General features: G+C 36.8%; 1 protein-coding gene across 1 annotated transcript; it reads left to right on the forward strand.

Moving 5' to 3' along the window:
• Window positions 1–1,214: 1,214 nt before the first annotated feature.
• LOC150088966 (rab5 GDP/GTP exchange factor-like) lies at window positions 1,215–56,713 on the forward strand. Its single transcript, XM_090370972.1, has 8 exons — window positions 1,215–1,324; window positions 25,426–25,636; window positions 27,613–27,752; window positions 38,615–38,845; window positions 42,423–42,650; window positions 44,770–45,026; window positions 49,080–49,322; window positions 56,134–56,713. The coding sequence occupies exons 2-8, from the start codon at window positions 25,440–25,442 to the stop codon at window positions 56,710–56,712; spliced, it is 1,875 nt and encodes a 624-aa protein (XP_090227098.1). The 5' UTR covers window positions 1,215–1,324; window positions 25,426–25,439; the 3' UTR covers window position 56,713.
• Window positions 56,714–72,089: the final 15,376 nt, after the last annotated feature.

Here is a 72,089-nt window from a genome sequence, read left to right on the forward strand (position 1 = left end):
CTTGCATCATATGCCTCTGCTAATGCTAATGCTAATGCTAATGCTAATTTTGTCGAGCAGTCTATTTTATACATCTTTCTTCTGCGAGTGTGATCGGTCTGCGCGGCCTCGCACACTGGTATTGTTACCCTCCTTCTCATGCTTGGTGGGAAAGGCCATGGTCTGAATCTCGTCGTTGACTGGTTATAGAAAGAAATTGACTAGCATGACTTCTCGGTATGTGGGTAGCTGCATATGTTTTTTGTTCCACTTACACTGTTGAAAGGTAATTCCTTTAACCTTTAATTAGCGCTTTCTAATTCCTTAAATTTCCTAAAAGCCAGAAGTTGAAAAAAAGCATACAAAGTTAAGTCTCTCGTAATCCGTTATATGGAAATTTTCTTCATTCTACAGAAACTTTTATATGTAATTGCCAAAAGGAATTTAAAAAATTCGCTATAAAGAAGTTCGTTAAACACAGGTCCAACTGTAATTAAATCAAAAATGAAGCAGTTTTAAATATATAACTGGTCGAATGTGCCCTTAAAATGCTGCGCCTGGGGCTGGTATCCTGCTCGCCCCACCCTGGTTCCGGCTGTGCGTAGATAGAAAGGTTTCTCCTCGGCAAAAGTGGGGTTTTTCATCCAGTAAAGCAGATACCAGAGAACACACGCAATATACAGACAAAATACTCATGGATAGTTGACCATCGTCACACTAGATTCTGCCGTTCCTGAAATAATGTAGACAGAAGCTATTGTATCTTGGTGCGAAAATTTCCTGCTTTGATAACATGTCTTAGAAAGCATTTATTTCTTAAGCGGTTTGAACGCTAATTAAAATTAGATTAGTGTGTTTAATTTAAAAAAAAAAATTGAATGCACAATATATATTTGTAACAGTGTTGACGTTTTTATTTATTTATTTGAACTAATTATGGAGTTATGAATAAATAGTTTACATTAATAAACAAAAACACAGTGGGCAGAGGTTTCTTAATCTCCATACATTCAAATTTCATGACTTTTGGACACCAATGTATTTACGTTGACTTGGAGATTCCTAAGGTCATTATATTATTTGTTTTGAAATGCTATCACAAGTCACGAGATGATGTGGCAATAAATAATTTTGTGTTTTGCTGTTCCAGAGGTGGCGTTTATGCTACTATTCTATGATGTGTATGCTAACATTAAAGGTATGTATAGTTGATGTTGGTAGGTTAGTAAGTGTTCTTTTGCGAAATATATCACGTTTGACTGTTTTTCTGTAGAGAAGTAATGTATTCTGTTATAGAATAAAAATCAAATATATTTATTAAACTGATGAAACATTGACTAAAATTGTAAGTATTTAAGTAATCATCATATTTACATTTAAAGTAGAAATATGATGTCTAAAAAAATTTCGCTTATATTATTGCTGTTTTCGTTCACCGATAAAAGAAAAAGGCTGTATGCAACATTTTTGTCGATTTTTTAAAATTAATATGTTATGTAGTACTTTTTCTCTCGTTAGGAGATATAATGCATTAATCCGTATATGTATGGAATAACAGTATTCAATTTGTTTATGTAGAGTAATATTATTGTGTAACAGGAAAAAAATGAAGCTATATATACAGTTAGCTTGTATATATTTATATATATATATATATGTGTGTGTTTAGAGCACAATGTATTTGACATCATATAATTGGCAATCAGACTTTAACCGTATGCATAACCCTATCAGCAAAAGTTATGTGTTTGATGACTTTTTAGATTAATCTGTGGTCATATCATAACGTCTCGTTTCCTGATATCCAGATTAGATAAGTGCTCAGTCATAAGCCAAAATGTTTCCAAAACTGAAGTTGAAATATCTACTTATTGTAGAGAACTAACTTATTGTAGAGAACGAATAAAATCTTGTATTTTTGTAATCTTTCAAAATTTTCTCTATGCCTCACATACATCATTTAAGAAAACCAGTTCAGAATATGAAGAAAAGTATGTAAATCCAAATAATATTCTCTAGAGTAAATTTAAATTTAACAGAATTGATTAATTGATTGCATTGAACCACTGATTAAACATTACATCACATATAATATAAGAAAATATGGAGAACTTTATATATATGATTATAAAGTGTAAACATATGAGAGAAGAGTGGAAGCCAAGAATGCCAACATCACATATTACTGCCCCACATAAGAAATCAGCTAGTTAATAATACTACAAGAAAAAGGCAAGGGTGCAAAATCTTGAGCTATAACCAAAGAGAAACCACTAAAAAAGTAATAATAAGATTAATAAAATTGTTAATTATTAGTAAAAGGATACACTGAATGGTACGTTATCAGGGGTGAACCCCATTCAATTCATCCAAATGATCAGCAGATGCTATCTGTTTCTGATTGCTATTTGTCTATAACAGCAGGACCTAAACATAGGCCAAGATACCTTAGTGAGAAAAAAAAAAAAAATAATAATATATTAACAGTTAAATAGCTAACTGGAAGAATAACCACTAATTAAACAGATAGCAAACAGAATAATTATATACAAGTATATATAATATATACAAATAAACAAATTGTTAACAGGAGCGACTGCATCTACAGGGATGGGATACACTTAAATAGAAAGGATGCAAAAAAACTTGCTGATTCTATGAAGGCAGAGTTAGGTGGATCGGAAAATGCTAGCTTAGGGGGATACACAGACAAAAACATTAACAGTAGCCACTCGGAGAGGTGAAAATGATTCTTGCACTGCTTCTATTGGAATGAGCAGCAGCCTGGAAAACATGGTGCTGCAGTTTCAAAGACTGCTGAGAGTCATTGCGGAACAAGTAAATACATGGGCTGTGTTAGGGTAACTAAGAATAAGAACAGGTGCATTCATACTTGCATGTACACTAATGCTACGAGTTTAGTAAATAAATTTGATGAATTTCAGGTGCTGGTCAAAATCTCAAAGGCAGATATTGTTAGGATATCAGAGATGTGGTGTCACACAGAGATAAGGAATGCAGAATTCGAATTTGTGGAGTACAACGTATACAGAAATGATAGGATGGAAGGAGGGTTTATGCTGTTAGTTAAGAAACATAAAATCGAAGGAAGTGCATCCAGTTGATATGGGTAGACAGTGCAATGTTGCATCAGTTTGGTGTGACATAAGCACTGGGAAGGCAAAATTGAGAGTAGCAGTGCACTATAGGCCTAATGAATCTCTGATGAGTACAGTAAACAATTGTACAGAAATAAAGTGAGCCAGTAAATTAGATTGTCTTATAATGGGGGATTTTAACTTCCCAGATATTGACTGGAACTTGTGGATTGGTCACTCACACTAGCAAGGATTTCATTGATTTATTGGACGATTATTTTCGACAGCAGCATGAATGAGAGGCAACTAGAGGGGCTGCCAGAGCAGGTCATGGAGTTTTGTCAATGATATATAGGAATTTTGTTAGCAGAGACAAGGTGATCATCCCTTTGTATAAGGCAATGGTGAGGCCACTCTTTGACTACTGCGTACAGGTAGTAGTAGTAGTAGTGGCATGTGATGCAAGAAAGGAAGTGTATGAGCTTATGCAGCATCAGCCAAAAAAAAAAAAAAAAAAATTTACAAAACAATTCCATCTAAATGTTTGTCCAGTTCCTCCTTAAATTTATTTAATCTATCAACTTCCACAACGACAGAGGGAACTATGTTCCAGCAATTAACCACCCGCTGGCTAAAGGCAAATTTCCGCACATCTGTTCTACATCTGTCTTTCCTCAATTTGAATTTATGTCCCCTTAGGTTCTTAATCTGAACAAGTGGAAGAATCCCAACAGAATTCAGCGTGCTCAACCCATTCAAGGCCTTATACATCTCAATCACCACCTCGAAGGTGCCTAGTCTCCAGCCGCTGCAATTTGCAGAACTTAAGCCTCTCTAGGTAAGAGGATCCCTTCATTCCCCTCACCAGTCTTGTTGCCCTTCTCTGTACACGATCAAGCAAATCTACATCCTTCCTAAAATGAGGACTCCAGACCTGTACGCAGTACTCAAGGTGTGGCATGACCATTGCCTTATACAGAGGGACAATCACCTCCTTTTCCCTTCTAGAAAAATTCCTGTATATCATTGACAAAACCCCATGACCTGCCAGGACAGATCATGGGGTTTTGTCAATGATATACTGCATTGCTCAGAAAAACTCATACTGACTACACAATTACTCCCAGATCTTTTTCATTTTCTACCACCTTAAGTGTAGTACCACACAGTTGGTACGTTTCTACCCATATGCAGTACTTTGCATTTGTCAATATTAAAACGTCAGTTGCCACTTCTCTGCCCTTCTGCCCAAATATTCTAGATCCTGTTGCAGTATCACACTGCCATTACTGTCGTTAACAAACCTGCCAACCTTTGTATCATCTGCAAACTTTGACACTAAGCCTGATATACCTTCATCAATATCATTGATAAATATACAAAACAACAGTGGACCCAACACCGAACCCTGTGAGACTCCACTAATAACATTAGTCCATGAAGAACAGCACCCATTGATTACCACCCTCTGTCTTCTCCCACTCAACCATCCTTTTACCCATTGTAGCAACTTACCCTTAATACCATTCTGCTCCAATTTGTATAGTAGTCTTCCATGCGCAACAGTGTCAAAAGCTTTCCTGAAATCCAAGTATATGATATCAAAATTATTTCTTTGCATCCAGTTCCTTTGTAACCACATCATAATATCCAATCAAAATTCCTAAAATGAGGACTGGAGGCCTCATTTTAGGAAGGATGTAGAGTTGCTAGAACAAGTACAGAGAAGGGCAACACGATTGGTGGGAGGAACAAAGGGGTGCTCTTACTAAGAAAAGGAAAGGCTTACGTTCAGCAAGTTGCAGCATCTGGAGAGTAGGCACCTGTGAGGTGATCTGATTGAGGTGTATAAGGCCTTGAATGGTTTGAGCAGGGTCAGTGCTGACATGATACTTCCGCTTGCTCAGATTAAGAACCTGAGGGGGCATAGATTCATTCAAATTGAGGAAAGATAGTTGTAGAATAGATGTGTAGAAATTTGTCTTTAGCCAGCGGGTAGTTGATTCCTGGAACAGACTTCCATCTGTCGTTAAAGAAGTTGATAGCTTAAATAAATTTAAGGCTGAACTAGACAAACATATGGAGTGAATGGATGGAGAGAATGGGGATTTTTTTTTTTTGGCTGATGCTGCATAAGCTTGCTTTCTTGCATCATATGCTGATAATCATATCTAATGCTAATGATATGATTATCAGCAGTGATTGCTCATGAATTATGAATCTGCAGATAAAGTAACCACTAGGTGGCAGTGATCATATTGTGTTGATGTGGCATTTACTCAAAGATGTAACTACTATCAGGGGTAAAGGGAAGGATTTTTGCATAAGGACATAATTTCACCCTTTGTGCCCTTAAAAGTGATATCTGCCGTACAATGCCAACTTTTACCTCTGGCAGACATACCCTGGTTCTATTCCACCTAGCCTTTTTGCATAATATATTTACCATCTTCCTGACAATAGAGTCACCGACAATTCAAATGAGCAGAAGTCTGAAAAACAAGATGCAGGATATTTCAGAGACTGCTGGTAGTCATTGCGTTACAAGTAAACACATGGGTTGTGTTAGGGTAGCTAAGAATAGAAACAGGTGCATGTATACCTGCGTGTACACCAATGCTAGGAGTTTGGTAAATAAATTTGATGAATTTGAGGTATTGCTCAAAACATCAAAGGCAGATATTGTTGGGATATCAGAGACGTGGTGTCACACAGATATAAGTAATGCGGAACTGGAATTTGGGGAATACAATGTATATAGAAAGGATAGACAGGACAGGAGGGGAGGAGGGGTTATGCTATTAATTAAGAAACACATAAAGTCAAAGGAAGTGAAGCCAGTTGACATCGATGAACAGGGCAGTGTCGAGTCAGTTTGGTGTGACATAAGCATAGGGAAATCAAATTTGAGAGTAGGAGTGTGCTATAGGCCTAATGACTCTGATGAGTATAATAATATATTGTACAGGGAAATAGAGTGGGCCAGTAAATCAGAGAGTCTTATAATGGGGGATTTTAATTTCCCAGATATTGACTGGAATTTGTGGGTTGGTCACTCGCACACTAGCAAGGCTTTTGTGGATTTATTGGATGATTGTTTTCTACATCAGCATGTTCGTGAGGCAACAAGAGGGAGCAATACTCTTGATCTGATTATCAGTAGTGATTCTTCATGCATTAAGAACCTGCAGATAAATGAACCACTAGGTGGCAGTGATCACAGTGTGTTGAAGTGGGATTTACTCAAGGAGGTAACTACCATCAGAGGTAAAGGGAAGGGTTTTTGTTTTCGTAAAGGCGACTATGATGGTCTGAGACAGTATTTAAATTCTATACAGTGGGACCAACTGATGATGTTACCAACAGCAAACTCAAAATGGGAAGCATTCAAGGAACTAATCTTGGTGGCTACCAGGCTTTACATACCAACTAAGAAATATTGTTCAAGGTTTAGGCCTAAATGGTTGTCAGATGGACTAATGAGACATGTGGCAGAGAAGAAAAATGCATGGGATACATACAAATTAATGGGTGACATGGAAGCCTATGATAGATATAAGTTGGTCTGTAACCAAGTCACAAAGGAGATTAGGCAGGCAAAGGCAGACTACAAAAAATCCTTGGCAAAGGATGCAAAGAAAAACAGAAAGGAGTTCTTTACATACTTGAACTCGAGAAGGAAAGGGATGAATCAGATTGGTCCACTGGATATTGATGGTTCAACAGTTGAGGATCCTGCTCAGGTGGCTAACAATCTAAACGAGTATTTTGCATCTACATTCACGCATGAGGAGTTATTCAGGAAGGAGAATGATGTAGGTAAAGTAAACATTGGCAGTGAGCTGGATGATTTTGTAATAACTGAGAGGAAAGTGGAGGAGAGATTGTTGAGGATAAACATAAAAAAGGCACCTGGGGTGGATGGGATCTATCCAGTTATATTAAAGGAGGCAGCAAAGGAAGTATGCAAACCCCTAGCCATAATTATGAGAGCTTCTTTGGACTCAGGGGAGGTACCCATAGACTGGAGATGTGCAAATGTAACCCCAATTCACAAAGGAGGATCAAAGGCTGACACAAGTAATTATAGACCTGTTAGTTTAACTTCTGTTCCAGGTAAATTAATGGAGGCACTGGTTAAAGAAGCACTGCAGGATCATCTAGACAAGAATTCAGTTATAGCTCAGACGCAGCATGGTTTTGTTAAGGGCAGGTCTTGCCTGACCAATTTGATTGGATACTATGATGTAGTCACAAAAGAACTGGATGCAGGGAATAACTTTGATATTATATATTTGGATCTTAGAAAGGCTTTTGATACTGTTGCACATGGTAGACTGCTGCACAAATTGGAGCAGTGTGGCATTGGAGGCAAATTGCTGCTATGGATAAGGGGATGGTTGAGTGGCAGAAGACAGAGAGTGGTAATCAATGGACACTGCTCAACGTGGACTAATGTTATTAGTGGAGTTCCTCAAGGTTCAGTGTTGGGTCCATTGTTGTTTTCGGTGTTTATGAATGATATTGATGATGGGATATCAAGTTTAATGTCTAAGTTTGCAGATGATACAAAGGTTGGCAGGGTCGTTCAGGACACTACTGACGCTATGCTGCTGCAACAGGATCTGGAAAGGTTGAACAGATGGGCTGAGAGGTGGCAAATGAAGTTTAACATTGACAAATGTAAAGTACTACATATGGGTAACAGTAACCCCAGAGCAATGTATCAACTCTGCGGTACTACACTGACAGTGGTGGAGAATGAAAAGGACCTGGGGGTAATTGTGCAGGCAGATATGAAGTTCTCTGAGCAGTGCAGACGAGCTGCAAGAGTAGCTCATGGTGTCTTGTCAATGATAAAGAGGAATTTTTCTAGCAGGGATAAGGAGGTGATTATTCCCTTGTATAAGGCAATGGTTAGGCCACATCTTGAGTACTTTATACAGGTCTGGAGGCCTCATTTCAAGAAGGATGTAGAGCTGCTGGAACGGGTACAGAGAAGGGCAACAAGATTACTAAATGGAACAAAGGGTTGCTCTTACGAAGAAAGGCTTAAGTTTTGCAAATTACAGAGTCTGGAGACTAGGCACCGGCGAGGTGATCTGATAGAGGTGTATAAGGCTTTGAATGGTTTGAGCATGCTCAATGCCAATGGGATTCTTCATCTTTCTCAGAATAATCACCTCAGAGGGCATAAATTCAAATTGAGGAAGGACGGATGTCAGATAGATGTGCGGAAATTTGCCTTTGGCCAGCGGGTGGTTGGTTGGTGGAACCGACTTCCATCACTTGTTGTTGAAGTTGATAGCCTAAACAAATTTAAAGCTCAACTGGACAGGTATTTCGAACGAACGGAGGGGTGAAATGGGAGAGGGTTTTTTTTTTTTTTTTTTTTGGCTGATGCTGAATAAGCTTGCTTTCTTGCATCATATGCCTCTACTAATGCTAATAACTTGCGCCTGTGGGACCTCTGCATTCTGCCCGGAAGGTTGCTGCTGTGTTGCCTGATGCACAAGAGTGAGCTCTGGCATCAAGTTGGGCAGCTGAGATCTTGACGGATCTCCCATTTTAATTCCTTCGAGGGCATCTAGCCTGTTCTTCAAATTCTCATAGATGCCCATGAGAATTCTGAGTTGATTTCTAATTTCTTGACACTCTCTGCACCTAACACGCACAAAGACATCCTTCTTTGCTTGATCATGTCCTGTTCCTGAAAGTCCGTAAACATTTTACAAGTTGCACGTTTTTTTTAGGCTGTGATGCATAGGAGAATCGCACTCTTTGGTTCTCCCCTGAGCCACAGCACTCCCACTACTTTGTGCTTGTTGCTTTATTAATTTAATTGATGATACTATGATAAGTGAATGCAGCGATACATATTATGCTATCTAGTTTTTAAGTTATACCTTATGCTATCAAGTGATGCTGTATCGTAACAATCACATTGTTCAATTAGTTCTATCCGTAGCTAAATATGAAAGATATTTATTATTATTATTATTATTATTAGCCATATGGTACAAGGAAGCCTGAGGCTTATGCTGCACCAGCCAAAAAAAAAAAAAAAAATTCCTGTGTGTGTGTGTGTGTGTGTGTGTGTGAGAGAGAGAGAGAGAGAGAGAGAGAGAGAGAGGGCATCATCAAGAAAGAGAAGAATGATGATATCCAGCTCAGGACCCTGGGTTTGCCAAGCCCATACTCACCAGATGTGATCCCCCGGGGTATATGCCCAACAAGGGATTAAAACCTTCATACTACTTATTTATCACAATTAAAACCCTACTATTCTTCTGCACTATTGGTTATTTTCTACGATTCACACCAAAACACCGATACAATAGCAGTACCTGTGAGTAGGCACCTGTTGAAATTAAACATAAGAAAGGCACCTGGGATGGATGGGATCTATCCTGTTATATTAAAGGAGGCAACAAAAGAAGTAAGCAAACCAGTAGCCATAATTATGAGAGCTTCCTTGGACTCAGGAGAGGGACAAATGTGTCCCCAATTTGCAAAGGGGAATCAAAGGGTGACACAACTAATTACACACCTGTTAGTTTAACTTCTGCTCTGGGGAAATTAATGGAGGCACTGGTTAAAGAAGCCCTGCAGGATCATCTAGACAAGACTGCAGTTATAGTTCAGACACAGTATGGGTTTGTTAAGGGGAAGTCTTGTCTGACCAATTCGATTAGATACTGTGATGTGGTCACAAAGGAACTAGATGCAAAAAATAACTTTGATATCATGTACTTGGATTTTAGGAAAGCTTTTGTTACTGTTGCCTGACCATTGCCATTATACAATGGGATAATCACCTCCTTGTCAATGCAGGCAAAATTCCTTTATATCATTGAAAAGATCTCATGAGCTGTTCTGGCAGCCTGTCTGGACTGCTCAGAAAACTTAACATCTGAGTGCACAATTACCTCAAGTCTTGTATTCTCCACTTTCCTGAATGATACCACGAGGTTGGTACATTAACATTAGTAGAGGCATATGATGCAAGAAAGCAAGCTTATAGCATCAGCCGAAAAAAAAAAAAAACCCTTCCCATTTCACCCATCCATTCAACTCCAAATGTTTGTCTAGTGCTGCCTTGAAGTTATTTAAGTTGCGTTGCTGACCTCCACTACAACAGATGGAAGTTTGTTCCAACTATCAACCACCCACTGGCTAAAGGCGAATTTCCACACATCTATTCTACAATGGTCTTTCCTCAATTTGAATTTATGCCCCCTCAGGTGAGAAATCTGAGCAAGAGAGGAAGACTCCCTTTAGCATCGAGCTTATTCAATCCATTCAAGGCATTATATACCTCAATTAGATCAGCCTGCAGGTACCTAGTCTCCAGAAGCTTCAATTTGCAGAACTTAAGCCTTTCTTGGTAATACCAACCCTTTGTTCCACTCACTAATCTTGTTGCCCTTCTCTGCACTTGTTCCAGCAGCTCTACATCTTTCCTAAAATGGGACCTCCTGTATACAGTACTCAAGGTGTGGCCTGACCATTTCCTTATACAAGGGGACAATCATCCCCTTATCCCTAGCAAAATTCCTGTATAACATTCACAAGACACCTCTTGCAGACTTTTTTGCACTGCTCAGAAAACTTCATATCTGACTGCACAATTAACTCCAGATCCTTTTCCTTCGCCACTACCCTGAGTGTAGTACACCCAGTTGATACATTAATCTGGGGATACTGCTACCCGCATGCAGTACTTTATACTGTCAGTAGCAACCCTGCCAACCTTCGTATCGTGTGCAAACTTAGACATTAACCCTGATATACCTTTATCAATATCATTGATAAATACCCAAAACGACAATGTGCCCAACATCAAAACCTGGAGGACCCCACAGTTTAACACTAGTCCATGAAGAGCAGTGTCCATTGATAGCCACTCTGTCTTCTCCCACTCAACCAATCTTTTATCCATTGTAGCAACTTGCCCTTAATGCCATATTGCTCCAGTTTGTACGGTAGTCTTCCATGTGCTACAGTATCAAAAGCTTTCCTATAATCCAAGTATATGATATCAAAATTATTCTTTCCATCCAGTTCCTTTGTGACCACATCATAGTATCTAATCAAATTTGTCAGACAAGACTTGCCCTTAACAAACCCATGCTGTGGCTGAACTGTAACTGCAGTCTTGTCCAGATGATTCTGCATTGTTTCCTTAACCAGTGACTCCATTATTTTCCCTGCAACAGAAGTTAGACTAACAGGTCTGTAATTATTCATTTCACCCTTTGATCTCCTTTGTGATTTGGGGACGCGTTAGCATTAGTTGTGGCATATGAATGAAGAAAACAAGCTTATACAGCATCAGCCAAAAAAAAAACCCCTTTCAATTTCACCCATCTGGTCACTGCAGATATTTGTCTAGTTCATCCTTAAATTTATTTAAGGTATCAACTTCCGCAACAACAGATGGAAGTCTGTTCCAGTAATCAACTATCCACTGGCTAAAGGCAGACTTCCGCACATCTATTCTACAACTGTCTTTCCTCTATTTGAATGAATCTGTGCCCCTTCAGGTTCTTAATCTGAGCAAGTGGAAGTCTCATGTCAGCATTGAGCCTGCTCGAATCATTCAAGGCCTTATACACTTCGATCAAATCACCTTGCAGGTGCCTGGTCTCCAGATGCTGCAACTTGCAGAACTTGCCTTTCTTCGTAAACGCACCCCCTTTGTTCCTCTCACAAATCTTGTTGCACTTCTCTGTACTCGTTCTAGCCACTTTCCTGAATGATACCACGAGGTTGGTACATTAATTCAAGATTACGGCTCACCATGTGAAGTGCCTTGCATTTGTTGATATTAAACTTCACTTACGTTTCTCTGGGCGCCTCCGCAGCCAGGTGGGAAGGAGCAGCAGTGCATAGCACACGCTTCTTGATTAGACCGGGGTTCGAGCCCGTCACCACCAAATATGGAGGATGCAGAAAGGTCAGGGAATGACCACCGCATATCCCGGAGCAATATGGCCTTAGTTGCTAATGCTCCTAAAAACCAAATAACAAACAAACGTTTCTCTGCCTAGCTACCTAATTTTTCTATATCTTGTAGTAGCTTACCGTGATTGCTGTCATTATATGCCCTGCCAATCTTGGTATCATCTGCAAACTTTGGACATTAATTTTGATATACCTTCATCAGTATCATTAATAAATATAGAAAACAATCAGCCCAGCAAGGAACCCTGGGGAACTCCACTAATAACATTAATCCAAGAAGAGTAGTACTCATTGTTAAACAGTCTTTGTCTTCTCCCACTGAACCATCCCTTTATCGATAGCAATATCTTGCCTCTAATTCCATACTGCTTCAATATTTGTATAAACAGTCTTTTACGTGGTGCAAAAGTTCAAAAGCTTTTCTGCAGTCTGTGATGTTAAAATTACTTTTTGCATTTAGTTTCTTTGTTACAATGTCATATATCCAATTGGATTGATCAGAAAAGATCGCCCCCTTAACAAATACATGCTGTGACTGCAGTACAGGAACTCCCCGACTTACGCAAATTCAACTTTTTTTGGTGGCCATTACAAACTGAAAAAAATTATGGAAACGTATTTTGCCTCTGTAGGGATAAATGGAAGTATTGTGAAAATATCATAATGTGAACTCAATGACTTTTTTTTTTTTTTTTTTGTAATTTGATCCAAGTCCTTGGAAGTTGAAAATTTCGCTATATTACTAGGCTATTTATCTCTCTAAAAGGTCATATTTATAATGGAAATTGCACTACACTTTCCTCGTTATCATATGTTCCCATTATAAGAATATGATGTAAAATTCATATTCAATTTTGAATGCTTTTGTGATATTTTTGTAAAGCATGTTTCTGGAGGTGACGACCATAAAACAATAAAAACAATTTGCACTTTCCTGTTTATTGGCACTTTTCTGTTAGTGCATCTAATTATAAATGAGTAGTAAATTCGATCTTATTGCATTTGCAATGATACCGATAACTGCAATTGTGTGGTTTTTTATGTTATGGTGAAATGTGTTCCCCTTCACTGAAATCTTCAATGATATAAAAAAACAAATTTTCAGAAACTTCTCTTCATTCCTATTTACATATTACAATGGTGAAGGGAAAGCGACAAACGGAAAGTTAAAGTGGTGGTAGTGCCAGGAAACAAAACAAAATTGATTTAGAAATGAAGATGATTAATTAAGAAGTATGAAGCAGGACAAAGTTTGTCATCTATTACAAGAGAATTAGGTCTCGCTGCTTCAACAGTGAATACTATTTTAAAGGACAGTGCACGTATAAAATAACATGTCAAAGGATCAACGCACTTAAGATTATCAGTGATCACAAAACAGTGTTCAGGTGCTATATCAAAGATGGAAAAGCTATTAATAATACGGATGGAAAGTCAGATTCAGAAGCGAGTGTCCCTTAGTCTAATGACCATTCAAGCAAAAGCAAGATGTGTTTATGAAGACATTAAGGATGAATACGGCAAATCCCAACTGAAGTTCATGGCAAGCAATGGGTGGTTTAATAGGTTCAAGCATCGCACTGGTTTCCATAACATTAAAGTATGCGGTGAAGTCGGCAGTGCTGATTCTACAGCTGCAGAGAAATTTTGTGATGTGTTGTAAAAAATTATTGATGAAGGCGTCTATTCAACACAGCAAATTTTTAACATTGACGAGACTGCTTTGTATTGGAAAAAAATGCTGGATCGAACGTACATTGCCAACTACATCGAACGTACATTTCAAGGCTTCAAAAGATAGGGCCACACTCTTGTTTGGGGCAGATTACAGATTAAAACCACTGCTTGTGTACCATTTGGGAAATCCTCGTGCATTTCCGATTGAACCAGAGAGCATGGATAACAATATCTCTCTTTCAGGATTGGTTTAAATGCTGCTTCATTCCCGAGGTTGAAAATTATTGTAAAGACAATGATGTTCCTTTCAAGGTTTTGCTTCTGCAGCAGGCCTTTGTTATAACACGGTTCGCTTTACGCTGATTTGCTATAACGCTGTTCTTATATTATAACCCATATCTGACTATAATACTGTCACAAATCACTATAATACTCTTTTACAGATTGCATTTTTGGCATATTTAACAAAATCGTTTCATTTGATGGAGTTGATAGCTTGAAAATGAATATCAAAACAGCGTTAAAATGTTTCCCATGCCGAAATTTTCTCGCACGTTAATTTAATTGCAGTACGGTGACTTGTTACTTACGTAGTTCCGAGATCAACATTTTAAAAAATGATCAAGTATATCGCTTGTAATATTTGCATTATATGCATTTATCCAAAATATAGTCATCACTCAATACAGTATTAGGCATCGTGCGTAACGGACAGTTTAATCGAACATTGTATCATAATTAATGCAACCAACACAGTTACATTTTTGAAGAGTTAATAATGGCGGATAAGAATGAAAAAACAACGTCTGGACGCAGTACGAAGACTATAAATGTAAGAAAGACTGAATTTGAAAATTAAATTAGACGTTTTGAAGCGAATCAATTCTGGTCAATGACAAGCGGATGTGTGCCATAATTTAGGACTCTCAGATTCAGCTGTAAGAACAATTATAAAAAGTAAAGAATTAATTTTAGCAGCGGGAAAGATAGTTGTTCCACTGCAAGCAACTTGGGCTGGACCGGCTATTAGGATTGAAATGGAGAGACTTTAACTAATTTTATTGAAGATAATATCCAGTGCAGAATTCAATTAAGTTAAATATTATAAAAAAAATAAAAGAGAGAGAGAGAGATTAGCCTACATAAGCTGAAGTAAACTCACCTAAAAGAAAAAAAAAAAAAAAATGTGGAACCATTTAAAACTAGTAAGGGCTGGTTGAATAGATTTAAAATCCAGGGAGAAGCCGCAAGTGCAGATCAAGGAGCCGAAACTTTCAAAAAAGAACTTGTTAAAATTATTGAAGATGGGTATTATGTGTTATACTTCTCGACAAGTTTTTAACATAGATGAAGCAGGGCTTTTTTTGGGAACGAATGCCTGAAAGAAGTTTAATATTGAAAGAAGGAAAAAACTTCCAGGTTTCAAGTGGCGAAGGATAGGTTGACTTTATTGTTGGGTGGTAACGCTGCAGGGGATTTAAAATTAATACCCCTTTTAGTTTTCCAGGAAGAGGGCCAAAGTACAACCCAAAATCGACACATTTTTCATGATTAAATTTATCAATTAAATTAAATCAATTAAAATCAATTTAGATCAATTAAATTCATGATTTAAATTGGAGTTTTAAGTTTAATTTTGATACATAAGTAGTTACCGCATAATTATATATGTATGTAATGCAGAATATTTTATATGTACACATATTTGAATATTAAATATTTTGACCGACATTTATGCATGTTTTCACTACCATTTATTTTTGATTAGGAAATATCCTATGATACCGACCGCAACTCACAAATACATGTTACCTTATGGGAATGCGACGCTCGCTTACCTTGGATTCACTTAGCGCTCTGTTTTTCCGGAACGAATTATCAGCGTTAAACGGGGGTCACCTGTATTAGATAATGCTCCTGAATATCCTACGCATCTAGATGATTTCAATTTGAATGTGAGAGTCATATTTCTACCGCCAAACACAACTTCACTCATCCAACGTATGGATCATGGTGTTATTTCGAATTGAAAAGCATACTATTTACGCACAACATTTGCTCAGGCATTGTCTGCAGTAGACGATGAGAAAAATTTTACGTTAAGAGACTTTTGAAAATCTTTCAATATTTATCATGCCATCTTAAACATTAATAACACCTGGGTGGAAATTACTAAAGTTGTTTAAGTTGTGCATGGAAGAAAATATGCCCGTGGCATGTAAAAGGCTTTGAAGGATTTGAAAAAAATGAATCATATAAAGAGGTTACAGATAAGATTGTAAAGGTTGCGGAGCTACTCCAGTTGGAGGTTGATGCCAAAGACGTGGAGGAGTTAATAGAGGAAGAAGAGAAGGAATAACGAAGAACTTATTGACTTGCAGGCAGCAATAGTGAAAGAAGAAAATTCTGACTAAGCTCAAGGTGAACCAAATGAGGAGCCGAGATGCTTGCCATTGCCACCGGAGAGATGGCGATGGCATTTCGTGAAATTGCATTGGCAATGGCGAGGTTTGAGAAAATGGATCCTTACAGTGAGCGATTCTTAAAAGTTAACAGAGGGGTAAATGATATGCTTACTTGCTACAAAGAATTCTATGACAAAAAGGAAAAAGCCACCATCCAGTCATCCATTAATATATTCTTTCATAAGGTTGAGTGGCCGACCCCATCTAAATCTCCACAGCCCTCAACCTCCGCAGCAGCTCACTTATCAGCTGAAGACATCAATTCTGGCAACAATGCTCGAGAGGTAAAACTTACTGACATTATGCCTGTCTCCCCTCTTATTTTGAAATTTTTTAAATTGCACAATTTTGTAATTTTTCCTGCACATGAGATAAAAAATTGAATAAATACAATAAATAATTCTATTTACATGTTTGTCAAACATTTCTTTCTTTTTTGGATCAGTCAATTCAGTGAGCACAGTTGTGAGTGCTGCACAAGCATGGGGGAAAGTCCGACTTACGTAGAGTTTCAAGGAACGCAACCCTACGTAAATCAGGGAGTTGCTGTATAACCGCATTCCTATCTAGATGATCCTGCATTACTTCTCCACCCATGACTCCATTATATTCTCTGGAACAGAAGTCAATGTGTCTGGTCTGTAATAACTCATCATCTTTTGATATCCTTTCTTTATGAATTGGTGATAAATTTGCACATCTCCAGTCCACAGGGACTTCTCCTGTATCCATGGATGCTTTCATAATCATTGCTAAAAGTTTGCTTATCTCTTCTGCTACCTGCCTTAATATAATTGGACAGATCACATCTGATAGAGAAAAATGATTCAAGAAAACAAGCTTATACAGCATCAGCCTAAAAAGATTTGTATCATCTACTTTACTCCCCCCCCCCAAATAATTTGTCTAATTAAACCCATTCAAACCACTGACCTCCACCTTCCTCACCTTTTTTTTTTTTTTTTACATTTAGCTTCATCAATTTCTTCTCCACTTTCCTCTCAGTTATTGTGAAATCATTCATTCAGCTTCCTGTTAGAATGTGACACCCTTCAGGCATCCCCATCCCAATAAAATTCCTCATGGGTGAACACTAATGCAAAATAACTATTCTGTTTGTCAGCAACCTGAACAGGATCATCAGTTCATTCATATGTTAAATCATTCATATCTACTGGACTAATGTGACTCATCCCCTTCCTTCTAGTGTTTACACAAGTTGCCAGTGACTTCTCATAATCTGCCTCGCACGCCCAACCTCCTTTCTTTGTGACATAATTGCAGACTAGATTATATCTACTGTAGGCATCTGTATCACCTGATAATTTATATACATGCGGTGAATTTTTCTTCTCTGTTGAAAGTTTCATCAGTTCATCTGATGTCCATTTAGGTCTAAGTCTGGAATGGCATTTCATAGTTGGTAAGCCTAGTAGCTTCTACAGTTACTTGCCTGAATGCCTCCCATTTAGAATTTGCTGTTGGTGACATCATTAGTTGAACTCATTGCATAGAAGTTAAAAACTGCTTGAGATCAGTGTAGTTGCCTTTATGAAAGCAAGAGCCCTTTCCCTTACCTATAACAGTAATTACATCTTTTAAATAAAATCTAAAATATATTTCTTGGCTGAATGCCTAAGAGTATGAAGGAATTTAATTATGCATGGGTAATGCACACACATCATTACTATTACCAAGGTAGTTTTAATGCATCTTTTTAATTGTATCTCATATTATAAGTACCTCTTCACCTATGGAGAAAAATAAGTAACAATAGTCTTCTCCATAGATGAAGCATTACTTATTCGGGGTAGTGCGATACCGTGGCAATTCGTTGTGAAGGTGTTCACAATAGGAGATACAATTAAAACGATGCATTAAGGCTACCTTGGTAGTAGCATTGATTTGTGTGCATTACCCATGCATAATTAAACTCCTTCATCTTTTAAGTAAATCGCACTCATTATACTGTGATCATTGCCACTTAGTGGTTTTTTTATCTGCTAATTCTAAATGCATGAAGGGTTGCTTCTGATAATCATATCAAGGACATTGCTTTCCTTGTTGCCTGTCTAACATGCTGGCGTTGAAACAATCATCCAGTAAATCCACAAAAGTCTTGCTACTGAGTGAGTGACCAGTCCACAGGATCTGTTCAATATCTGGAAAGTTATAGTCCCCCATTATAAGACATTGTTATTTATTGGCCCACTCTATGTGTTATGTGCAGTTGGTTGTACTTGTTACAGCCATTAGGCCTATAACACGCTCCTCTCATTTTTGTTTTCCCAGTGCTTATGTCATACTAAACTGATTCAACATTGTACTGGTTACCCACATATACTGGATGCACTGCCTTGGATTTTGTTTCTTAACTAAGAGCATAACCTAACCCCCCTCAACTCCAGTCCTGTGTGTCCTTTCTGTACACATTGTATTCCCCATATTCAAATTCTCAATCCCTTATATCTGAGTGACACGATGTCTCTGATATTTTTAATAACGTATAATAGGTTGTACCTGAACCTTCTCTCTGGATTAGCATATTTTCCTACATATTATATGAGGCCAGGTCATAAAGTTACTGTCATAAATTTATTTTAGACATATAATTGTTTCACTTTGAACAGTGAACGTAAACCTGGTTGGGTTGCTGTTACTAAACATATTTTATCCAGAAATCTAAATCTATTACCTGATAGTTAAAAGTTATCCATAATAAGACGTTATTTGTTTGTCCATTCCAGTTGCACTTATAGTTGAACATTACATTTATTATATATTCTCATTACATTCATTTGGTATATAGGATGCCACTCCTGCTTTTTTTTTTTTTTTTTTCTGTTCTTTATTTGACAGATTCAATTTTTTCATATTTTTAGATTGAGATATCAGTTATTCTGATATTCCAATCTAATGAATTTACTCTTGAATCTATTGTTCTTTCTTGTCATAATAGTGTTATGTTTCCAAAAAAAAAAAAAGGCAGAGTGTTACTCTGATATCTGTTGTACATCACAAGTGGTAAAAATTGATTTTCCAACAGGAGAAAAAAATAACGTCAGAGAGCATTGCATTTTACAATTGAACAAAAAGAGACAGGGCTTAACATAGTGGGATGAGTTGTGTGCTACGTATGATGTCAGCTGGAATATTATATGCTAGTTCATGGTGATTTTTTATTCCTTAACCCTTTGGCAGGTGTGTATATTTCCTTCCAATTGACAGGCATACCTTGGGATCAGGTATGACATTTTATAACTTTACAATAAATTGGCATGAAAAAAATTTTAAATTGTTAATTTTTTGATGCCACCCTTATTTTCAATCTATTATGAATGTAATTGCAAATAATGTATTTTTTATATTAATCTCTCAGTTTACATCTCTCAGTGGTCCACTGAGAGATGTAAACATTTTAAGCAAACCAGTGCTTCCATTGGGAGATACATGGATCAAACATGATGGTACAACACTTTGGTAATCGGATATGACAGATGCAACTAATTTTAAATTCTTGATTTTTTTTAACATGAGATAATTGATAAACATGAATAATCTTAAAAAAAAACTAGGTTTTAATTTTTATGGCAAAACTTCTTCAATAACAAAATAATTAATGATGCTAATCGATTAGAAATAACCAATAATTGAGGAATTCACAAAAATTGACATTGATGTCACACATACAGATTTTGTTTAAATTAGAAAAAAATGGCTCTGTCATACTTTCTGGGAGACACTCCAACCGTAGGGTTAATGAATTTAGCTGGCATGAATTCACAAGTGATATTTCTTAGTAATAATACATGTACAGAAGGTAATATGCAAAGAAGACTTCATAAGAAAAATAAAAATGATCACTCCAACAGATGGACAAATGAAATGACACATTTTTGCATTTGGATCATGCATTGAATGTTCAAGGAACCTTGAGGATAAAGATGAATAATTTTGTATTTATAACACTGTTTACATATACGGACAGAATTAATAGCAATTATTATTTTCTTATTTATTTTATTTTTTTTCTCATTCATTGCTAAATGTTACTTTCATGAATTTTAACTGTTTTGTTGTTAGAGCAATGCTGAAGTTTTGTGCATCGAATGCCTCGATGAACTTAATTTAGCAAATTAATGGTTTCAATTTCTATTTCATATTACTATATTTTTATAAAATTTTAACCATAATTAAACTTTTTTCATTAAAACCAATGAGTATTTTTAGTGGCTAAAAAGCACATTTACAAAATTCTGATTTATTATTAAAAATAATAATAAAATTAAAAAGCACTGCAGTTACTAGTAAAAGGTCAAGCAGTAGTATACTCCTAATTCAAAATACAGGTAACCCTCATATAACACGGTGTTTAGGTTCCTATAAAATCTTGTGTAGTGCGAAATCATGATATATGGGACTAAGAACCAGTACGAAAAAGGTGGGTTACATTCCAAAAGCTAACAAAAATACACCTGTTTTTTTTATAACTATGCAAAACTTAATTTTTTTTAAAAATAGTAATAACTGAACAGTCTTACAAAGTGATGCATAATATGTCAGATAATATACATTCATTTAATTTTCTTCCTCTTCATCACTGCTAAGCACAAATGAGAACGTATTCTCTATTGTAGAATAACTTCATCTTCTGAACTTTCCTCTGCAACATCTTGATTTTGTGTATCTTCTGCTCTCTTTAAAAATTCAGTAATCTGGGTTTGTTTGCTTTTGCTTGGTAGATCTTTGTAAGTTTCATGGAATGGAGCTAAGCATTTTCGAAGCTCCCTTTTAAACTTTGTGTTCCTTTCAGTAGAAGGATCTGCATTCAAAAAATAAGATTATAATTGCTCGTCTAGGTTTATGCCTTCTCGTATGCTTTTTAGCATGAAATTTGGAACTTCAGAATTTTCATCGGTGCTATCATCCTCTGAATAGATTTGGTTTACCTGCAAGCCATTTCCACCAAATCTGCTCTGTATGATACCTTTTCCCCTTTTTTAATCCTTTTTATTAAATACAATCCTTTTTGTATCTTTGATTCTAGAGAAATAGTTTCTTTTGAGCGGTGATTTTTTTTTACTTTCCTTAGGGCTGGAATTTAATTCACAACAAAGAAATTATTCCAGTATGGTTCTTAAGAACAAAGTTTAGTAATACCTCCCGGAAAAATTTATAAAAGATCAAATAAAAACCAAAATAACCCTACAAAAATCTTAAAAGCCATGAACTGCAAGTGTCAAATTCACAATTTTTTATGGTCTCAAACAAGCACAAGTTAAATAGCACAGAACTTAAAGCAGGTATTTCTCAATTTTTTTTTGCATAATGACTAGCTAGTTAATAGGGGGAGAGGTTAATAGGGGGGAGACAAAGACTAATGGATTAACAGTAGCCACGGGCAGAGGTGAAAGAGATTCTTGCACTGCTTCTATTGGAATGAGCAGAAGCCTGAAAAACAAGATGCAGGATATTTCAGAGACTGCTGGAAGTCATTGCGGTACAAGTAAACACATGGGTTGTGTTAGGGTAGCTAAGAATAGAAACAGGTGCATGTATACTTGCGTGTACACTAATGCTAGGAGTTTAGTAAATAAATTTGATGAATTTGAGGTATTACTCAAAACATCAAAGGCAGATATTGTTGGGATATCAGAGACGTGGTGTCACACAGATATAAGGAATGCAGAACTGGAATTTGGGGAGTACAACGTCTACAGGAAGGATAGACAGGATAGGAAGGGAGGAGGGGTTATGCTATTAGTTAAAAAACACATAAAATCCAAGGAAGTGAAGCCAGTTGACATTGCTGGACAGTGCAGTGTTGAGTCAGTTTGGTGTGACATAAGCATAGGTAAATCAAAATTGAGAGTAGGAGTGTGCTATAGGCCTAATGACTCTGATGAGTATAATAAGATACTGTACAGGGAAATAGAGTGGGCCAGTAAATCAGAGAGTCTTATAATGGGGGATTTTAATTTCCCAGATATTGACTGGAATTTGTGGGTTGGTCACTCACACACTAGCAAGGCTTTTGTGGATTTATTGGATGATTGTTTTCTACACCAGCATGTTCGGGAGGCAACTAGAGGGAGTAATACTCTTGATCTGATTATCAGTAGTGATTCTTCATGCATTAGGAATCTGCAGATAAATGAACCACTGGGTGGCAGTGATCACAGTGTGCTGAAGTGGGATTTACTCAAGGAGGTAACTACCATCAGAGGTAAAGGGAAGGGTTTTTGCTTTCGTAAAGGAGACTATGCTGGTCTGAGACAGTATTTAAATTCTATACAGTGGGACCAACTGATGATGTTACCAACAGCAAATTCAAAATGGGAAGCATTCAAGGAACTAATCTTGGAAGCTACCAGGCTTTACATACCAACCAAGAAATATTGTTCAAGGTTCAGGCCTAAATGGTTGTCAGATGAACTAATGAGACATATGGCAGGGAAGAAAAATGCATGGGATACATACAAATTAATGGGTGACGTGGAAGCCTATGATAGATATAAGTTGGTCTGTAACCAAGTCACAAAGGAGATTAGGCAGGCAAAGGCAGATTATGAGAAATCCTTGGCAAAGGATGCAAAGAAAAACAGAAAAGAGTTCTTTACCTATTTAAACTCAAGAAGGAAAGGGATGAATCAGATTGGTCCACTGGATGTTGATGGTTCAACAGTTGAGGATCCAGCTCAGGTGGCTAACAATCTAAACGAGTATTTTGCATCTACATTCACACATGAGGAGTTATTCAGGAAGGGGAATGTCGTAGGTGAAGTAAACATTGGCAGTGAGCTAGATGATTTTCTAATAACTGAGAGGAAAGTGGAGGAGAAATTGTTGAGGATAAACATAAAAAAGGCACCCGGGGTGGATGGGATCTATCCAGTTATATTAAAGGAGGCAGCAAAGGAAGTAAGCAAACCCCTAGCCATAATTATGAGAGCTTCTTTGGACTCAGGGGAGGTACCCATGGACTGGAGATGTGCAAATGTGACCCCAATTCACAAAGGAGGATCAAAGGCTGACACAAGTAATTATAGACCTGTTAGTTTAACTTCGGTTCCAGGAAAATTAATGGAGGCACTGGTTAAAGAAGCACTGCAGGATCATCTGGACAAGAATTCAGTTATAGCTCAGACACAGCATGGGTTTGTTAAGGGCAGGTCTTGTCTGACCAAATTGATTGGATACTATGATGTAGTCACAAAAGAACTGGATGCAGGGAATAACTTTGATATTATATATTTGGATCTTAGAAAGGCTTTTGATACTGTTGCGCATGGAAGACTGCTGCACAAATTGGAGAAGTGTGGCATTCGAGGCAAATTGCTGCTATGGATAAAGGGATGGTTGAGTGGCAGAAGACAGAGAGTGGTAATCAATGGACACTGCTCAACGTGGACTAATGTTATTAGTGGAGTTCCTCAGGGTTCAGTGTTGGGTCCATTGTTGTTTTCTGTATTTATAAATGATATTGATGATGGTGTATCAGGCTTAATGTCCAAGTTTGCAGACGATACAAAGGTTGGCAGGGTTGTTAAGGACACTACTGATACTATGCTGCTGCAACAGGATCTGGAAAGGTTGAGCAGATGGGCTGAGAGGTGGCAAATGAAGTTTAACATTGACAAATGTAAAGTACTACATATGGGAAACAGTAACCCCAGATCAACGTATCAACTCTGTGGTACTACGCTGACAGTGGTAGAGAATGAAAAGGACCTGGGGGTAATTGTGCAGGCAGATATGAAGTTCTCTGAGCAGTGCAGACGAGCTGCAAGAGTAGCTCATGGTGTCTTGTCAATGATATACAGGAATTTTTCTAGCAGGGACAGGGATGTGATTATTCCCTTGTATAAGGCATTGGTCAGGCCACACCTTGAGTACTGTATACAGGTCTGGAGGCCTCATTTCAAGAAGGATGTAGAGCTGCTGGAACGAGTACAGAGAAGGGCAACAAGATTAGTGAATGGAACAAAGGGTTGCTCTTACGAAGAAAGGCTTAAGTTTTGCAAATTACAGAGCCTGGAGACTAGGCATCGCCGAGGTGATCTGATAGAGGTGTACAAGGCTTTGAATGGCTTGAGCATGCTCAATGCCGATGGAATTCTTCCTCTTGCTCAGAATAATCACCTGAGAGGGCATAAATTCAAATTGAGGAAGGACGGATGTCGGATAGATGTGCGGAAATTCGCCTTTAGCCAGCGGGTAGTTGGTTTGTGGAATAGACTTCCATCGCTTGTTGTTGAAGTTGATAGCCTAAACAAATTTAAGGCTCAGCTGGACAGGTATTTCGAACGAATTGAGGGGTGAAATGGGAGTAGTGGTTGTTTTTTTTTTTCTTTTTTTTTGGCTGATGCTGAATAAGCTTGCTTTCTTGCATCATATGCCTCTACTAATGCTAATGCTAATGCTAATAGCGGGGATTCACAAAAAAGAATGGAAATGTTGAAAAATTATATCCAACATAATAGCAGGGTTTCACTTGGACAAAAGCTCAAAAATAGCCTGTTATGCAAGGTTAGCATTGCATAAAAGGCTATTTTTGTAACCGTGTTGTATAAGTACCATGTTATGCAATTCTGTAACCATGTTAGGACAAAACAGTGTTATATAAGTACCGTGTTGTGCGAGGATTACTTCAATTTATCAATCGTGTTAGAGCAAAACCGTGTTGTAGGAGTACCTTGTTATATGGGAGTTGCCTGTACTCACAACTTAAAAAAACAAATACTTAATTCAGCTGTATTATAACTAAATGCTAAAATGATTAATTATAGTATAGTAAGGTATTGCCTAGATATTTTTTAATATATGCATTGTAGTTTAACTTTTGTTTAATTAAGCTAGAAAGAATGTAATTCTGTATTGACAATTGTTCTGTTACTGCTATCTTACAGCATATTCCTGTACAAAAAAATGTCACTTGATCCTTGAAATTTTATCTTTTTTAAAATTACCATTTTGGCCTGTAGTTTTGGATATACAACTTTTTTTTTTTTAATAAATAGAGGTTTCTAGGTCAATAATAAAAAATCTACCTGAAGTATCACCAGTCTAGTAAAAAAGACATGTTGGATTACATTGAATAGTAGCAGTTGGAACCATTGTTCCTACAGTTTGCCAGAATACTTAAAACTCAATTTCTGAATTAAAATTTATTTTACTATTATTTTATATTATTTTTATTTATTTATTTTTTTTTTTTTGTATATTTATTCTTTTAATAGGTTTGAAATACATTATGGACAAGATGTCATTTTCTACAATATCCAAAAAGAGGACAAGGAAATCTAATCCCCTTCATATTCCTGAAAAAGAGTTAAAGTGTAAAAATGGTTGTGGATATTTTGGAAATCCAGCATGGCAGGGTTACTGCTCAAAATGTTATAGAGAACTCTATCAGAAACCCAAGCAAACTGAAGCAAAATCTTTTAGAAAGTAATAATATTTACTATTTTCTTAACAGTTTTCAGTATATTGTATATGATGTTCTTTATTCCTTTTTTATTTACATATGCTTTTTGCATTCATTGACATTACTTTTGTATATATAAAATATTTCATTTATGAATTACACAAATGCATGACTCCTTGTTCATGGAAACACTCCCCTGTCTCCCACACCAAAGGAAGAGTACCACTTTCATAATAAATAAAATGAATAACGACATGGCACTTTCAAGCACCACTTCTTCAGATGAGGCTGTGGATGAGTGGTGCTTTAGTTTTTCTTATTTTTATTTTTTTGTTAGGCTATCTTATTATTCAGTTAGCAGAATCATGCCTTGCCTAATTGTAGCATTAATTTGCTGCATTAGTTTCATGGTATATTGGTTTTTCATTTTCTACAGTAGTCCTGGAGACATAACCACGTTTGTCTTTAAAGTAAAGTTACTTTTGATGCAGACGTAACTGTATTATGTCTATATCTGACATGATATGGGTTTAGCCTTATGACAACCCTTCATTTTGTTCATTATGTTGTAACTTATTCTGCCATTTAGTTTACCGTAATGCCTCTGATCATTTATGTTAAGTCAGTTTATGATTTAGTTTTTAAGGTTAATTTGCATATTTGTATTTATTTTAGACCCATCTGACTGGGTTGACATTTAAATTTGCATTTTGTTTGCTACATTTGTATTTAAACTATAGCTGTATTAAATGAATGTATTATAATTTATAGTATCGTTTCTTAGCAAATTTCAATAGTAGGTTAATTAAAGTTAATATTTAAAGCTAAGAGGTTTTATAACAAGAGAAACAATAAAGACTTGTGTAACAAAGAAATTAAGCATCTTAGTATTGGCCATGCTGCAAGGAAGAAAAGCTTATACAGCATCAGCTAAAAAAAAAATTGTTTTACCCACTTCATTTGCCTATTCCTTCTAATGATTTCTCCAGTCCTTTAAATTTACTCAAATTACCCAGTTCCGTAATACCAGATAGAAATTTATTCCAACAATCATTTATCTTTGGCTGAAGGTTAATTTTTTCACATCTTTTCTGCATCCATTCTTTTTTTAAATTTAAATTTGTCTCCTTGTGTCATCTGATAAGCAAGCAAGAGTAAAGATGCCTTCATTTAATTTATTGAGTCCTTTGTGAAAGCCTTAAACACTTCAATTAGGTCACCATACAGATTGCAGAATGCATGGAAAAGGTGATTAAACCAGCTTATGCAGTCCATGTGTAGTTCAACAAAGAGGGTCTGACTTGTTATATAATCATAATTTATTAATTAATTTTAATTATTTTTTCTATAATTTATCTATCTTTAAGATCTAAAACAACATTTATTAATTTCTAGTTATCTTGATAAATGTAAATTTATCAAGCCCTTTGAAAAAGAATGGCGATGAATTGATAAAACAGAACCTGCTGAGTATAATACAAATTTTTTGATAAATATTGCATCCAGAAGATAAAATAATTTATGTATTCTGCTTTAAATGAGATATTGCACTGGATAACATTTTTTTTTTTTTTTTCTGTTGTAGATATAAAGGCTTATATATATATATATATATATATAATTTTTTTTTTTTTAATGTAAATGTTGTGTATTATAGTTAAGTCATTATCTGGACACTCCTGCCCTCGTATTACTACAACTAAAATTCTTCCACATTCTGAACTATTAGTGTAATACGAGGGCAGGATTGTCTGTTTCTATCCTAATTGCCTTCCTAATTTCGACTCCCATTAGCTAAACAGCCAAACAATGACTTTTAACTATAATACATGGCATTTACATAAAAATATATATTTATACTTACTAGCTCTATCTATACAACCAGTCGCAAGATAGGCACATAGTTTCATGCAAATTACTTATACAAAAACCTCACAAATAATATATATATATGTATATATTTTATGCTCTGATTTTAAGGAATTAAATAATTTTATAGGCTGTCTCGGAGTGTAAGTGATGCCTCAGAAAGTTCTCACTCACTAACATTTTCCAAATTTGAAGAGAAGAAGAGGCAGCAGTCTGAAAAAAGAACAAAGACTATAAGAAGCATTATAAAAAGGGGAAATACCTCAAAAGGTAATAGCAAAAGGAAACATTTTATATATTTTATCCTGATATTCGTAGGTGTTCTTTTCCCCTCCCTATTGTTCCCACCATATAAATTCAGCAGTCAAACCTATATTATTATTGCACTCTTAACATTTTTATCAGAGAAAAATTGTATTGTATAATTTCTGTTCCCATAATTATGTATAAATGAAAAACACTGAAACACCATGTTTTAGCAAATTATTAATTTACTTGGTATTCTATAAAAGTTACAGTTAAATACATAACTTTCCTAGTTTTGACGTAGTTTCAAATTCACTCATTCTTTCATTCTGGAGACTAAAAATAGAAAATAAATTATAAATTACAAATGAAAATCCACTAGCACAAAATTAATATTCTAAAATACATTAAAATGCAAATTACATTTATTTGCAAATAATCTCAGAAGAAGAGGTAATGGAACCTTTCCATTGTTCAGGTATGGTATGATGACATTGTGAATGGATCTTTTATAAGATCATCTGACTTTATTAACTTTTGATGAATTCTTTGATAAATAAATATTTTTTGTGTTATTTTTTTCTATCTTGCTGCTTTGGGGACACTTGTACCCCTCCGACAGTGACAGACATTGGGCTTAAGGATGTCAGTGGAGGAAACAAAAGGTGGGTATAGTTATACAGGAAGACATGATCCCACTTCCAACTTCAGAAGAATAACAGAAAAAAGAAGATATTACGGCATCAAAGCAATGTTAGGTGGGTCGGAAAAGTGCTAGCTTGGGTGGGGGATTTACAGATTAATAGGTTATCAGTAGTCGCAGGCAGAGGTGGAAATGATTCTTGCACTGCTTCTATTGGAATGAGCAACAGCCCAGAAAGCCATTTGCTAAGGATTTCAGAAACTGCTGGGGGATCATGAAACAAGTAAATACATGGGCTGTGTTAGAGTAGCTAAGAGTAAGAATGGGTGCATGTATATACTTGCATGTACACCAATGCTAGGAGTATAGTAAACAAATTTGATGAATTTGAAGTGCTGGTTGAGACATCCAAGGCAGAAATTGTTGGGATATCAGAGACTTGGTGCCATTCAGATATAAGGGATGCAGAAATGGAATTTGGGAGTACAATGTGTACAGAAAGGATAGACAGGATAGGAAGGGAGGAGGGGTTATGCTGTTAGTTAAAAAATACATAAAATCTAAAGAAATGCATCCAGTTGACATAGACCTAGTCAAGATCCTTGGTTTATTCTGAATTGAGAGAGCGAGATTTTGGAAGCTAAGTGTCCATAGATTTACCGATCGTAACTTGCCGCCATTGTTATACAATACAACTTTATATCCTAAACTAGATAGCGTTAGCTTAGTATAGTATATTATATAATATTGTCAATTAATCAGTAAAACCTATTAATCTTGTTAAACTTCATTGTCAATTAAATTGTACTTTTTAACTAAATACATATAACTACTTAGATTTTATAAACGTAACATAATTAATTAATACATAACTTAATACGGAAGTTATATAAACGGAACTCCTAGATAATACTCGATACTGAAAAATATATATAGATATATAGTGTTATAACTGTGTTGGGATACAAGTTTAGAGTTATAATTTTGTACTGAAATTGAAATTTTATTGAAATTAAATCAAAATCATGACTCAGACCAGAGCAGCAAAGCAAAAGGCTCAAGCTAATGGGAGTGCTGTGGCTCGGGAGAACTGAAGGGGCCAGTTGCCCTCTGAATGCACTGCTTGCTTGATATTTGGGGAGCAGTCGGATACGGGACATGATATGGCCATGGGGGATGTCCTTGTGTGTGTGCGTGTAAGGAAATCAGGTGACAACTCTGCGTTCTTATGGGCCTATATGAGAGCTTGAAGGACAGGGTGGATGCCCTTGAAGGATCTAAATTGAGGGGGCCCATCAAGCTCTCAGCTGCCCACATCAACGCCAGTGCTTGCACTTGATCATCACGCAACACAGCGGCAACCCCCAAGTCAGAATGTGCTGGTCCCACAGGAACTAGTAGTTGTGGTGACTCTGTTGTCAGGGAAACCGGGAACATTTTTATGTAAAAAGGATAGGTGGAACAGGACCATGGTATGTCTACCAGGGGCAAAGGTTGATGACGTTGTAGAGTGGATATCATCTTTTAAGGGCACAAAAGATGATATTGTTGTATACGTTGGCACTAATGATATTAAGAGTCGGAGACCGGCAGAATTACATAACAAGTACAGGTCACTGTTGAAAATAAGCCGTGAATTAGGGTTCAATACAGCCCTGGAAAGATGTGCAAGGCTCAAGGGGTAGAATTTTTTTCAGCCTGATCTGTACTTGTTAACAGGAGAGATTGCTTCTACAGGGATGGGATAAATTTAAATAGAAAGGGTGCAAGAATATTTGCTGATGCTTTCGAGGCAGTGTTAGGTGGGTCGGAAAACTGCTAGCTTGGGGGGATACAAGGATTAATAGATTAACAGTAGCCACTGGCAGAGGTGAAATTGATTCTTGCACTGCTTCTATTGGAATGAGCAGCAGCCTGGAAAACAAGATGCAGGGTATCTCAGAGACTGCTGGAAGTCATTGCAGTACAAGTAAACACATGGATTGTGTTAGGGAAGCTAAGAATAGGAACAGGTGCATGTATACTTGCGTGTACACCAATGCTGGGAGTTTGGTAAATAAATTTGATGAATTTGAGGTATTGCTTAAAACATCAAAGGCAGATATTGTTGGGATATCAGAAACGTGGTGTCACACAGATATAAGGAATGCAGAACTGGAATTTGGGGACTACATTGTGTACAGAAAGGATAGGCAGGGAGGAGGGATTATGCTATTAGTTAAGAAACACATAAAACCCAAGGAAGTGAAGCCAGTCGACATAGCTGGACAGTGCAGTGTTGAGTCAGTTTGGTGTGACATAAGCATTGGGAGATCAAAATTGAGAGTAGGAGTGTGTTATAGGCCTAATGACTCTGATGAGTATAATAAGAAACTGTACAGGGAGATAGAATGGGCCAGTAAATCAGAGTCTTATAATGGAGGATTTTAATTTCCCAGATATTGACTGGAATTTGTGGGTTGGTCACTCACACACTAGTAAGGCTTTTGCGGATTTATTGGATGATTGTTTTCTACATCAGCATGTTCAGGAGGCAACTAGAGGGAGCAATACTCTCCATCTGATTAACAGTAGTGATTCTTCATGCATTAAGAATTTGCAGATAAAGGAACCACTAGGTGGCAGTGAGCACAGTGTGCTTTGATTTATTCAAAGAATTAACTACCATCAGGGGTTAAAGTGAAGGGTTTTTGCTTTCGTAAGGGCGACTACGATGGTTTGAGACAGTATTTATATTCTATACAGTGGGACCAACTGATGATGTTACCAACAGCAAATTCAAAATGGGAAGCATTCAAAGAATTTATCTTGGAAGCTACAAGGCTTTACATACTAACTAAGAAATATTGTTCTAGGTTTAGGCCTAAATGGATGTAAGATGAACTAATGAGACATATGGCAGAGAAGAAAAATGCATGGGATACATATAAATTAATGGATGACATGGAAACCTATGATAGATATAAGCTGGTCTGTAACCAAGTCACAAAAGAGATTAGGCAGACTATGAGAAATCCTTGGCAAAGGATGCAAAGTAAAACAGAAAAGAGTTCTTTACCTATGTAAACTCTAGAAGGAAAGAGATGAATCAGATTGGTCCATTGGATATTGATGGTTCAACTGTTCATGATCCTGCTCAGGTGGCTAACAAACTAAACGAGTATTTTGCATCTACAGTCACACATGAGTAGTTATCCGGGAAGGGGAATGCCAGAGGTGAAGAAAACTCGGGCAGTGAGCTAGATGATTTTGTAATAACAGAGAGGAAAGTGGAGGAGAAATTGTTGAGGATAAACATAAAAAAGGCACCCGGGGTGGATGGGATCTATCTAGTTATATTAAAGGAGGCAGCAAAGGAAGTAAGCAAACCCTTAGCCATAATTATGAAAGCTTCTTTGGACTCGGGGGAGGTACCCATAGCATTAGTAGAGGCATATGATGCAAGAAAGCAAGCTTATGCAGCATCAGCCAAAAAAAAAACTGCCACTTCACCCCTCCGTTCATTCAAAATACCTGTCGAGCTGAGCCTTAAATTTATTTATTTAGGCTATCAACTTCCACAACAAAGGATGGAAATCTGTTCCACCAACCAACTACCCGCTGGCTAAAGGCAAATTTCCGCACATCTATCCTACATCTGTCTTTCCTCAATCTGAATTTATGCCCTCTCAAGTGATTATTCTGAGCAAGAGGAAGAATCCCATTGGCATTGAGCATGCTCAAACCATTCAAGGCTTTATACACCTCTATCAGATCACCTCGCCAGTGCCTAGTCTCCAGACACTGTAATTTGCAAAACTTAAGCCTTTCTTCGTAAGAGCAACCCTTTGTTCCATTCACCAATCTTGTTGCCCTTCTCTGTACTCGTTCCAGCAGCTCTACATCCTTCTTGAAATGAGGCCTCCAGACCTGTATACAGTACTCAAGGTGTGGCCTGACCATTGCCTTATACAAGGGAATAATCAGCTCCTTATCCCTGCTAGAAAAATTCCTGTATATCATTGACAAGACCATGAGCTACTCTTGCAGCCTGTCTGCACTGATCAGAAAACTTCATATCTGCCTGCACAATTACCCCCAGGTCCTTTTCATTCTCTGTCAGTGTAGTACTACAGAGTTAATACGTTGCTCTGGGGTTACTGTTTCCCATATGTAGTACTTTACATTCAATGTTAAACTTCATTTGCCACCTCTCAGCCCATCTGCTCAACCTTTCCAGATCCTGTTGCAGCAGCATAGCGTCAGTAGTGTTCTTAACAAACCTGCCAACCTTTGTATTGTCTCCAAAGTTGGACATTAAGCTTGATATATCGTCATCAATATTATTTATAAATACAGAAAACAATAATGGACCCAGCACTGAATCCTGAAGGACTCCACTAATAACATTAGTCCACAATGAGCAGTGTCCATTGATTACCACTCTGTCTTCTCCCCTTCAACCACCCCTTTATCCATAGCAGCAATTTGCCTCCAATGCCACACTGCTCCAATTTGTGCAGCAGTCTTCCATGTGCAACAGTATCAAAAGCCTTTCTAAGATCCAATTATATAATATCAAAGTTATTGACTGCATCATAGTATCCAATCAGATTGGTCAGGCAAAACTTTCCCTTAACAAAAACCATTCTGTGTCTGAGCTATAACTGAAGTTTTGTCTAGATGATCCTGCAGTGCTTCTTTAACCAGTGCCTCCATTAATTTTCCTGGAACAGAAGTTAAATTCATAGGTCTATAATTACTTGTGTCAGCCTTTGATCTTCCTTTGTGAATTGGGGTCACATTTGCACATCTCCAGTCTATGGGTACCTCCCCTGAGTCCAAGGAAGCTCTCATAATTATGGCTAAAAGTTTGCTTACTTCCTTTGCTGCCTCCTTTAACATAACTGGATAGATCCCATCCACCCCAGGTGCCTTTCTTGTGTTTATCTTCAACAATTTCTCCTCCACTTTACTCTCAGTTATTACAAGATTATCTAGCTTACTGCCAGATATGAATACACCTCTGTCATTCTCCTCGCTCAATAACTCCTCATGTGTGAATGTCGATGCAAAATATTCATTTAGTTTGTTTAGCTACCTGAGCAGTATCATCAACAGTTGAACCATCGATATCAAGTGGACCAATCTGATTCATCCCCTTCCTTCTAGAGTTTACATAAGTAAAGAACTGTTTGCTGTTTTTCTTTGCATCCTTTGCCAAAGATTTCTCATAATCTGCCTTTGCCTGCCTAATCTCCTTTGTGACTTGGTTACAGACCATCTTATATCTATCATAGGCTTCTGTGTCACGTGTTAATTTATATGTATCCCATGCATTTTTCTTCTCTGCCATGTGTCTCATTAGTTCATCTGACATCCATTTAGGCCTAAACCTTGAACAATATTTCTTAGTTGGTATGTAAAGCCTTGTAGCTTCCAAGATAAGTTCTTTGAATGCTTCCCATTTTGAATTTGCTGTTGGTAACATCATCGGTTGGTCCCACTGTATAGAATATAAATACTGTAGTCACCTTTACGAAAGCAATAACCCTTCCCTTTACCCCTGATGGTAGTTACCTCTTTGAGTAAATCCCACTTCAGCACACTGTGATCACTGCCACCTAGTGGTTCCTTTATCTGCAGATTCTTAATGCATGAAGAATCACTACTGATAATCAAATCAAGAGTATTACTCCCTCTAGTTGCCTTGGCGCACTATAGCCTTAGATGCTGATGCGCCATGAAAATCCTAATAACCAACCAACCAACCCCTCTAGTTGCCTCCCGAACATGCTGATGTAGAAACCAATCATCCAATAAATCCACAAAAGCCTTGCTAGTGTGTGAGTGGCCAACCCACAAATTCTAGTCAATATCTGGGAAATTAAAATCCCCCATTATAAGACTATGATTTACTGGACTACTCTATTTCCCTGTACAGTTTCTTATTATACTCATCAGAGTCATTAGGCCTATAGCACACTCCTACTCTCAATTTTCATCTCCCAGTGTTTCTGTCACACCAAACTGACTCGACACTGCACTGTCCAGCGATGTCGACTTCATTTCCTTGGATTTTATGTGTTTCTTAACTAATAGCATAACCCCTCCTCCCTTCCTATCCTGTCTATCCTTTCTGTAGACGTTGTATTCCACAAATTCCAGTTCTGCATTCCTTATATCTGTGTGACACCACGTCTCTGATATCCCAACAATATCTGCCTTTGATGCTTTGAGCAATACCTCAAATTCATCAAATTTATTTACCAAACTCCTAGCATTGTTGTACATGCAAGTATACATGCACTTGTTCCTATTCTTAGCTACCCTAACACAACCCATGTGTTTACTTGTACTGCAATGACTCCCAGCTGTCTCTGAAATATTCTGTATCTTTTTTTGCAGACTTCTGCTCATTCCAATAGAAGCAGTGCAAGAATCACTTTCACCTCTGCCAGTGGCTACTGTTAATCTATTAGTCCTTGTATCCCCCCAAGCTAGCAGTTTTCCGACCCACCTAACACTGCCTCAATAGCATCAGCAAATATTCTTGTACCCTTTCTATTTAAGTGTATCCCATCCCTGTAGAAGCAGTCTCTCCTGTTAACAAGTACAGACCAGACTGAAAAAAATTCTACCCCTTTAGCCTTGCACAATCTTTCCACGGCCGAATTGATCGACAAGGCTCTCATCATATACTCCCTCCTATCATGTCTGGCAGAATTGCAGACACTTTCAAATTCAACCCTAATTCACGGCGTTTTTTCAACGGTGACCTATACTTATTAAGTAATTGTGCTGGTCTCCTACTCTTAATATCATTAGTGCCAATGTGTACAACTATATCACCTTTTGTGCCCTTAAAAGATGATATCTGCTCTACAACGTCATCAACCTTTGCCCCTGGCAGACATACCCTGGTCCTGTTCCACGTATCCTTTTTACAAAGCATGTTCCCTGTTTCCCTGACAGTAGAGTCACCAACAACTACTAGTTCCTGTGGGACCAGCACATTCTGCCTTGGAGGTTGCCGCTGTGTTGCGTGATGACCAAGTGCAAGCTCTGCCATTGATGTGGGCAGCTGAGAGCTTGATGGGCCCCTCAATTTAGATCCTTCGAGGGCATCTACCCTGTCCTTCAAGCTCTCGTATAGGCCCATAACAACGCTAAGTTGTCACATGATTTCGTTACACTCCTTGCATCGCGCGCGCACACAAAGACATCCCCCATGGCAGTATCATGTCCTGTACCCGATTGCTCCACAAACATCATGCAAGCAGTGCATTTTAAAAGGCTGTGATTCAGAGGGCATCTGCCCCCATCAGTTCTTCTCTGAGCCACAGCACTACCATTAGCTTGAGCCTTTTGCTTTGCTGCTCTGATCTGAGTCATGATTTTGATTTAATTTCAATAAAATTTCAATTTCATTACAAAATTATAACCCTAAACTTGTATCCCTACACAGTTAAAACGCTATATATATTTTTCAGTATCAAGTATTATCTACAAGTTCCCTTTATATAACTTCCATATCAAATTATGTATTAATTAATTATCTTACATTTGTAATCTAAGTCATTATGTGTATTTAGTTAAAAGTTCAATTTAATTGACAACAAAGTTTAACAAAATTAATAGATTTTACTGATTAATTGACTATATTATATACTATACTATACTAACGTTATCTAGTTCGGGATATAACATTGTATCGTATAACAAAGGCGGCAAATTACGAACGGTAAATCTACGGACACTGAAGTATTAGTTAACTTCCAAATCTCGCTGTTTAAATTCAGAATAAACTAACGATCCTGACTAGTGTGACTCCAATTGACAAAGGAAGATCAAAGGCTAACACAAGTAATTATAGACCTGTGAGTTTAACTTCTGTTCCAGGAAAATTAATGGAGCTACTGGTTAAAGAAGCACTTCAGGATCATCTAGACAAGACTTCAGTTATTAGCCGACCGGGCTAGTCGGGTGGGTAAAGTGCCTGCCTTTCAACCCAAAGGTCGTGGGTTCTGATTCCCGCCTCGGGCTTGGATCAGAGTACTGCAAAAACCTTGGGAGGTGCATTATGGCCACAGAAGCCTATGCGCCAACAACTACCAAACAAAAAAAAAACTTCAGTTTTAGCTCAGACACAGCATGGTTTTGTTAAGGGAAAGTCTTGCCTGACCAAGTTGATTGGATACTATGATGCAGTCATAAAAGAACTGGATGCAGGGAATAACTTTGATATTATATATTTGGATCTTAGAAAGGCTTTTGATACTGTTGCACATGGAAGACTGCTGCACAAATTGGAGCAGTGTGGCATTGGAGGCAAATTACTGCTATGGATAAAGGGATGGTTGAGGAGGAGAAGACAGAGAGTGGTAATCAATGGACACTGCTCTTTGTGGACTAATGTTATTAGTGGAGTCCCTCAGGGTTCAGTATTGGGTCCATTATTGTTTTCTGTATTTATAAATGATATTGATGATGGTATATCAAGCTTAATGTCCAAGTTTGTAGACGATACAAAGGTTGGCAGGATTGTTAAGGACACTACTGACAGTATGCTGCTGCAACAGGATCTGGAAAGGTTGAGCAGATGGGTTGAGAGGTGGCAAATGAAGTTTAACATTGACAAATGTAAAGTACTACATATGGGAAACAGTAACCCCAGAACAACATATAAACTCTGTGGTACAACACTTACAGTGGTAGAGAATGAAAAGGACCTGGGAATAATTCTCCAGGCAGAAATGAAGTTTTCTGAGCTGTGCACACGGGCTGCAAATGTCGCTCATGGTGTCTTGTCAATAATATACAGGAATTTTTCTAGCAGGGATAAGGAGCTGATTATTCCCTTGTATAAGGCAATGGTCAGGCCACACCTTGAGTACTGTATACAGGTCTGGAGGCCTCATTTCAAGAAGGATGTAGAGCTGCTGGAACAAGTACAGAGAAGGGCAACAAGGTTAGTGAATGGAATAAAGAGTTTCTCTTACAAAGAAAGGCTTAAGTTTTGCAAATTACAGTGTCTGGAGACTAGGCACCAGCGAGGTGATCTGATAGAGATGTATAAAGCCTTGAATGGTTTGTGCATGCTCAGTGCTGATGGGATTCTTCCTCTTGTTCAGAATAATCACCTGAGAGGGCATAAATTCAAATTGAGGATAAGACAGATGTAGGATAGATGTGCGGAAATTTGCCTTTAGCCAGCGGGTAGTTGGTTGGTGGAACAGACTTCCATCCCTTGTTGTGGAAGTTGATAGCCTAAATAAATTTAAGCTCAGCTGGACAGGTATTTTTAACGAACGGAATGGCAGTGGGTTTTTTTTTTTTTTTTTTAGGCTGATGCTGTATAAGCTTGCTTTCTTGCATCATATGCCTCTACTAATGCTAATACTGTAATTTAAGATTTTCGATTTTTTAATTGTTTTTGTTTTAATTTCTGGATAGTATCATATTGAGGTAAACTTCTCTTATTCTTTTACAAAGCTATCTAGTTTTATGTTATACCTTACACTATCAGTTCAAGATATATATACGTTACGCTATTTCTTATTGACTACAACATGGCGGCTAGTTCAACAATATTGGTGGCAACAGTGGGAGTCATAGCTTCCAAAAATCTCTAGTTAAATTCAAAAGAAGAAGCTAACGAATGCTACTAAACCTACTTAATATCTCTGTAAAACACAATATAGTATGTTAATTAACGAAGAATACAGTAAAAATTAAAAATACTTATTCCTTTACAGCAGCCAAAAATGCACCGACTGTTCTCTTCCCTGACCAGAGCACCCTCAGTCATATAATACTGTCTTCTCAAAGCCTACAAGCATATTTATAGTTATGTCTGATATGCGGTGCTTGGGTAGGACATGACCAACTACCAATGGAAGGGTGCTGAGATATTAATGGTCGGGCACTGTATATATTTTTCAAAGAATACAGTGAGATGACAATTATGGCAGTAATCTAATGAATTTATTTTAGATTTGTGGTGTTCTTTATATTAAATTTCACTAAATAACTGAAAATTTACTGTAGTGGTATAGTTGTACTATTTAGTTTTACTAAATTAATTTTATTAAAAGTTAAGAATTGAAGAAATAATTATTAAATTATGGATTAAGATTTCATTGTTTAAATTTCTCATCACTAATATAGGTCTGGTTTTTCTTGTTGCAAAAAAAAACATCTGTTATTAATAATATTTAAATGAATATCAGTCATTTGACTTGTGTATTTTTTCTTTTTGCAGATAGTACTTCCCATCATCAGTATATTGATGTTCAACAAGTTGAAAAAGAATTACCTGACTTTTTGAAAGCGCTTCCAGAAAGTGCCGTATGCGATGTTCATAAACAGATCCAAGGAATGGTCCAGAGAATTAGGAAATATAATGAGAAATCAATCGATGACCTTTCTGAATTAATGCAAGATTACTATCAAGCTATAAACAAGCGGTTTGAGACTCACCCATTGTATAGTGGTAAATATTTTTTTTAAATTGTCAAAAGGTTAGGAATAATATAAATAAATCTGTGTAATATTAATTTATAAAATTTCTAATAATTAGTTATGCAAGCATTTGTTATTGTTGATCAAATGCTTGCAGATATACCTTGTTTAGCAAAAGGAATACATTCCTAAAATGTCTTTAATTAAACCAAAGTTGTTTTCCCAGCAGCTTCTATTATGATTTGAAGTGCACTCTGTTGTGAAAAATTTTCATATCCAGGCATGAAACAGTAGTATAGAATAAAAACAAAAATAGAAACATTTAATAAACTTATACAAGTATATATCACAGAACTTCTGTTAATGTCAGGAGTTCTGTGATATACATAGATTTCATCTCGCATACTGAGAAATGATGCATCTACACATTCATTTAATCATTCCACCCTTATTGAGATCATCTGCCATATACTGATTAATATTGTAAATTGAGTTCCTCCTCAAGACCTTTCAAATGGTAATATGATATATCTTCATAGATGCAAAATGCAAGAATATAGCCATGGACAAATGTTCAAGAATGGCTTTAATAATGTGTGTGTAAACTTCAATAAATAAGTAATAAAGGAAAGAAAAAAAAGACAAGAATTGGGGGTTGCAAAGCATTGCTTACCACATCTTGTAGAGACATAATTAGAATATAAAATAAGAATATGGCAAGCCAAGCAAGGTGATTATAAAGTAAACCATTACGTAACTGCAGCAACAAACAAAAAAGGGGAGAGGACGAATAAATAATGATAAATCATATTTGGTATACTTATATCATACTTTTTTAGAATCTCACTTCAGCAAAGCTAACAATTGTTTAAGAGCTAATTTTGAATTTTTTGCAATTTGCTAAGTTATGAATCTAATATAGATGACTAGACAAGGATTGGCAAAACTAGAATCAAGTGCAACAATCTATAAAGAGGTGTTCTTCTTATAGACTGATCTTGTGATTTTGGTGCAAAGTCTCCACATATAAAACAAAAACTACCTGCTGAATTCACACAGCCACTTTATGCAAAGTTAAAACACGTAACCAGCCACAAATATGCATAGGTAACAACATGATGACCAACATGCACAAACCTGTTATAACAGGGTCTCATAACAGATGATTGATAATTGTGAGTGATCATCTATACTCCTCTCTTTCACCTACAGACACTGCGGGAAGCGGGAATCTTATTTAGGGAACATGATGGATTGTACGTGTTTACATTCCAAGACTGTTTGCTTACAGCACTGAAATTGGAGTATAGAAATTAGATATACCAGCCATGACTGAAGCAGCAAGAGTTTCCACTATGAAAGTTGGAGTGTAGAAAATATGTTGATGAGCAACAAAAAAAGGAGTGATAGCATTTGGCAGGTTAAAGAAGTAGCTGAATTTTCCGGCTTTTCAGAAAGTAATAAAGAGTTTTTAAGGAACAGTGTGAGTCAATCGTCCAGAAATCGGCAGCAGGATTGTGGTCAAAGGTCTGTGCGCGGTGATCTTGGTCAGCAACAAATGTCACATGTCTCAAACAAAGATGCCATTTCAAATAAGACAAGAACTGCTGTAAACATCATCATCAGCCATTTTCAATCCACTGCAGGATGAAGGCCTCTCCAGCAACTTTCCAGTTCCTTCTGTTTTGAGCACTGGCCATCCATTTTACTACCCACAAACTCGTGAATTTCATCTATCCATCTCCGCCTTTGTCTTCCAGGTTTTCTTCTAGCTCCTCTTGGATACCATTCTGTTATTTTCTTAGTCCATCTGTCATCATGTCTTCGAGCTATGTGTCCTGCCCAAGACCATTTTAGTTCTTTAGTTTTGATAAGAATGTCCTTTACTTGAGTTTGCTGCCTAATCCATGCGTTTCTCTTATCTAACAGACGGATTCCCAATATGATTCGTTCCATTCTTCACTGTGTAGTTCTCAGCTTCTCTTCCATTCTTTTGGTGAGTGCCCAAGTTTCACTTCCATAAGTCATGGTGGGGGGTATACATTGGTTCATTATTTTACGTTTCAGATAAACTGGGATATTGCTGTTCAGTATGTGACTATATTTCCTGAATGCTATCCATCCAAAATTTATTCTTCTCTTGACTTCCAGCCATTTATCATTATTACAGCTAATAACTTGTGCCAGATAAGTATATGACTCCACCTTTTCAATTACTGCTCCTTGCTGTAAACAGTTAACCTCATCAGCAGAAAAGTACATAACATGGATATCTGGAGTAGGGTTCCCCAAAAAAAAGGCAATGTTAATAACTATGCAAAAAAGCCTGGCTAATATGAGCTAAAAGACATAAAAATTGGACTGTTGATGGTTGGAAATTGTGATATGGTCTGATAAATCCAAATTTTGCTTATACTCTAATGATGCTGGGCACTTAGTTCACAGAAGCAATGAGGCATTTCACAAAACCTATCAGACTGACTAATACAAATGTTCTGGATAATCATCAGGTTGTGCCTTTTGCTGAGCATTTGAGAAATGCTTGTGATTTTGATACCCCTGTTCCAGGATGACAGCTTTTCATCATATTTCTTCACATTCACAGGGTCTCTATTGTTTTGAACTAGCACAAGAAACATTAAAAGAATAGTAGAGACATTTAAATTGACTAGCCAAGTCACCAGATTTAAATTCCATAGAGAACATATGGAGCTATCTTGAACAGAAAGGGAAAACACAACAGCATCATCCACGAAATCTGAATGAATTATGAATTACTTAATTGTTTTCAGAATGGCCTAATATTAATATAAAAGTATTTGAGGAGTCTGTTGGAATCCCAGTTAATGAGACTTCATGAAGTGATTTATGCTAGAGGAGGGGTTACATGTTATTAATTGAAAAATAACACAGGGACTAATTTTTGTCTGGTGTCTGAAAAATCAGTAAACAACACTTTTTCCTAACATCATGAAAATCAATTATTGTATTGATTCCACATTTAGAATTAACATGACTCCTGGCCAGTGCTGTCGTGGTATGGTCGACATCCAGGAAAATGCCTAAGGCACTATTTGGGTTGGGGCACTTTGCTGTCGTGCAGATTATTTAATTTTATGGGTGTTCCATGTGCCTAAGGAAAATGCTTGATTTGCCTAAGGCACAAAAATATCTCACAATGGCACTGCTCTCCCAGCCATCACCATGATGGGTATTATTGTTTCTAGTTCTGTTTACCGTACTTAGCAGCAATAAAGATAATTTATAACAGAATTAATTTAAAATGTTATAAAGCAACAGCATTTGAAGTGCAGGACTTTGGAGTCATTTATTCCTTGGTTTTTGTTTTTAAAAAACCAAGGAATCAAAAAATTTAAAAAATCAAAAATTTCCCGATTTTTTGAGAATTCCAAATACTGAATATAGGATTTATGAAGTTTTATTGACATATGCTTTGATTTCAACTATTGTTAATGGTAATTACCTTTTAATAATAATTTTAATAAAGTATTATTGAAAGCCAATATTAAAAGTATTATAGAAGCCAATTTCATGATTGATTGCAGTGTAAGTGTAAACTAACTTTTGTTTTTCTTCTCAATTTTTAGAACTCACCCCAGAGCAGATTGAAAAGCTAATGGATTTTATTGAAAAGTACTTAATGATCAGGTTTTATAAAATACTTTTTGGCTTGGTGTCATCTGAAGATGAAGAGAAAGATTTAGCTATCCAAAATAGGATACGTAGTCTAAATTGGATAACATGTCAACATTTAGATACTGAAATTAATGACAAGCATCCTGAAGTCAGGGACCTTATAGATAAGGCAATAACAGGTATTTATGTTGATCATTTCTATTTCAGTGCTGTATTCTTTAATTAACAGCCAAGAACTTTAGAACTAATGTTTAATAAATAGCAAGGGAAAGTAATATAGTAGTTGCTTTCTCTTTTGCTAATAATTTGTTTTGCATAACTATAATTCTTTTTTTCCAGCAATTTTTTTTTGAATTATTATTTATATTTAACTGAAATCTTCATGAAAATTTGTATACTTCTTGGCACATGAGAGCGATTGAATCTGTCAGCAGCATGTCCATGTTTGCTGTACAGATGTTTATTGGATGCTTCGCTGTGTCTGTTCTAGTAGCAGTCTACAGTAAGAACTGATTGCCTCTTGCTCCATTTTTATGAACTGTCATGTAGAGCACATTTTTTGCTGAAAAAAGCCTGTAAGAGGCCCCTTGCAGCAAAAAATGTACTCAAATTCACAAATGAGAATCTAGTACCGGTTTTCATTTGTGAATTTGTTAGGTGTTCCATGCTATGTCCTACAGGAATTTGACTTCTGAAACTACACTGAGTGGACAGAAATAATGGGATACCTACCTAGTAATGGGTAGGCCCACCTTTTGCCTGGATAAGGACAGTCACACAACAAGGCATTGAGTCCACTAGGTCACAAAAGCATACCACATATTTCCATCCATGCTTGCTGCACTACTGTCCATAATTCCGTCACATTCCTGGGTGGCGGATCCAAAGCTCGAATGGAACTTTCCACAGCATCCCAAAGATGCTCCACAAGGTTCATGTCTGGTGAACAGGGGGCCATTCCATGGTGGTAAAATCTGTGGAATGCTCTTTGAACCATATTCTAGTCACCACGGCTCTGTGGGGAAGCGCATTGCCCTGTGGGTGCATAATGACCACGAAGAGATGCAAGGATGAACACGTAACCTGACCATTCAGATGCATCTAGACGTACCAGAGGTCCCAAAATGTGCCAGTTGAACATGCCCCAAACTATTACCAAGCATCCATCCACTAGCCTGAACAGTTCCTTGTTGACATGAGTGGTGCATAGCTTTGTGTGGTTTCCACCAGATATGCACTTTCCTGCCTGCTCAAAATAACTGGAAACGGGACTCATCAGACCAGGAGACCCATCTCCAATCATCCAGGGTCCAGAGCGGATGTTCTTTCGCCCAGTTGAGGCTATAGTCCTGTGTCATGATGTTAGCAATGGGACTCTGGTGGGTCGGCGGCTCCCATAACCTATTGTGGCTAATGATTGCTTGATGGTCTTGGTGGAGACATTTCTGACACCACCTTCATTGAACTCAGCGGTAATTTGTGCCACTGTCACTCTCTGGTCTGAAACAATGCAAGACAGATGTTGATGGCAAAGTTCACCCACCACCTTTCTCACCCACAGCACTGTCCATGATGAGATGTTATTCTGGAAATGGCGCATTCCCAATACACTCTTGATGCTGTTGAACGGGGATAGTGCAATTTCTGTACCACCTCTGCGATAGAGTGATCCATGCATTGAGCACCCACTATCAGCCCTCTTTCAAAGTCGGTTAACTCACAACGTTTATCCATACTGACATTGAATTACCGTCTATGTGAATGCAGTGATGCAATGGACCTATATACCTGCCAAGAGGTGGGTTCGTCCACTAGCGAGAGGGGTGACAGCGTCGTGTTGTCCAGGAACCGGGTATCCCACGAATTCTGTTCTTTCAGTATATTAGGATGCCAGATTCTGCCAAATTTCTGGTTACTGGCAAAATTTTTCAGTGATGATTCATAAGTTTTTACTGTGCAGTGTTAATACCTAGACTAAAACAATTTCGCAAATGATTTTACCGTGTAAACCATTACAATTATGCTGTAGTCAGGTCAGAACATAGTTTTAAACACATCGTGTATCTCTGAGGTAACCTATATCATTATTTTGAAAATTCTGTTTTTGTTTTGTATTAATATTGTGTTTAAATATTTGTTTATGCATATTATATTATATTAAATTTGTTTATATTTCTGTATTAATGTAGCAATTAATATACAGCAACTTAATGAATGATAAATAATGTAAAAGATTTTTTGCTTTAAAAGTTAGATGCAAATGATTGTATTTATATATTTTTTTGTTTTGTTTTTCAGACATAATTGAAATGGATTCGAAAAGGGCACCGCAAGATAAATTGAACTGCATAGTAAATTGTAGTAAAAACATATTTACAATTCTTCAAGTATGTAGAGGTGCCCCAGCTAGTGCAGATGAATTTCTTCCAGCAATGGTGTACATTGTATTAAAAGCTAATCCTCCATTACTTCAATCCAACATTAAGTATATTACTCGTTTTAGCAATCCTACAAGACTCATGAGTGGTGAAGCAGGTTACTATTTTACAAACCTGGTACTTAGTATTTTTCTTTCTTTTATGTATATATATATGTTAATAAGTATTTAGTTACTGTTTTGTTAGGGAGCGTATCCCATTTTGTTTGCTTTAACGCAGTGATTCTTAACTTCATTTGGTTATGATCCAAATTCCAGGCATGGAATTAGCTTGGTAACTCATGCCTTCAGAGAATTCAGTCATTCAGTCTCTGTCTGAAAACAGTTTTCACAGCTATACAATAAAACCATGTCATATAGTAAAACATATATTGTACTACATTTTAAAACACATGATGACATTTATAATATGGAATGAGAAAGGACAGATGAATCAAAATTTGCTTGATTTTTTTTTCCAAAATATATCCATATGCTGAAATTTCATCTGTGGTTATCATATGCTTAGAAAAAAAAAATTCTCTCAGGATAATTTAGAATTTTTTTTTTAGCTGGTGCAGCATAAGCCTCAGGCTTCCTTACACCATATAGCTAATATTAATAATAATAATTCAGCTGCTTTCCCCCCCCATCATTTAAAATACTTAACAGGAGGAATGCCATAATTGGTAAGCCAGTAAGATATAAGAACAGTAAGAGAAAGAACCCACTCATACCCCTTACTGTTTGAAAATTAAACCATACAATGGTATAACAACAAATTTTAATAATGAAATCATAACCACTATACAGCAATACTGTGCATGATGTATACAAATAATACTGCCTATTCTGCCATAATGCTTTTAAAAGCAAGGAGAGTTTGTGATGTTACATTGATTGATGCGGCATCTCCATAGCCAGGTGGGCAGGAGCAGCGGTGCGTAGCACATGCTTCTTGATTAGACCAGGGTTCAAGCCCGTGACCACCAAATACGGAGGATGCGGAAAGGTCAGAGAATGACCACCGCATGTCCCCGGAGCAATATGGCTTTAGTTGCTAATGCTCCTAAAAACCAAATAACAATTGACTGATGCATTGCACAATCTAAATTACTTCTGTGAGTTGACCTAGGCCACTGGTGAACTAGTCTGGGGTTGCCAGAGTATCTTAATATTATTATTAAAATTTTAATTCATTTCAGCAATGAATACACTGTGCAGATTATAAAAAGGGTTGGAGTCATGTAAAATAGAACCAAAATATGGGGTTACAAATAAGAAATGTGCACAGGTGATCTGGATAAAATGGATATTTTGGATAATCAGTTTTGGATTGCAGCCTGTTTGTTAATAACCATTGCTTTACTGAATGAGATCAAAGTACCCATATGTTTCATCAAGTTTTTCTTGAAGACTATATTCTAATGCTTGACCATTGTAACAAAAACTGTGGAATTGTATTTTGATATTTGTGAGCTCCAGTATTTAAATATTTTACAAAAAAATTCTGTGATAGATATTTAATGTTACAGAACTGCTTTGGTTGGTGCATCTCTACTGCATGATTGTCCTTAAACTAGCTTCTATCATTAATATGTTAGTACACAAAAAATCTATTTCTATTAAATTTCTGCTGAAGTTTTTTACAATATGAATGTGACCATTATTTTAAAGATTCTACACACTGCTACAACCAGTGGCTCCTATTAATGAAAAGCATCTTCACACCACGTGACGGGTGTGTATACAATTGCATATTTACTTCAATAATATTGTAGGGTGTGGAATGTGAAAATATAAGTTTTTTTTTTTTTTTTTTCCCTTGAAAACTTCATTTTAACTTTCCTATAATGCAAGGCATAGCGTTAACCTGGATAGTGTAATACATATCACTGCATTTAGGAATCTATCAGCTTAGTGTAGTATTGTCAATTAGATTAATTTTACTAAGTTTCAGTAGCTAAAGCTTAATATACGGTACTCACCTTAGACGCAATTGTTATTTGGGTGAATTGATGACTAAAATTTTTTTGGGGTTTGGGTAATTTAAAAACTGGTAAGTTTACGGGATGAGAATAAATTAATTTAAAATGGAATTAAAATATGCGCAAGGAAGCAGAAGTGCACAACTCCGTCCCTGATTGTCATGAATAAATTAATTAAAAACTCTTAAGATATGTGAAACAGATGAGGCCAATAGTCATAACGATAGACTTTCATTTTGTTAAAAATGTCTTCAGTTGGCAAAGTTTTGGTGAAGAACGAACGCGTGCTGTAATTTAAAAGAATATCTGTGCTCCCGTGATGCTCTTTGAGACATGTGGGAATCTCAAGTGTGTGAGATTCCAGACCAGGGAAAGGTTGGAGGGTAGTTTTGCATTTGTGATGTTTAGTTTAGAGTGGTGACGGAACCATTCTATGACAAGGGCTTCGTATTGGAGAATTTTGTAACTGGTTTTAAGTTTTACTATGGTAACGGCAGAATCAACTGGGGAGGGTGTGGTTGTGGGTATGGGCGTGTAATGTGAGCTCGGTGCTAGATTGTCTTGTTCTGAAACTGTTATAGTGTGATAATATGCTCATGTATTAGAGGTTTTTGTGGAACCGAACTTAGTTGTAGTGCTTCCAATATAGCAAGCGTTGCAATTTTGTTGGCATTTGATCAAATATACAATGTTGTTCATATCACTTGTCGGGTATTTGTATGTTTCTTTATATGTATTGAATAAGGATCCGAGTTTGTTGCATGCGGAAAATAAACTTACCAATTTTTAAATTACCCAAACCCTAAAAAAAATTTTAGTCATCAATTCACCCAAATAACAATTGCAGATCGTCTAAGGCAAGTACTGTATATTAAGCTTTAGCTATTGAAACTTAGTCCAACAACACGGTACTTTAAGAATTCTATAATTTACCTAATTGATTAATTTTATTAATTTTAATTGTTGATCAATTAAATTCTATTAAAATGGAAATCATGCCCCACACTACAGCAGCAAAGCAACTGGCCCAAAGTAGCTGGAATGCTGTGGAATGTTGAAATGTTGTCTATTTCCTTTTCTCTTAGTATTATTATTTTTTTAATTTTCTTATTTTTATTATATTTTTTTTTATTTGGCTGGTGCAGCATAAGCCATAGGCTTCCTTGCACCATGTGGCCATTTCTTTCAAGTTATGAGGGGGAGATATTAATACTAATTAGGTCAATAAAATGGCAAAAATTTCTCAAAAACCTATTGGTTTCCTGGAGTTGAAAATTCTTTTACCAACACGTCAATTTTGAGTTGAGGAAGGATAGTTGTAGATGGTAGATGTGTAGTAGCAGGGTAGATGTGTGTAAGTTTGCTTTTGGCCAGCGAGTGTTTAAAGTTGTTGAATAGGCTCTCATCTGTTGTGGAAGTGGATTGTTTGAATAAATTCAAGGAAGAACTAGACAGATCCTTGGAGGGTAAGGGTGTGTGTGTGTGTGTGTGTGTGTGTGTGTGTGTGTGTGTGTGTGTGTGTGTGTGTGTGTGTGTGTGTGTGTGTGGAGGGGACCGAAGTTGTGGTAGTCACAGGGCAACAGGTAGGGCTTTCAGCCAACAGCTTGATGGCTGAAAGCTGTTGGCTGTATGGTGCAATACTTGATGCTATGCATCAAGCTGCCTCACTGCTCTGCCTTTATGGCTAGCCACCTGGAATATATAATGAAACATAACAGTTATTACAATAAAGTTAAGATATCATATTAACCATTAGGAAGACACAATATGGCCCTGGCAGCCTATGTTTCATTAAATTCACAACAGCAACAGCAGCTAGCCACCTGCTCCATTGTTTAATTATTGCAGTGGGAATTAGCTATAGTATGAATTTGTTAGTCAAAATGTTATTTGAAAATTTGAAAAAACTCTCAATAAGTGCTTTGCACACTCTGATAAATTATATTGTATTACTATGTCTTAGTATTGCATTCTTTGTCAGAATTTTATTACTAGGCAACGTTCCAGTTTCATTAAATCCATATAGTCTCAGTTACTGATGTTTAGGGATATTGTCAGCTGATTTCGCACAGCTTTTTTTTAAACATGTAAAGGAAGTGTCTGACTTCCTAACTCTGCCTCTTCATATCCTTGTATATAGCTTTTATTGTGTCCTCTTGCTTATTAGTTCAGTATGTGTATGTAGATATAATTTTCTCTTTCAGTGTTGTGCTGTAGCCTTTATAGAAAACTTAACAGCTGAGTCACTAAATCTGAGCAAAGAAGAATTTGATCGCTATGTCTCTGGTGACATTGTACCACATACAGGTTATGATCAGAATGCTTTATTATGTGAAGGCTTAAGGATGATGTATCAAAATTTAGACACACTAGCAGATTTGCGTGAACGGCAAGAAAGACTGATGGCTGATGCTATTTCCCTTCAGCAGCAAATGGAGAAATTTAAGGTACAAAAAAACTTTTGTATTTACTTCTCATTAAGTATTAAAATTAATTCTGTTTGAAAAACAAATGAAGAAATAATTGATTGTGTGGCATCATTCCCACTTACTATGTAGCATGATTGTTCTCACTAAAGAGAGTGGTGTTAGAGTTGGTCTTGGGCAGGGATTGCATCGTTTTTCATCTTACAAAACAGGTAAACTATGGAATGTATTAAATTCAATTCATTGCCCACTATTATAAAAATAATTACAGGAAATAAATTGTAGCAGTACCTTTCATGGTGATCTAAGGGGTTTACAACATATAAAAATAAAGTTAAATTTTTACAAGGAATCTCACAATTGCAAGAGATTCATTGTGAAAATTTGAATCTCCAGTCAAACTATCTTTTTTCCGTATATCTATATGGAAAACAATTTTTTTTTAATTAATTGATTTATAAAAAATACCCCATGATGACATTTCTTGAGAAGGGAACACACAAATGTGGTCTAGCCCTTGGTCTTCTTTCTGAAGTCCTCCATTTAAAAAAATGAAATGGCGGGCTCCACTTCTGCTGTTAGGATTCTGATAGTCTATTAATAGCAGATGAGTTCCGTGCATCAGATATGTTTGGAATATTCAAATTGTTTAACCTATCTGATTTTGAGTCAGAGTATGAGAATCTGGCTTTAAGGTTAAACCACAAAAATTCAGCTCCTGAAACTAGGTTGTAATACTATTGGCAGAATGAGTCCAAATGGACAATTTTTAAATTTCAATTGATCTTACAAAAAATATTTTCCCAATATCTGGAACTTTGCAACCTTCACCAGATAGATCTTTTAGGAGCCACATTCCTCTACTAATGGCTTTTCTGACTTTAGTACAATGCCATTTGAACAAAATTTTGACATCTAATAGAACCTCAAGAAATGCAATAGAGGATACAGGATGAAAATGCTTGATTAAGAGCAATATTAATACTGCTTAGATGTCTGGCAAGACTAAATGTAATATATGAGGATTTTATCATATTAATTTGTAGCTAAATTGTCCCAAGTAACTTGGCAGTTGAAGAATCCTCTTCAGAAACCATAATTGATTGACATCTTCATTTACTTTATTTGAGAATGGAATTTCTTTAGAATATAATTATCATATACATACCCAGAAAATTCATGATTTTTAGCAAGAACAAGCACCAAGATTGAAGCAAATAAAACCATTGATGAGGATCTGCCTTGAGATATGCCTACTTTCACATCTCAGATATAAGAACTGGTAATTTCACAAGAAAAAGTAATTTTCTTGTGAAGAACATGCAGTAACTACTTGAACCTCACTGCATGAGAAGTGGAACTAATGTCAAAAAATATCATGAAGATAATTTTGATTTAGCCAAGTGTTATAAATTTTGATTATTGACTAGGTTTAACAGGCAGTTGTAGATCTTTGAGAAAGGCCATAGTGAATAGATTCCAATTTAGTGTTCAAATTCAGATTTGTAAGATACAGCAATAGTAGTTCCTCCAATTCTTTTAAGAGGTGAAAAAAAAATGGAAATTGGTATAAAGTTTGCTATGGCAGAATAATTTTCTTTCTTCTAAACTGGAACAACCCTGTAAATAGACCATTCTAATAGAAACCAACGAACACAGATAGCGTTCAATACAATAACAGCGTACCATCTGCAAGCAGTAATGGGAATATGTCGTAAGCTACAGCTAAATTGTCTGTAAGCAAATTAATGACAGACTTCAAAGTATTTATATCAGAAGTACAAGAAGACAGTGTCTGAGTAATACAGTAATCATTAGAAAAGTCTTGAAAAAGATTTCAGAAAGGGTGAAATGAAGAATATGAGAAATTAAATCCATTAACACAGGCGAGACCCAATAAGCATGCAATATAAAACAAATGCTCATATCAGTATGTTGAAATAAACTAATATGAAACACAGCAGGAATAAGATAAATTTAAAAAATTCCATTAAGAAAGAAACTAACTCAAATCTAAATATATATATATATAAATAAAACAAAATAAACATACCTGAAATTATAAGTGACATTCATCCCATTAATAAATTTGGACCCTTTAAACTTTTTCATTGTATGAATGAATTAAAACCAGAGGAACACTGTTTGCTACTTTGCTATTCCTTTTGAAGACATTTTCTAACTTGTTACTTATTAATAGCCAGATTTTCAGCTACATAAAATTCTTCTCTAGCTTTTGAATAAATTTTTTTATATATACAGTAAACCCTCGATTTAACGGACTAATAGGGGAGAAGGGGCGTCCGTTAATGCCGAAAGTCCATTAAATCGAATGTAACCTTGAGGGGGAGGGAGCATTTTTTTATTGTTCTTAATGTAAAAAAAAAAAAAAACTTTAATACAATATACAGTACTGTACAATATAAAATTGTTGCAATTTGGCCTTTGATTTACGGATATCAGAAACAGTTTGTTTTTTTATGCCATAAATTTCACAAACACATGCTACTGAGACGCCTTGTTCTAATTTCTCAATTAGCTCTAATTTCTGTGCCACATTTAAGTTTACACACTTTCTTTTAACTCCTCTATCACTTGATGCCATTTTAAATTGTAAAGATTGCAAAATTATTTAATAAATAAAGTCACAATTCAGAATCACAAACACTGTATAAAACCTGACCGCATGATAGGTTGAGGCAGATTGAGACCGAAACAAAGCAAGTCGGTAGACCTGCAGTTTAGTGTCCTCAAGTCACCGCCTGCTCTTTTCTATAATCTGGGAAAACAGCTATTTGAACATGTTTTCAGAAAGAATAAAAAACAATTTCCTGAATTTGATTATAAAAATAAAAGTAGGTAATTATCAAAACAATAATGGAAATAGGTAATTATTGTTAATTTTTAATTAATAATAATGCTGAAGTTTTGTATAACCTAAAAAAATAATATGGTCGAGATTAATATGTACATTACTGTATTATTATTTGTCGCATCCGTTAAATCGAAGGTTTACTGTAGTCTGACAGAAATTTCTTAAAACAGTATGAAGTGCTCTGTTTTTTTTTTTTTTTAATGGAATAGATGAACCATACAACCACCATGGTTTGAAATCAGAAGTAACACAAACTACTTCCAATGTTGCAGATACAGAAATGAAATTTAACTTTTTTTTTTTTTTTTTTTTTATGGAAACCCCAAACACGAAAGGCATCAAAACCTATAGTACTTAGTACCGTGCATGGGTTGAAAGAGAAGTATGAGGGGAATGCCGGAAACTTTGCTCTAGAGACTAAACATGGGTTTCACCACTTCAAGCCTCCAATAAGCAAAGTGGTGGTATTGCACCGGTCGATGAGAGTCATCTACCACCTATAAAACTTGTGTGTAAACCAATGACAGCCAGTTCTTGCTGTGTTGTATAGGTATTTATATCTCTTTCCAAACGTTTTGAATATGTGGAGTGACATTCATCCCATTAATAAATTTGGACCCTTCCATTGTATGAATTAAAACCAGAGGAACAAAGTTAACCTCAGTATCACCATTCACATTCTTCCAACTGGGGCCCATTTCCTCAAACAGTTTGAAAATTGAAACACAGTTTTTCAGAATGATTAACACACTACTGGCAGGAATACCAAATTTTAAAGCAATCACCCTGATCTACACTATTAAGAACTTCCACTTTTTCACACTATACTCAAAGATTTCCTCTTAGACACACTGTAAGGGTATTTGCAGAGCAGCTAAAACAAAACTGATTTAGGTACCACTTGCACCTACCATGTAAACAGAGACAGGTGAAATTTAGTGAGTGTGGATGACTCATTTCTTCAAAACAACAGATGAATTTTCGGAATTCATCTGTTGTTGATGATGAATTTGCAGAATCTAGAGAAATGTCAGTAATGAACACTTTTTTTCAAGAAAAGGGTGAACAGAAAGTGGACATGGAGGAGCTCAAATGGATTAACAACTAATGAAATCGACTTCATCCTCACTAACAGAAGATATACCGTGAATGATGTTACTGTCCTGAACAAGGTAAATGTTGGAAGTGATCACAGAATGGTAAGATGCACACTTGATATAGATGTAAGAAAAGAAAGAAAAAAACTGACTTGAGTAAATAATACAAAGGTCTTTAAGATAACAGAAGAGAAGAAAAAGCAGTATGTACTGGAACTTAAGAACAAGTTTGAGCTTCTGTAGACTGTTTGGGACCAAGATATCGACGAGGAATATTACAACTTTCTGAAAGTGATAAACCCCAAAGAAACCTATAGGTAAAAAGAAATCCAAAGAAGAAAAAATCAGTCAAGAAATATTTGTCATGATGAACCGAAGATGACAAATGAACAGCAAGAAAAACACTGACAGGGAGAAAATTGAGTATACTGAGTTATGCAATGCCATTAGAAAGAGACTCAGAGAGGCCATAAGAAAATTTAACACAAGAAAAGTAGAACAAGCATTAAGGGAAAACAAAGGATTTAAATCAGCAGTCATGAGCAATGATACTGAAACTGAAGAATAGCAATGGTGTACTTATGACTAGCAGAGAAGGCATAATTCAAATAGCAGAAGACTACTATAAAGAGTTATACAAGGAGCGAGGGAATGATGCCAGCAGTGGGGAAGATGGATCACAAATTAGTAACACATACAACATACCTGATATCCTTCCTGATGAGGTAGAACATGCATTGAAGAAAATAAAGAATCAGAAAGCTCCGGGGGAAAATGAAGTTACTGTAGAGTTGTTAAAATTGGGAGGAAGATACATGACACAAACACTAGCAAGACTCTTCACAAAATACATTAGAAAAGGAGTGGCACCTAAGGAGTGGAATAATGCAATCATAGTTTTGCTGCATAAGAAAGGAGATAAATTGGAAATTATAAACCAATTAGCTTGTTATCCCACATCTACAAGTTGTTCACAAGGGTCATTACTAACAGATTAGAAAGAATACTTGATGAGAATCAACCGAAAGAGCAAGCTGGCTTTAGGACACGATTCTCAACTATGGATCACCTTCACGTAATGTCACAGCTAATGGAGAAGGCAAATTAATATAAAACACCAATTATGCCTGGCATTTGTGGATTATGAAAAGGCATTTTACTCCATACAGCATAAGGCAATGTTTCGGGTGCTGGAAAGATAAGGCATAGATACCCCATATATTATGATTTTGAAGAAAATATATGAGAATGTTACCTCCTTTATTAGACTAGACAAAGACTAATAAATTTAAAATTGAGGAGTTTGACAAGGAGACACAATATCTCCGAAGTTGTTTACTGCTGCCCTGAAGGAAGCTTTCAGAAGATTAGACTGGTCACAGAAAGGAGTCAATGTGAATGGAGAGTACCTAAACCATTTACGATTGGCAGATGACATTGTGGTCATAAGCCACGATCCCAAAGAATTAGAGGAAAATCTTAAATCAGTTATGCAGAGTTAGTAAGGATTTTGGGCTAAAGATGAATATGGCCAAAACAAAAGTAATGATGAACAAGTATGCCACAGAAAGGGATATAATGATTGAAGGAGCAGTAATTGAAAATGTGGAGTCATATACTTATCTGGGACGAGTCATTAGCTGTAATAATGATAAATGGCTGGAAGTCAAAAGAAGAATAAATTTTGGATGGATGGCATTCAGGAAATATAGTCACATACTGAGGAGCAATATCCCAATTTGTCTGAAACATAAAATAATGAACCAATGTATACTCCCCACCATGACTTATGGAAATGAAACTTGGGCACTCACCAAAAGAATGGAAGAGAAGCTGAGAACTACACAGCAAAGAATGGAACCAATTATATTGGGAATCACACTGTTAGATAAGAAGAGAAACACATGGATTAGGCAGCAAACTCAAGTAAAGGACATTCTTATCAAAACTAAAAACTAAAATGGTCTTGGGTAGGACACATAGTTTGAACACATGATGACAGATGGACTAAGAAAAATAACAGAATGGTACCCAAGAGGAGCCAAGAGTAAACCTGGAAGACAACAACGGAGATGGACAGATGAAATTCATGAGTTTGTGGGTAGTAAATGGATGGCCATTACACAAAACAGAAGGAACTGGAAAAAGAAGGATGGAAAGTTGCTGGTGAGGCCTTCATCCTGCAGTGGATTGAAAATGGCTGATGATGATGATCGATATCACTCTCTCCTAATTCTCTAACAGGATGCTTACAGTAGAAAACAGGTTGACCAGAGCCAATGTCTGCATCAGGAATATGCCTTAATCTTTGCAAATGACTGTGGACACATAGATAGCAGTTGACCAGCACAACTTCTAGGTACAGTACTGTATAGGTTTTACTTCTTCTTTTTAGCCATTGCTGACCCACTGTTGGACAAAGGCCTCTCCCAAAACCGTCCATCTTTTTCTATCTCATGCCATGGTTAGCCAGTTTCTTCCTGGAGGGTTTTATGGAACCACTAAATTATAGAATGTTTTAGCCCTTAATTCATGGAATTAATACCTTTTAACTCTTAAAAGCCAAAGGGATTAATTTTTAATCCTTTTAGCTCTTAATTTGTGCTTTCTACGGCATCAGATTTATTGCCTAAAGGCCAGAGGTGCGAACAGTGTGTACCCAGGTCTCTCAGAATCAGTTCATTATACAGAAAATATTTTCAATGTAATGACCAAGGGAAAATCAAAATCGTTTGCAACATGGAAGTTCCTTAAAGAGAGGTCTGACTGTATTTTTTAGAAACATTTGGTTAAAATGAAAACTTAAAATTACAGAATTTCTAATTTCATTAAAATAATAAAGCCTTTTCTTTATTGCTAGGAAACTATTACAGAAGAAGTTCATTCAGTGTTAGAACGAACATCGTTTGTGGTAAAACCATACAAAATCCCACCTGGAACTGATTTGAGGTTGGTACCATCAGTTGTAAGAGATCGTGTTGTATGTGAATCAGCAGAGGAGGGAATTCTGATAAATTTGGATGATAGTTCTAGCCAAGAAAAACTATGTAAAACAGAAGAGATTGTAAAACCACCAAGTGATTCTGTAAAAAGAGAAATTTTTACAATAGACGACAGTAATGACATATTTGAAAATTTTGGTTCCGTTCCAGAGACATCAGAACAAAGTCAAGAATTGTGTCAAGAGGATAAGAGTATAGTTACTGCTCCCAGTAATGCTGTGACTGCCACAAATGTAAAATTGTTGTTAAGTACACCCATATCATCAGCTCAACAAGTACCAGATCCACTTTCACCAGAACCTTCAAATACTGAAGACAGTCTCAATTTACCACCACCTCTACAACCAGTCATTGTTACTAGTCCAAAAGTTCAGCCTCATCTTTCTGAAGAAGAGTGGGTGTCAAAAGATGATGCTGATGATGAATCTCATAAATGATATTTATAAATTACCATGTAGTATGAACGTCATTATTTTATAATAGCAGTTCTGTACAGAATAATATTTTTGTTTAGATCAGTACAAACTTGTTTTTGTTGATGTTTTTGCTGTTACCTAAATTTATTTTTTTCTGTTTCACATTGATTCCATTATCTTATTTTGCTGTTCTTATGTATTGCCTTATGTTTATATAATATTCCAAATTTATAGGGCCATTAATCTTTGTTAAATGCTACATTCCATACACAATTCAAAGAAATTAGTTTTGAGGTTTGCCATTTGGACAATTGTAAATTATTTCTCTACTATTATCCTCATGCAGTTGCCAAAAGTTTTTATATTCAATGTTTTCATGTAAGAACCAAGTTGTAATTTAAATATTTAATATTCTCTATGTGATAAATAAGATTTTATGTATGGTATTTAGCTGTCTTAGATGAAAATGTAATATATATATCATATTGAATTCTCATGGTGTCTTATTCTAAATTTTTATCTTTATTTTGCAAAATTAGAAATGTCATCTTTTTAGTTGTTCTTGGTTTCTTCTCTGAACAGATATTTCATATAAGATAGGCAGTCCCTATTATGTGGAGAATTCCAGTTATTTTCAGTTTTCTAGTCACATTTTTTTAAATGTAACTTCATCTTTTATGTTAATACCAGTTTAGTATTTTGCTCAGGCATTGTCTGGAATGAATAGGATCTGATTACGAATGTGTGTGGCAGCGAATACTTTATTATGCTGCTGTTTAATTAGACACTAGTCACTGGCCTAAAAGAATTAAAAAAACATCCCCCTGTCTTCCTTTAAGTGCACAGAATGTACAAAGCAAAGCAAATATTTTTGTATTTAATTTTTTATATTTAACTATGTAGTTAGCTCATCCAATTTCTCAGTTAGAAGCTGTTGCTCAATTCTGATGGCCATTTGTTAATTAAACTGCATTAGTTATTTTCAATATAGTATTCTTTATGACCCTTATTCCCTGATGAATAATGAATATTTCCTAATGGTAATATCCATTACTTTAGAGAATTCATATATTAATATATGGCAATTGTCTCTCATGTTTAGTTTTTCAATCATTTAGATCATTTTGAATAACTAAATAGTGCTGACTTTCGTTTATGCATTTATTTTGTTAGGTGTTGTGGAAGAACCATTGCTCTTTTATCATAAAGCAAAATTGATTCTTAATATATGGAGACGTGCACTCAAGTATCACTGAAATGTGGACCACATTAGTTAAGAATTACAGTACCTATCAAAAAATGTATTACACTAATCCAGTCATGAATAATATATTAGTTTGAAAAAACATGACATTATATTTTATAAATAAAGTACTGAATCAGTAGTAAAATCAACACAGTACTACATGAAGTGAAAATAACATACGTTTACTGCAGGCCAGCATTTAACGAGCAGCAAATTGCATCAGACTTAACAGGCAGAAAAATACTAGAATAAATTCTGTTTAGTGACAAAGAATTGATATGCAGCCAATCAAAATCATAAGCCAGGCATTTCCAAGGATCCTTTTTCATCTGTGGGGAGTTACAAAGATAGATGGACACAGACACGTATAATAGGTATGTATTTCTGCTATGTATAAACCTCTTCTGATTTTTAAGCATTGTGTAAATTGCCACCAATGAAAAGAAAGACAATTCATAGAAAGCTCTCTGAAAAAAGTTTTATTTAGCATCATACCACTTCTTTGTTACCAAATACCGATTTAATTCTGTACTAGTGTTTTTCCTCCTATTAAGTCCATTGCTGTCTGTTGATCACTACTAACCTTCAGTATACTTCATAAGCACTGCCTTGTAACCATATACACTTCTTGTCACAGCGACAGTTTAAAAAATTTTTTGTGTTGATTTTGTTGTTGATTCTAGACCGATTCTTATATATGTGGATTGACTTTTTCTACTTCGTCCTACAGGTTTAATTTGAGGTTAAGATTTAGAGAGCTGGTTGGCTAAAAAACGTTGCAGATGCCTTATATTTCCGTTATAAAATGCTACTATTTGGAAACAGCCACCATTGATGGGACGTGTTGGATCGGCTACAGTTATATTAACATATTAATCACGGTGAGATGCAACAAGCGCCTCATTTTTTTTAAGCATAGGCCATGTGACACAATATTTATGTCAGTTCACTTTACTGCTTCAGAAGTGTAACTCTGCTGCTATAGTGTTACTGACAGAATACTCATTTAATGTAAAATGAATCTATATGGCCTAACAGACCCAAATATGATTTTTTTCTTTTTTCTTTTTTTGGTAAGTCACAGTGTTTGAAGCATATATAAGGTAAATACACATATCCTGACATATATATATATATATATATATAACAAAAGATTTATTTTATGTAATATATAGTTCTTGTATTATAAAAATAAATTTCATTGTTATTTTTATATTTATTGGCAAAAACTCACTCACTAATTTTTGTAACTGTGCTTCTTCATCCTCATACAAAGTCATGGCAAAAACTGAATACTTGGTAAGAAACATCCAGACTCAACTAACTACTAATTTCATTCACACAAGGTTATAGCTATAGTAGTATTTAATCTGTTGAGTATAGCAGTCCATGAGGGTGAGACACAAACACTGAGTCTCAGCAATTAACAATAACAAATTAAATTTAATAAATGCCTTCGTTTTTCATTAACAGTGCCTTTTAATTTTATTTTAAAAAGAATTGAGGGCCCAAGGATCTATTTTTTATTAACATTATGGTAATTAATGTATTAACAGGGTATTAGGTGTTATCAGGATTCCAACCAAATAAATCCGCAACCATCATAGAAAGAGGACAAATTCATAGCCATCTCAAAATTATGAATTTTTGTCCCAGTAGACAATTTTCCATCTGTGTACTATCTAGGTTTTGACATCTCAGTACTGTCATCGCAATCAACTCTTATTTATGAAGTTAAGCACATCTTGGTTTTCTGCAGTAATTTAACTGCTGCAAGATACAACCCATTGTGAATTCAGAAATAGATACTGATTGTTTCGTGTGATATCTTCTGCTCTAATTTGTCACCCCTTGAGATTGTAGCATGTATTTCCATTATTTTGCCAGCAAACTTGCGACAGTATTATGTGGTATACAAGCCTGTATCCATGTTATTTTAGTAACTATGGCATGTATCCTCAGTCCCAACTGCAGCTCAATCACTTCGTAATGTCTGCTTATCGTAATAGTGCTTAAACCTAGTTTTAAATGGTCCTGGACTGTGATCCCCTTTTTTTCCTGCAACAAGCATTTGCTGAGAATAATGTATCACAGCCTATCATTAGGATATATTTAACAATGTAGATTGATTTGTTTTGCATATAACCTAATATGCAAGATGTCTGTTTTGCTAAGCAAATTAAAATTGTCATATGAAAAGCTTGCAGTTTCAAATTTGTATTTATGCACTAAGTTTTTGCCAGGTAGCAGTACCTTGATGTTATTAAAAGCTGTATTTTTTTTTTAATAGTATCTGTTTTATAATTAAAGCTCTTTGAATAGAATCTTTACTTTGTTGTTAATAGTAGTGTATGAGAAAATTTTTCTTGTTTTACATTTAACCTTTGTGTATTTTTACACTAAAAACAGTAAAAGTTTTAAAGATCTGTTAGAATTGCGTCAGCGTGAATTTTATGATATTCACTGTCATTCTCCATTGATAATTATTTTTTTAATGGAAAAGTTTAGCTGTTATAAAAACTTTTGGAGCAAACGAATGAAATGGAAAGGTTTTTTTTTTTTTTATGTTTGATGCTATAAGCTTGCTTTCTTTCATCAATGTGCCTTTGCTAATGCTAAAAAAATTCATTACAGCACCATTGCATATCAAGAAACACCCCATTGCTGTTGTAACTTTCCATTAACTTTTGGTTTATGCCGACCATGCTAGCCAGGTGTGTAAAGTGCCTGCCTCGCAACCCAAAGGTTGCAGGTTCGAATCCCGCCTCGGGCTTGGATCAGAGTAAAATGCAAAAACTTTGGGAGGTGTATCACAGAAGCCAGTGCACCAACAACACAAAAAAAAACTTTTGGTTTCTTTTTTTTTCTTCCCTCCTCACTATAAGATTTAGTTGTACGATAGTTGGATTTTTTTTTTATGTAGTACTTGTTTCTAATGATTTTTTTTTTTATCTTATTGTATAATGTCAAAATTAGGAATAAATTTTAGTTTCCTGTTTTAAACTATTTCTTTTTTTTTTTTTTTTTCCATCCAAAATGATTGGTGAATTAAAGGTACTCCATTGTCATTATGATATCTTTTGCTTCCATTAGATGATTAATATTAAAGCAGAAAACAAATTCTGCTCTCTGTCGATCATAGTATTATATTTTAAGATTTCTTTTTTATTTGACCTTGTTCAGAAAGATCTGGGTCTCTACAAGTTATGAAAGAAATGAAAAACAAAAGATGTGCTTATCACTAGTAGTCTGATGATTTTTGGAATTATACATTCGGATATTTACTTTTGCTTCCCTTTTTCCTTTTACGTTGAGACAACACGTGCAACGTGTTGTCTCAACACGTTTTGTGGCTATTTAATCTAACTATTCAACAGTGTGAGTTTCACAATTAATCTTTGTGAATAGTAAATAAGTTTTCTGTTTTTACACCAAGACAATCATATAAAGCCAGAGAAATTTGCAAAATAGAATACGAGCACATCATGTTTTTTCCAGCCTATCTTGAGTTGGAACCAACCAGAATGGTGTGATTTGGTTAAAAATTAAGTTCAAAGCATTCAGGTAATTAAAAAATAATTCATGAGGAATTTTATTACAATGGTCACCGAGGAGAGCAGATGTGTGTCAGAAACTCGGTGAATTATGCTCAAGAGAGTTAGCAGATTTCATTTGAGTTTGGTAGACAAATTTTTGTCTTTCCTTAATTTGTTTATATATATTTTTTAATTTAATTTCAGTAATTTTATGAAGTTCTTTTTGTAATACTAATTCTGTTATTCTGTTTGGTATGTTGTAAGAATTAATTTAGCAGCAGGTAACATTTTGGTAACTGCTTAATTAGAATAATATTTTGTCAGTTTAATTCTAATGGTTCCTACAATATCCACTTTTAATACTTCATCTTGAGGATATGGTAGATAAATTAATGTAGGCAGCTCCCATGTGAGTCATGAGTTCATTACTCATGGCCTGTGGCATGTATATCAATGTAGAGATAGATAATCATAGCTCAATTGGCTGTTATTTTCTTACTGATGTAAGGAGTGTACAGATCTCAAAATAAAACTTGGTTTATTACTTCAGTGTATTTGATTTACTGAAGAAATAGGTGGATGCCCTAGAAACAAAACTGGGTACTCATCAGGAACGCTGAGGAACCCACCAACTGTGACACAGTTGCCAAGAAATGAACAGCCAAAGAAAAAGACTCCTCCCAATGCCAAAACCCGGTAATACTAAGGTCCAAAAATGCGGAGGAAATAAGCACAAGTGAAGAAATTAAGGCAAAACTAATAAGCACCATGAAGGAAGACGCAAGATGAGCGTAGGACTGGTAATAGAAACCGAGACAAAGCAAGAGATGCAAGGGATAATACACCAAAATAGCCACTTTGGGACGAATAGCTGAACCACCCAAAAGGAAAGGACCATCCATAATATACGATGTAGATAAAGACATCACACCGAACCAATCAGCATATGAACTCTGCCATAGGAACCTACAGGGTAAAATCCCTGACAAAAATCCACAAGAGATAGCAACGCCCAAATACTCCATTAAAGTGAGGGATGGAATAAACAAAAGCTGGGTAGTATAACTCATCCCGGAAGCCTGGCAAGCCCTGAAGAACCAGACAAGGCTGTTTATTGCCGATATCGCTAACGTGTGGTGGTTCCGAAGTGCTACCGCTGCTGCAAGTTCGGCCGCACCACACATACATGTGCACAAACCCGCCAACATGCGGCCACTGTTTAGAAAAGGGCCATGAATATAATGCTTGCCCCCACAAAAGATATGGAACCTACCTGCACAAACTAAAAAACTTAAAGCTAGAGCACAAGCATTCACTGAGAGACCCCATGTGTCCCACATACCAACGAGCCAAGAGTTTATACCAAAGTAGGATCAACTATGGGAACGAAAAGTAAAACTTACAACACAAATATACAAAAAATAATTCAAATGTGGAGAGGGCTAGAGCAGTAGCCGACTAGATCCAGGTTAAATCTGAAGAGGAAAATGCAGATGTCATATTACAGGAGCCATACTCACATGGGAAATGGGTTATAGGCTACCCACTCACCTACAAAGTGATACACAGTTCAAGACACCCCATGGGCTGCCTCCTGGTAAGGAACAGTAATATCACAGTGACTAAAATCACGGAGTGGGCCGCCTGTGCCCAGCTAAATACAGCTTTAGGAAACCTCTACGTTGTGGCACTATTATAGACCAGGACAACAGATAGATTTTGTAATTGACTACCTTCGATGCCTGCAGGATACCCTACCCAACCAAAATAGGAGCTGACGTGAACTGTCGATCCCCGACATGGCATAGTACTACACCTGGCAGGCGAGGAACCCAGAATGGTCAACTTGAGGATTACTTAGCAGGATTACAGCTGCCAGTGCTAAATCAACCTCACCACTTGCTGACCTTTTGCAATACCCTCTGGGGAGGCTACGATTGATGTATCCCTGGACACTATTAACTTGGCAGGATTTGTGACTGACTGGAGGATGGAGGAGGCATGGACTACCTCAGACCAGTGTGCAATCACCTTTAAAATAATCAGACAATAGTAACACTAACAAACCAACAGAAAAACATATGCAGTTGCCAAAGCAGACTGGATGTCATTCAAAAACCTGCTCATCACAACCATAGAAAGCAACCCGGCCAGTATGAACCCACAGAATGACCCAGACGATCTGCTGAGGGGAACTACAGACCTAATCCAAACCATTAGCAATCGAACAATCAAAATAAACCCAAAACCTGGTGCTGTTCTCTGGTGGACCCCAGATGCAAAAAACTAGGAAAGATTTCCAGACAGCGCTGTACAGAAGCCAGAAATCACGATATAGAAAAGCAAGAAGTGTTCCTGGGAGCATCTAGTATCCACAACAGGAAGCACTAACCCCTGGGGTGTATTTTTCAAGGTGACTACAAACAAACTGCCCAGGGGGAGGTGATCAGAACCCCACAAGGAGACTATACAACCACTTGGGAGCAATCGATGGGTAATATACTCGATACAATTTTCAAGGAACCCGCTACCCTAACTGTGCAAGAACAAAATCTGCAAAGAAAATAAAAATATCACCCCTGCACTCAAGCCCCCCCTTCCCCATGAGGTACTCGGCGTGGCTGCTACCAGGATCAGAAACCACAAATGCCCGGGACTTGATATGATCGAACCGAAGATACTGAAAAAAATATTAGAAATTGCCCTGCAAATCCTACTCGCCCTCTACAACAGATGTTTGGAAACAGAGAAATTCCCTGCAGCGTGGAAAACTGCATATGCCAAGCTAATTCTGAAAAACCCTACTAAGAACCCAGAATGTCCAGCATCATACAGACCCATCAAGCTGCTCTCAGTGGTCCAAATTATACGAGAATCTGCTCCACATGCGGATACAGAACCACTATAAAAGGACAGTCCTGGAAGCTAAAAATCAGTTTGGCTTTAAGCCAGGATCCATTATGGTGGATGCCCTTGGAGATCTTAGGAAAACACAAGAGTGCAGGAAAAAATATCTATTAGTCATTTCAGTCGATTTCGCCGAGCCATTTGACTCACTTTGGTGGCTGAGCAGACTGAGAGAAGCTGCAGTACCCATCAACTTATATAAAGCAATGGAAGACTACCTTTCAGGCAGAAGAGGGAAAATAAATACAAATTATCAAAAAATCACAAGAAACGTACATATGGGCTGTCTGCCTTGGGGCCTCTCCTTTGGAACATGGTCTTGGGCGAATTCCTGGGGCTGGCCCAGGCCTCTGCAGACGATCTCATTGTTACTATTGAGGCGGATTCCAGTTAGACATTGGAAAACATCGGTAATCAAGCAATGCAGAAATTACAATACTGGGCCACAAAAAACCAGCTAAAAATTGCACCAACGAAAACCATATCCATCTTGTTGAAAGGAACTCTTCAGGTACAACGTCCACCACAAATAAAAATAAATGGACTGACCATCAAACTCATCAAGCAAATAGGAGTTATCTTAGATAATAACCTATCCTTCATACCCCACCTAAAATACATAAGAATGAAAGTAAGATACTCAGCCCTAGTGGCTAGGATTGCGAGGAAGGATTTTTTTTTTTTTTTTTGATTTGGTAGTTGTTGGCGCATCGGCTTCTGTGGCCATATTGCACCTCCCAAGGTTTTTGCAGTACTTTGATCCAAGCCCGAGGCGGGAATCGAACCCGCGACCTTTGGGTTGCCGGGCAGGTACTTTACCCACTCGGCTGCGAGGAAGGACTGGGGATTGAAAAAACGAACCCTGATGCTATATTATAAGTCAACCTTCATCCCAGCAGTAAAAACCTATGTAGCTGCAGTGTGGTACACCAAAACATCACTAGTAACCAACAAGAAAATCCTGGACATGACACATAGGACCATCCTGTTAACTACCACATGAGCTTGCTGCACGGTGAGCACACCTGCGCTGCAGGTGCTTGCTGGAGTGCTCCCCCTAGATTTAGAAGCTGTGAAAGCAGGACTGCTCTACCTGCACTCAAAGGGAGTGGCTGCAACTCATCAGGACTTCAAAATCAACCAAGCAAGCAGTCAAAAAATGGAAAGAGCCCGACTACAGACCTATCTCCTTCAGGAGTGGCAGCAAAGATGGACAGAGACGACAAAAGGCGATATCACTCGTAAATTCTTTCCAGAACTGAACAAATTATACCCAAGGCAACCGGGCTGGTTTCTCCCGGGCTTGCACCTGACCTCGTTTCTCACAGGACATGGACCCTTCAACCAGAAACTGTTCGGCTTGGGCCTCATGGATGACCCAAATTGCACATGCGGGGATTTCGAAAACTGGGACCACCTGCTTTACGACTGCCCACAATACGACCTCAGATGCTCTTATCACGAAAATCATTAGTTCCCCAAAGGACTTGAACATCACTTCATTAACACAGAAGAGGAGTACCGAGCACTTTCCTAGTATGCACAGGACCACTTCACAAGGAGAAAGGTGTTAATTGCCATACATCGAGACTGATAGTACAGTATCATAAACAAATCGCATAAGACAGACAACTCCTGGGAAAAAAAATGAACGTAAAACAAAGGAATAAAGAAAAGAAGGGTTAAAAAAAAAAGGGGACAGAGCTTGCCCCATGAGGGTCCCAACCTGAATCAAGCGGATAGGAATAGAGATAACAAACTGCAATTTGTTGCAGTGGGCATGCCCCACTGAAACTTGGGGCTGTCTTCCCTATTGGCCCCATACTTCTGTCTTTTCCCCCAGTATCCAGCCTCCCCCCTCTCTATTTTCACGCTAGCGAAGCCCCATGCGCCTAAATTTAAACACAACAAAAATATCTTCGCGCACATCCCGGCCTATCAACTCAAGCGACATCAACCCCCACGATTGACGCTGATATGTGTATGCACGTTGTGTGTATATACGTACGTGTTCGTGTGTGTCCTGAGCAGACTGAGAGCATACAAATACATATAAATATATGTATTTGTATACACACATATATACAATATAAGAATATATTTATTTTATTTTAATTTTACTTTTTATTTATTATTATTTATTATTTTTTTTATTTTATTTATTTATTTTTTTTTTTCTAGGTCCTAGCAACTATTCAACAGCGTGAATAGTTGCTAGCCACTGAAATCTCAGGAAATTAGGTGGCAGGATCTGTCAGAGTGAAACTAAAACTACTGTTTGTCTCCACGGGGCGAAGGTGGGGCAACGTTGGGCCTCAGCAGGGGTCCAGCGGCTAAACAACCAGATGAACAACGGTACATGACACTACACATATACCATATCCGTACACTTTTAAATCTCTGGCATTTCCAGCGAACTGGTACACCCACAATGAAAACTACGCAGAGATGGGGGAAACCCCTGGTGCCATCTGACACTAAATACACCTTACCTTACACCTTACATAAACATCACTCTCTTCTTACCAGCGGAGGGGGGCGATGACAGTCCTCTCTCCTTCCCTTCTGGTGGAGCATAGGCATGCCCCACTGACCTAGGGTTGCCTTCCCTATTGACTCCATATTTCTGAATTTTCCCCCTTACTCTACCTAAACACCAGTGGACTCCCCACACAATGTCAAAATTCCAACTGCATATGAAAACCCCTCTAGGACTAACCTTTCAGCGACTACTTCCCAATATTATTAAATTATTATTTTATTTATTTTTTAGGTCCTTGCCACTGAAATCTCGGGAAATTAGGTTTCAGGACCTGCCAGAGTGAAAGCTTAAAATTACTTGGTACCTGGTCTGCCTCCATGAGGCATAGTGCGGACAACGTTGGTCTCCAGCAGGGGTCTAGCGGATAAATGGCCAGAGGAACAACGATACATAACACTACACTTGCAAAATTCATACACTTTTTTTAAATCTCTGGCCTTTTCTTCTTCATTTTACAGAAACTTTTATTTTATTTTATTTTTTATTTTTTTATTTTATTTTATTAATAACAAGATACACAACAGGTAACCATTAACAGTGTATCTGAGATCAGATCAATAAACATAATAACAATAATGTGAAATCCTACAGGACGATAAACATTGATATAGATTCAAACAATAAAAGCATATGTACAAAAGAGGATTGTATTAAGTTAAGTTACCGGTAAAACAAGTAATAATTAATCCGTTAGAGAACAGAAAAATAATATAACAAATAATAATAAACTACAATAATTAGATGTGAGCTAGTCACTTTGCAGTTTAAGTGAAGAGGCAAACTTGTGGATGGAGTTCATCAGTGATTGGGAGTTGTCAAAGAAGTCAATGCGAGAGTCGTTTGCTGATTTGCTGATTCTGTTCAGTGGACTGAACTTCATAAAGTCCGTGTTGGCAGAGTCAAGGCGAAACGGTGTAAGGTTCCTGACTTGTCTACAAGGAGCATTGAAGTTTATTTTACTCAGGATATCAGATGCTTCGTAAATTCCAGTGATTACTTTGGCTAGAAGGGCGATGTCAGCAGTAACTCTTCTAGTGCACAGAGGCCTCAGATGAAAGTAATCACACAGCGATTCATAATACACTGAGTGATAGAATAGAGGATTGCGGTACGTGAGGTAACGGACAAAGTTTTTTTGGACTGCTTCAATTTTGTTAGTTAAAGTCTTTGTGTGAGGATTCCAGATGGGTGAACTGAATTCAAGGATTGGCAGAACAATAGTTTTATAAAGGATAACCGCATATCTGTAGTTTTTGAACTTGTATGTGTTCCGTTTGATGAATCCCAGTGTTTTGAATGCTTTGCTGGTGATTTTAAGGACATGGGCATCGAATTTAGCACTGCTGGAAAAGAGAATCCCTAAGTCGTTAACTTGGTCACACCTTTCGATGATCACAGAGTTAATACTATACTCCGTATTCATTAGTTGTGGAGATCTGCAAGATGAGAAAGAGATAACTTTGCACTTCGAGGGGTTAGCAGACAAGCCATTCAGAGATAGCCACAGAGAGAATTTATTGAGAGCACATTGAAGTTGTTGAGAATCGGTAGTCTCCTTCACTGCTGAGTAGATCTTAAGATCATCTGCATAGAGAGCAACTTGAACATTGGAGGTGTACATGAAAGAAGGAAGATCATTTACGAAAACAATGAAGAGAAGAGGACCTAAGGGAGAGCCTTGTGGTACTCCGCTTAGTGGTATAAAACAGTCTGAGTTCACTTGATCGATGATAACGCTCAAGGAACGATGCGTAATATAGCTGCGTAGCCATGAGAGCAAAGGGTCACGGATACCATATAGCTTAAGTTTTTCCAGAAGTTGTTCGTGCGGGACTTTATCAAATGCCTTGGATATATCTGTGTAGACTGCATCAACTTGTAGGTGGTTATCAAGAGCTTCAGAGGTGTATTGCCAGAAATGAAGTAAATTTGTGACTACTGACTTGCCACTGCAGAAACCATGTTGATTCTGATCGATAAAAGGCTTGAAGAATTCGAAGAGATGTTTGTGCACTGCTGTGTCGAAGAGTTTAGCCAGGCTGTTTTGCAAGGTTATGGGTCTGTAATCGCATACGTCATTTTTATCACCTTTTTTGAAAATAGGAACTATATTGACCTGCTTAAAGTGCTTAGGATACTTCCCCAGCCTGAGAGACAGGTTGAAGATCCGCAGTATGAGGGGTTTCAATGTAGTGACAGTCCTTTTCCAAAATAAGCCTGGAATGTCATCTGGGCCTCTAGTATAGTCATTTCTCGTGCTTTTTAATGCCGAATTTAAATCTTCATCAGTGATAAAGAGATTAATGAGGATATCATCTTTAACAGGTGTGAAGTCAGGAAATGAGGCAGATCTCAATGTATCATTTGTTTGAATTCTGGAAAAGTGTTTGGCAAACTCTTGAGCAATACTGAATTCGTCAGATAAGAGAATTCCATCTGCGTTACGGAGTTGTAACTTTCTACTGGTTATGTTCTTATGCTTCATGAAATTCCAGAATGGTTTGATATCTCTGTGAGTAAGCAGACTATCCTGAACTGACTCTGTATACATGTTGTAGGAGTTTAATATGAGAGTTTTCACTTCTTTGCGGAGTTGGCTGAATATTTCATAGTATTGACTGTCACATGTTTGCTTATACTTGTTTCTGTAGAATTCTTTGGATTTAATTTTACGTATTAGTTCACTGTTATACCAGTGCGGGTAGGTAGAGCGTGCGGTAAGATGGGATTGAGGAACAATGTCAGATATAACTGAATGGACACAGTTAATCAGGTTGTTGGTGAGCACATCGATGTCATCCATAGCGTCAGCGAGCTGCTTGTCTACGTTTCTTAGAGCTAGGTTGAGCAGAGGCCAGTCAGCCTTTCTGAAATTGAATCGAGGAGTACGGGAGCTGCATTTGAAGTTATGAGAAGTCACTGTGATGTCAAAAGTAATTGGTGAATGATCCGAGTGAAATATGGGGTTGTCGGTGTGAACATCTATATGAGTAGAGGAAAATATTAGGTCGAGGTAGGCATTTTCTCTGGTTGGAAAGTTGCAAATTTGTTCCAGACCATAGCTGTGAAGCATATTAAAGAGAGCCCTAGTCTGCAGTGATGGAGAAGAAGATCCTAAATTGGCCATTTGACAGTTAAAGTCACCCAAAACCATTGCTATGTCGGCAGATTGAATTAGTGGGAAGATTGATTCCAGCGAGCTTTCTAAGTACTGGAGGTCTATATTAGTTATGGGAGGTGGAAAATAAAGCAATACTATTAAAACCTTTAACTTGCCAAGATGAAGAAGGCAGTATACTGATTCAATATTTGTGAAATTTGATGTAGTTTCACAGAGTATATGGTTAGAATGTATAATAGCTACTCCGCCTCCACGAGATCCTCTGTCCTTTCTATGGATTGTATATTGTCCATCTATAATCTCCTGATCATCAATATCAATGGAGAGCCAGGTTTCAGTGAGCAGGTAAATGTCGTAAATATGTGAGCCTTGGATTGCTCTGAAGTGGTTTAGGTTGCTAATTATACTCCTGCAATTCTGAAGGTAAACACTGAACAGTTGGGATCTGGGGATTCTATGACGAGAGGAGAACGTAGTATGTGTAGATAGCAGGGTATCTGATTGCTATGCCGGTGGAGAGGAGATTTTGGACTCCCTTGATGGTCTGTCCGTGAAGCGTTTTACTAGAGCCCCTGATAAAAGGGATCTTAGATTCAGCACTTTTTCTGTTTGTGATGGAAGGCATGTTATTATAAAAGATGAGTAGGCGGGACATCGTGTCTTCAGAGAACGGATATCTACTCCGAAACCATATTCTTCTTTAATTAGGTTGATAAGATCTTCAGATTTAGTGGAGGGTCCAAGTCTAGAAAGAAAAATTCGGTCTTTTGTGGGAATAATTGTGATATTATACTTGTGTTTGAGTAACTGAGATTTTTCTGCAGTAGTTACATTCTGTGTTTGATGAGTTATGGCTGGAAGCTTGGAGAAAGTACCTTGAGATATAGATGCTTTAATATTTTCTGACGGTTTGTTCTGTTTTGATCTTTGGTGTGATATTTGAGACTGGCAATCAGAAACAGGTTTGCTCACTGTGGCGGCAGATCTACAGACAGGTTTGCAGACCTCATTAGATGTGGCAGCAGTTATTTTTGCATATGTTGCCTTAACTGATGTTGAAGAGGATTCCGCTTGGTGACTCTGAGCTTGTGAAATAGAAGTACATACAGAACTGTTCCGCAGAGGAGAGTAGGTGGGAGGAGTGGTTCTATTTACATCAGAAGAATCATCTAACAGAGTCTGTTTGGCAATAAATTGCTCAGTTGAATGACTTGAGTCATGAATGTTGGCAGGCTTGGGCAAATTAATATTTGCAGGAGTAGAAGTATTGAGGCCGGTGGAAGGTGAAGATCTGGTCTCAATACTGAGGGCATCGTCAGTTAATGAAGAATTCGTATTCACTTTGAGCCCATTGGTGTCGAGAGTAGGTTCAGAATTCTTCCTAGCTTCCCTTAAGTGGCAAGACATAACTGATGTGAGATTTTTAATTTGGGCGTTGATGTCAGAAATTTCAGCCTGTTGATTAGTTAATATTGTTTTTATACCACAGATCTCCGTGTATAGCTCGCTGTTTCCTTCATTAAGTGTATTATAATCCAGGAGAATTTCAGAGTTTGCAGTATGAGGTGCGCTGATTAGATGAGTTTGAATGAGGATTTTCTGCATAGTGTTAAAGAGTAGTTCCTGGAATTCAGTTGATTGCAGAATACCAAAGGTTGGATTCAGAGTTTCCGTAGGGAACGAGTTAGCGCTGAGATCTTCTGACAGCACAGATATATTTGTTTGAGTTGATGCATCTGAGATTTGATGCGACCCCAAAGACAACAAAGAAGGATTAGAGGCTTCATCCATGTACGATTCAGAGTCGGTATTTCTAGTTATTGGCATGATATTTGTCTCAAATGTACTAGAGTACGGCATTTCAACTTTGTTAGCGGAAGAGGAGGAAAGTGACTCAGGTTCCGTGCTGTTTGGCGTTGCAACAGTTATAGGGCTTTTCTGAGAATTTCTGAGTCGACATCTATCACAACAGTATGATTTCCGCCGACTTTTATTTAATTTTTTCAGGTCAGAATGGGTACAGTCATTGCATATTAATTGTTTGCA

Source organism: Mastigoproctus giganteus, chromosome 3 (assembly GCF_048544385.1).
Source record: "Mastigoproctus giganteus isolate SK-2022 chromosome 3, ASM4854438v1, whole genome shotgun sequence".
NCBI lineage: Eukaryota > Metazoa > Arthropoda > Arachnida > Uropygi > Thelyphonidae > Mastigoproctus > Mastigoproctus giganteus.

What these genes read in the sequence shown, in the direction of transcription:
- LOC150088966 (XM_090370972.1), top strand. Translation starts at nt 25,440, where the DNA reads ATGGACAAGATGTCATTTTCTACAATATCCAAAAAGAGGACAAGGAAA. An exon ending in AAGGGGAAATACCTCAAAAG is followed by an intron (nt 27,753 to 38,614) that starts GTAATAGCAAAA and finishes TTCTTTTTGCAG; the next exon opens with ATAGTACTTCCCATCATCAG. An exon ending in GTTACTATTTTACAAACCTG is followed by an intron (nt 45,027 to 49,079) that starts GTACTTAGTATT and finishes TTTCTCTTTCAG; the next exon opens with TGTTGTGCTGTAGCCTTTAT.